Here is a 58464-nt window from a genome sequence, read left to right on the forward strand (position 1 = left end):
AGATAAGCAAAAAGCGCACGGATGCACTAAACAATTATTTGCTGCACACGCACACACACACTCACACACACACACACACACACACACACACACACAGCCCCTGCGCAATCGGAGGCTGGGCTTCCTACCCAGAGACTCCGACCTGAGAGCTCAGCAAGTTGGGGCGTGTTCCCCCAAGGCCACAGGGAACAGGTGCTCTCCAGACCTGCCCAGACCCAGCCTCTTTCCCACCCTCCTGTGGGAATGCGAGAAAGTCCTCCTTTCAGGGACTCAGGACTGGGCTCCTGGGCAGACAGTCCAGCCTTCCCAACTCCCTTATTTGCCTTGGATTTGGGGATGAAACAACCTCAGGGATGGAATGTCTCAAGCTTCCCTTCCCTCCCCTCTTTCCTTCTCTACACCCTGATATCCACCCCACCACTCTGTAGCTTAAGGGAGAAGAAGCCTGTGGTCACCCCCCCCCGCCCCCATCGCCCTGAACTGCTGGAATAGAAATTCCTCTGTGACAAAACCCAGGGAGAAACGGTCCCTGGGCTGAGATGAGCTTTCTGCCTAGGCGGTGGAATCCAGGCCACCAGGACGGGTCTGGGCCTGAGCTAGAAATGCCTCCGGTTTCCCAGGCTGGGCGGGAAGGGAAGACAAGCTGGCACTTGCCACAGCGCAGAATAGCAACTGGGAGGTGGCCATGCCTGCTCTGAAACAGCGAAACTCTTGGGGCCTCCAGACATTGAAGCACTTAGAGAGAGGTTCCCAGGCCCCTAAACCTCCAGATCCAGCCCCTGGGTTCAGTCAGTCAGGGTCAAGGACAGAGCATCTTGCCTTCTTCACGCCCCCAGGACAGACAGATGGTCATGCACATTCACATCCTGGGATATTACTTCAGGCCTGTGGACAAGATTAACATTCCAAAACTTGGGTTCCCCTCCATGACCTAATGCAAAGGACACGGAGGCAGGCAGATCGGGCCTGGCCAGCTTCTTACTCACCATTTACCAGCTGGTAATTTATCCATTTACCTTGGATAAGACTCTTTTAAAGATTAAATTTAAGAAAAATCCCCCAATGGACTTGAAAATAAATCCATTTAAGGAAAATGAATGTGTGCAAGATGAACTGACTGGCCAGCAATGCAGTGCATGGGGTTCTGGTACAGAAAGCAGAGCACTGGGCCGTGACTGTGCCTTCAAATACAAGATTCTGGAAAGAGTCCAGAAATTGGTAAATTACTCTCAGAATTGTATAGAGGAACAACAGCTTTCCCCTGCGAATTGTAATAGTTGGCAAAACATGCTAGTGTTTCCTTCTCTCCTTATCCTCTCTTAATAAATTGAAAGTATATGAATATATGAATAAAATGTGACACAGTTCATGGGCATCATTCAGATCATTACCTGCCAATTATGGGAGTCTGTTGAACATTGAACAACAAATGTTTCTTGACTGACTAAACGACTGTCTGATTTGATGAAGGGAGGAAGAGAGGAAGAAAGAGGGGAAGGAAGGAAGGATTGATTTTATGTCAACTGAGTAGATCTTAGCAGAAATCCTGACTCTGATTTTAGAAGCCTCAAACACTGATATTCTATTTCCCCAAATCCCCCTTCACTGGCTCTATTGTTTTCCCACCTCCCTTCATTTCTTTCTTTTTTTTAAATTAATTTTTATTGGAGTATAGTTGCTTCACAATGTTGTGTTAGTTTCTACTGTACAGCCCACCTCCTTTCATTTCTATGTATGCAGCAGCCATGAGCAGCTCTGCTAATAATGTTTGTAAAAGAGTGAACTAGATCAGAAAAAGCCTTGTAGCTACCTGGTGCCCCTAGGGATTTAGTCGTCCAGGATCCTGGCCAGCAAGATCTGGTGGGTCCTTGTTTGGATTTGAAAGACCCAGAAGAAACTGCTACTGCTAGCAACTCAACGTTTTACAGATGTCACTGTGCTGGGGAGGGACAGGTGGTGAGTGGGCTGCCTCATCTCTGATTCCTAGGTCTGAACAAGATAAGAGAGGGAAAACAGTCCCAGAGAACGGGATCAGAAGTTTCCCAGGGGGGTTAAAATCAAGTGGAGCCACACACAGGACATCTGAGCTGTCCCCACATCCTGGATAGGGGATAAGGGGGTGGTGTAAGGGTCTGACAAAGAGCTGTTTCTACTCTTCGACTCTTAGTCTATCTTAATCCATCTCTCTTGCAAGACATTTTGTCTATTTCCAAGTTCAGAGATTTGAACTTGAACCTGAGTGTGGCCACTTCCCATGTCATCTATTATCCTCCATGAGCCTCAGTTTCCTCAAGCGTACAATACAAATACTAATAACGAACACATACATATACATTTAGCAAACATGTTTGAACACCTACTGTGTGCCAGGCTCTGTGGCAAGCACTGAGAGCACAGTGGAAATAAGACAAAGTCCCTGTCCTCCTGGAGCTTACTTACACTCCAGGCAGAAGCCCCAGAGGGCAGATCCTATGGGGGGTTTTATATACAATTAAAATTTTATACATAATCAAGATTTTTAAAAAACTTGTTGCAAACATATAAAAAATTGGAAGATTTTATATAAAAATCTAGATTTCCCAGTGGCAAAACTGGGCCTGTCTTTCTGTACAGCAACCATCAGCCAGAACTCTGGCTGCTTCCTTTAAAAGGAACGCATGCTTTCCAAGTAGACACAGTCCCCGACATTCCCAGACACTCTTACCTTGTTCAAACTTAAACAATATTTTTGTTTATTTGTTTGTTTACCTAAAACCCTTCAATGTTCCCTCACTGTAAATAGGAGAAAGTCTAGCTCTTTGATATGACATTCCATTCAAGGCCTTCCAGATCTGTTTCCTGCCTAATGCATCCCTATAAATGCTACACACCAGTAAACTGCAGTTTCCTGACCATCCCATGTGGTACCTCTGAACCTGTGCAGTGCTGTTTTCTTTGCCTAAAATGTCTTTTGCTTCTGTTTTTCTATCCAGATAATTAATATTGACATTTAAGGGTCATCTTAAACATCTCCCTCTTTCTTTGTGCAGGCTTCCTGTGAGGAAATGCCCAGAGAGTCACATGGTCTGGAGACCCTCAAAGATGCATATGGTCCACTTGAGACCAAAGGGGAATCAATTGTTCTTTATCTTATGGTTGGGCCCAGGGACCTTCCAATTGGTGGCAACTTGTAAAAAGCCTCAGCTTTCCCAATAAGTGGGGACAAAATATAAACATTAAATGAAATAATGTCTGTAAGTGAAATTAGACAATACTTTTTAAAAAATTGAATGGAATTATTGATGCTGGATAAGTAGCAGCTATTATTCCAGTTGTTATTATTATTCGAAGTGGAGGCCACTTCATCAAGGATGATAGGTCAGCAGCTGCAAAGCGTGTTCAGAGAAGAAGAGTCTGTTAGTGCTGCAGGGTAGCGGAATAGTAAGAGATGTGATTGGACAAACAGAAGAGGGGCAGCAAGGGGCCTTCCAACTCATCTCCCTGCTTGGCCGTTTTCTCCTTTCTCTTTATTTTAAACACAGCAGCCGGAGTGATCCTGCAAAACAAGTCACCCCATGTCACTTTTCTGCTCAAAACCCCTAGTGGCCCCCTATCTCTATCAGAGTAAAAGCTGCAGCTATTAGATCTCAGATCTCACATCCCAACCGTCTCCCCTCTCTCCTCACTCTGCCAGACACTGGGCCTCATTCTGACCTCCCTGCTCATCCTTTAAAGTGTGCTCTTACCTCAGGGCCTTTGCACTTGCCAGCCTCTCTTTCTGGACCCATATTACCTCTGCTATCCCCAGGGTTCCCTCCTTCATTTTCTTAGATCTTTACTTAGATGTCTTCTTCTTGCTGGTTAGTCTATCTAAAATTTTACTTCTCCCTCGCCCCCTCCACTTCCTGACCTGTTGCCTTATTGTCCTTAGAACTTATCACCAACTAACATGCTTTACTTACCGTACTTGTTTATCTTGGTTATTGTCTATCTCCCCCACTAGAATATAAACACTATGAGAGCAGAAGTTTTTATCTGTTTCTCTTGCTCACTGCTGTATCCCCAGCACATAGAACAGAGCCTGACACATAGTAGATACACAATAAACATTTGTTGGATGAGTGAATCAAGTTTCTTGATTCAATAAACATGGGGAAATCATAGAATGTTTTTGACCAGAAGAGTAAACTAATCAGAGCTCACAAAGGGGCTTAGGATAGATTAGGGTAGGGGATAGGATGGGGCCACAATAGTAGAAGGATACACATGTGAAGGTTTAAACAGAGGGCTTCAGTAGGAATAAAAGAAAACAATAGGAGGCAGTAAGTTTCATGAGGGCAGGGATTTTGTCTGGCATATAAGAGGCACTGAATAAATATTTACTGAAGGATGAATGAAGGAATAATGCTTGTGTCTCATGTGGGATGGACCCAGGGCTCTGGTTTGGGTCTGTCTTAGAAAAGATATAAATCCTTTTTGATCTTGACTCGGATGTTCTCGTGGTCAGGGGTTACACGAGATCAACACTGAACTCTTATATCTGTATGTACATCTTCCCTTTCTTCCTGGATTGGGCAAACCCTCCGTGGCATTTAGTCACCTTGTAGGCCTCAGTTCAACTCAGACAAATTGGGATTCAGACTGTGGGAATTGAGGAGGGGGGTCGAGCTGTAGGTGTCTAGGAGCAGCATCCAGATCGAATGACCTTTTTGAATGCTATACAACCAAAGTTTTAAGTGATGTGGAGAAATTAGTGTGGAAGGCAGCCCATAGTGTGGAAAATCAGTGTGCCAGTCCAGAGCCACTCAAGAGAGAGGAAATCCCTGTGGACACCATCTTTACCTTTTCTGCAGAACGATAGGTAATGGAATAGGAGGCTAATCTAGGTTGAGGTGGTGTATGTGGACTCTGTTAAGAGAAAGTTCCCACAGTGGAGGGGGGGAGGGATGGAGGGGTGGAGGTGGGGCTGGTACTTGGTCAAAGAACCACTCATTCATGCCCTCCCTTGTCTGCCCTTTAGTTAGCTACATCTCCTCAAAGGAATTATTCACTAGGCTCTGATATCCACACTTGGACCTTGCCCCTAATACAATCAACAGAAATGAGGTGCTTCACATTCTCCCTGCCCCAAGAATAAATATACAGTAACTCATTTCTGAACTCTTCAGGTTTTAATTAAACCAATGCCTGGTGCCCAGAACTGTGCCAGATCCTTGCCTAAATATGGGAGGTGCAGCAGTGGAGAAAACATACATTTGCTGCTTTACTTATTTGTTGCTTTACTTATTTCATTTAATCCTTTTGTCAGTCCTGAGAAATAGGCAGTATCCTCATGCATGAGTTGAGTAAACTGAGGCCCAGCCAGATCACACAGCTAGGAATTGAAAGAGGGGAAATCTGAGACAAATTTTGACTAATTCCAAAGCACAGGTTGTTTTTCTGAGGACATCAGTGCTGCCTCTATAATTTACTTGTAGAACTAGGAATTGTTAGAACTAGAAGGTGATTGTGGGATTTGTTCAGCTCCTTCAGATAAAGGGGCTCAGGCTCAGACAGCGACGGTGACAAGCTCTGCTGTCACCAAGTACCAAAGAAAGATCTGACACCCAGGTCTCTCCTGATTCCCAGGTGCTCTTTCTTCTTCCTTTAAAAAAAAATACTGATAATAATATTTTTCTTAAATTTTATATATATCTGCTTTAAAAATTAAATAGTACTGAAAGCTTTAAAATCAAAATATCAGCCCTCCCCACTCCTTATTTTTGTTGATGTAATATTTCATCTCCTAATATTTTCTGTTGAAATCTTTCATCCATCTTATCTCCCCGCCTGTGCTTTTGTCCTCTCTTAACCTTGTGGGTTAATATCTTTTTTTTTTTATTCCTTCCTTGTCATTTTACTGGAATGGCCTGGGGAGGGAGACAAGATAAAACACATTCGGTCAATCAGTCTTATTAAACAGAAGTCCAGTTTTTCATCTCACTGACCCCCAATGATCCTGTATCCCCAGATAACTCATTTTTCTGAAGTCAACACATTCTCCGCTGTTCATGGAGATCACCCTGCCCCTAGCCCTGCGCCAGGAGCTCCTGACTTACAGGAGTTCCTGTCTGGCCTGTGCCTTGCTGCCCTCAAGGACTTGACTGAGGCCTGGAGAGAATGATTTACAGGAGGAAACAAAAAGCAGATAATAGCAGTGAGAAGCCCTCCCATCCACACAGCACTTGTCCAATTTCAGAGAGCTTTCATATCCACGATCTCATTTCATAGCCGTAGATAATCACAGGATAGGTAGTTTGGTGCTGACCAAAGTCAAAATCAGGACACTGCTCTGTCCCAACAGGGAAATATATTTGAAATCAGGACTATGAACCCTCACGTTCATGGTACTTGTAACTTCTTGTTTGGCTCTTTTATCTGCAGGTCCAGTGACAACTTTCTTTGCCAGGGGAGATGGAAGTGGACTGTTAGATTGGCGCTGAAGGGAAGAAGTTTGGAGGGAGGGCCCCAGGTGGGCAGCGTACTTCCAAGGGAGTTACTGAGCCTTCTTTTTCCTCCTCCTCCTCTTATACAGATCCAAGTTTGGAATAAAGAAAGCTGCATCTCTGAGAACACTTACCAATGCTCAGCTTGGTCCAAGGATAAGAAGAGAGTCAGAAAAAAATAATTCTGAACACTTTAGTGGAGAATTCTCCTAAAGTCCCAAGTCAAAGTCTGTTTCATTGTCTGGGTTGGAAAGTGAGATTCATTTATGGATTTCTGCTGCAGCTTCCGTTGCAGAAATCTCAGTGATTCTAGGATTTGGATTGCATTCTGGGATGCAGTCTATGGAGGGTAAGGGGACAGAGGAAGGGGCAACACCAATGTGCACTACAATTTAGGTTGTTCAGGCAATGTGTTAGGCCCATCTATAGCCCCAGTACCTTGAAACACTTGGTGGAGGCAGAGATAAACCAGGGCATAGAAAGGACTTGGGGTATACCTGATGGGTTCCAGAATTGCCTTCCAGAGGCTGGCTGGGGTCTGAGTTCCTCTGAGAGAGCACAGAATTGGATTGTTTAGCTTGAAGTCCCTACACCTTCTTCAGCAGCTCCACTGACATGCAGCCCAGTCTGAGATTATTCGCTGTCACTGATTCCAGGAACACTCTCCACTGTACCGAGCCATTGGGAAAGATTCCAATTGCCATGCCCTCTACTCTGCCAAGAAGAGGGTGGGATTTGGGTCACATTTGGGCTTTGGGCTTTGGGATTTGGGCTTTCTTGTCATATGTTTGATATTGCAGAGGCTAAAGCCACAGGGTGGTGAAAACGACCCCTCCTCACCAGGTAAGAGTTGCCTGGGAGCCAGAGAGGGAAATTCCCTGATTACCTGTAGTTGTGAATCACGGCCTCTGTGCTCAAACGTACATCCCACTGCCTGAAACTCAGACTCACGAGTGACTCAGTAATGCCTCACCTGAGCAGGGACGTAGGGCAAAATGATGGGAACACTGCAGGCTCAAGCCACACTGGGGATGTCTGAATCCCGTGAGAGCTCTTTTGAGAACATAGAAGAACTGATTCCTCTAGAGCCCTTGCAGGGACTCACAAGATGTTCTTATTCCTCAGACCAAGCAGATGAGGTATGTCTCAAGCAAAGGAGACTTCAGGGTGGCCTATTGCCAGCTCTCATCATCTGAAGAGCCAGGAATTTCCTCCTGATCTCTACCTTAATTCCTCCTGCTTTATTCCCTTTCATTGATTCTTCAGTAGAGTGACACAAGAGTTGTTCACCATAGTATCGACCGTGTCTAGATGCATGGGTAACTTTAAAAAAAAAAATTAACGACCAGTGCAGCACAGTCAGAATAGACTCTGGCTGGGGTGCTGAACAGGGTCCAAGCGGGAAGAGCTCTGGGCTTGGGTTCTAGTCTTGGCTTTGTGGCTAATTTGCTATGTGACCTTAAGCAAATCACTTGACCTCCCTGGGCCTCAGTTTTCTCACCTTTAAAGAAGAGATATTTGGACTAGAGGTTGCAAACTCATATGCCTACAGAATTGGGCAATTAAAGTAAATGAGTGAATCCAATATGATGGGGTTGTCCTGACTGCTAACTGTAGACTCCCTCTAAATGGGCAGCTGTTGCCTGTTGGAAATGCTGACCTAGGCTGTCCAGAGCATTTGACTCTTCAAGAGATGCTAAGGATCTGGATGTTTATGTGAAATCTCCCAACGTTTAAAAAACTGTGTGGGGGGCTTCCCTGGTGGCACAGTGGTTGAGAATCCTCCTGCCAATGCAGGGGACACGGGTTCGAGCCCTGGTCCAGGAAGATCCCACATGCCGTGGAGCAACTAAGCCCGTGCACCACAACAACTGAGCCCACGTGCTGCAACTACTGAGCCCGTGTGCTGCAACTACTGAAGCCCGTGCACCTAGAGCCTGTGCTCTGCAACAAGAGAAGCCACCGCAATGAGAAGCCCATACACCGCAACGAAGAGTAGCCCCCGCTTGCCGCAACTAGAGAAAGCCCATGCGCAGCAACGAAGACCCAATGTAGCCAAAAAATAAAAAAAATTTAAAAAACCAAAAAACGTGTGAGTCAAACAAACATCTCTAAGCCAGTTTCATCCCTAGACTAGAGGATTTGAAGGGCCCTCCCAGCTCAAACTTTCTGATTCTAAAATATGTGTCTTCCAGGGAATTCCCTGGCGGTCCAGTGGTTAGGACTTGGAGCTTTCACTGCTGTGGCCCCGGGGTTCAATCCCTGGTCAGGGAACTAAGATCCCACAAGCCACACAGAGCAGAAGAAAAAAAAAATGTGTCTTCCAAAGAAGATCACTAAGAAATCACCTTAGTTATGGTAATTTCAGCTACTGGAAAAGTGAATGTCCGTGTGTGCACTCATACTTGTATGCCATTGGGCTTTTGGCTCCCCTCAAATGACACTCTCCTGGTGGTCTTCCTCCATCACACACACCTGCAGTGGACTGTTTGCTTGGTCTCAGGAGCCCAGCCCTGGGCCAGATGGAAGATATGGCTTGTCCCGTGAGCTCATCAGCAGTAATAGGCTGGCTGTGCTGACGAGATAGCCCTTCCCTTCCCCTAAGTGAAGGGAAGAGTGGCCACAAGCAGTGACTGAGACAGAGGCTGCCTGAGTCAGGATCTGGGCCTTGCTGCCTTCCCAGGCCTTTGCTGGCTATGTCCCTAGGCTGAATTGGGACTAGGAATCAAGTCCACAGTATTACCAATCTGGAGCTCTCCAACCCATCTGTATTAGTTTGCTAGGGCTACTGCAAAAAAGCACAGACTGGGTGGCTTAAACAACAGAAATTTATTGTCTCACAGTACTGGAGGCTAGAAGTCCAAAATCAAGGTGTCTGTAAGGTTGGTTCCTTCTGAGGACTTTGAGTGAGGGAAGGATCTGTCCCAGGCTTCTCTCCTTGGCTTGTTCACATCATCTTCCCTCAAAGCCTATCTGTCTCTGTGTCCAAATTTCCTTTCTTTAGAATGACACCAGTCGTATTTGATTAGAGCCCACTCTAATGACTGCATTTCAACTTGCTTACCTCTGTGAAGACTTTATCTCCAAGCACGATCACATTCTGAGATACTGCAGGTTATAGGACCTCAACATCTGAATTTGGGGGGGGGCACAATTCAGTCATAACACTACTCCATCACGGTCTCTCATTCATTGCTTTAAACTCCAAAACCTAAGTACCCTGCTTATGGCCCTTCTTGCCTGTGACAGCCTAGTGCTTCACCATCTCATGTGCTAGTACACAGCTCACTTAAGCATGCACTTTACATGCACTGGAGTTCTGTGCAGTGGGAAAGGTGAGGGAACTTTTATCAAGCACCTGTTAAGGGACATACAGGCCGTGAACTTCAGGTAATATAGATGTCTGCTTATTCCATGAGGCAATGCCAATATGGTACTTTATATCCTCACACCAATAAAAATGGTATTTATACTGCACTTGGAAAGTGCCAAATACTGTTCCAAGCACTTTATATGAAGTAATTTTTTGAATGCCCACAACACCCCTTTGAGGTGGGTACTATTATTTATGTCCATCTACAGATAAGAAACTGAGGCCCTGACAGCTTAAAAAACTTGCCCAAGTCTGTAGTAACTGATGGAGTTGGATTTGAATCTCAGTAGTTGGCTCCAGAGGCCATGCTTTTAATCATTACCTGATAGTGTTTGGAAAAGGCAGGACTATTACTCTCATTAAATAGATGAGGAAACTGAAACTGAGCAGCTAAGCAACTCACTCAGGGTCATAGGGGTAAAAGGCAGAGTGAAGGCAGAATTCCTGCCCTGGAAGCCACAGGGCTTCCCTCAGAAGGGACCAAGTGTCCTGAGTCCCTTCCCCATACCCCACTCCACTTATACAGGCCCACAGGTATTAGGGCCAACCCAGAATCTCTAAATCCTTATTTGTAGTTAGCCGTCTCCATACCGCAGGGTGATTATGGGTCATGAAGGAAGGGAGGCACCTACTCGACTTAGATCTAAATCTTTTCGATTTATTTTTCCTCCCAGTTGCTTCCAGTTCAGAAGACCACCAGCCCCAAGGGGTCAGATCTAGACCCCAGTCCCGGAATTTTCTCAGCCCGGATTAGAAGCGGGGGAGGGCGGTGGGGAAAGGGCTGGGCGGGGCTGGACCGCCCAGGAACGCAGAGTATCATATTTCTCGAAACTCGCCAATCCTGAACACAGGGGGGCGTGGCCACACCTGGGAGGCGTGGCTGGACGGCAGATGGGTCCGCGGCGTCCCGAGGCGAGGCGCTGACGTGAGCTTGGCTCACCTGGGCGGGGAAGGTGAGGGCTGGTGTGGGACTGGGAGCGGAGCCTGCAGTCCCTACCTGCGCAGAGCCAGGTGTTGCTTGCCCAACCGGCCGAGGAGAGCAGTGGCGACGGGTGATCCTGACTGGGGACTTGGTTCGGAGGGACGTTCGCTTCTGGCAGCCGGATTGAAGAAAGGTGGGGACGCCAACGTCTGGAGCCTCGCTTGAGGGAGGGAGGACACGCCCGCCGGTGAAGAAGCGTCCCCTCCAGAGTTTGTGGGGGTGAGGAAAGCTTGCTTAAGGACATCTTTTTGTTTGGGGATACCCTCCAGGGCTGGGTGCCCATCGCTCTGCTTCTGGTAGCTTTCGGGCGGTCCTAGCCCGGGGGCGCTGGGCCCTTACCGACCCCCTACTTCTGTCGACTCCCTTTCCCTCCCGCCCAAGTGGAGTGTGCGGCTCTCGGGCCCCTACCCACCAACCGTCGGGGAGCGCTAAGGCTCCTGCACCACGCTGGTCCTCCCAGCTCACTGCTCCGCAGGCCCCTGGATCCCGAAGAGGGAATTTCCCAGGCCGGCCGGCCCTTGATCTTGGTGGGTGTTTTGGGAAATTGCGCGTCGGGGCGGCCAGTCACTTTCGCCAGTTTGTTTCCTCTCCTGGGATTTGTTTAGCACCGTCAGGCCCCTGCCCTGGGCCTGAGAGACACCCGTGAATTTCCAAGTAGCTAAGATACGTGCTGGCGAGGGTGGCGCCGGGCGTGGTTGCTCTGGGGGTGAGGCCCTCTTCGCCTGAAACGGCTGGAGGGCTGGTATAGAGAAGTGGGGAATGTCTTCCAGGCCTGACTGGAAAGCAGGCCCAGGGTGCCACTGTTTACAGGGAGCCTGCTGTGTGGTAAAGGGGTCATCCCTACCCCAACCTTGCTCTCTTGGTGGATGTCAAAAGTGGAAGCCAGGGAAGGGAGAGGAAGAAGGCGTTTGAGTAGGGGTTGGTGAAGGCTGGTGCTGACCCAGGAGAGTAGTTTTCGATGTTTGTATAATGCGTGACAGCAGCACCTGTACCCTGTAGCTCCCTCTCTCCAGCCCCCAACTTCAGTCAAGCAGGGAGGCAGGGCGTGGGAATTATGGCTAGAGGCCCAGAATTTACCCCTGAACAGGGCTAAACTAAATGGAGGAAAGACTGGGGAACTTGGAAGATGGCATTTCAGGTCTCTCCAGGAGGAAGGGAAAAAGCAGGACCACTACTGAGGCCTGTCTGCAAGAAATGAGGGTGTGTGTTTTACTCTGAGCAAAACCATTGACGACTGAATCTTGGCTTTGGGGTGGCCGTGTTCCTGGAAACTAGTCTGGGCAGGGGCTGCAGAGGTGGCAGTATGGGTGTTTGTAGGGGACCTGTTCCCTGGAATGGGGATGTGAGAGAGGATGGTTTATGCCTTGGGGAGGTTAATAGTGTCCCTGCTCAGTGCCCAGTATGAGGGGAGTGGATGGGTTAAATCTTTGTTCTTTGGCTAGTTGAATACCTGTTGGAGACACAGGCCTTGAATTTTGCTGTGGTGGCAGCTAGAGATACCAGAGCTGAGTTAAACTAGGCTAAGCTTGTTCTGTGGGCATTGGGATTTGGGTCTTGAGAGTGTTCTGAAAGAGAACTCTGGTTTAGGTGTGTCTAAGGGTGGGTGTCATGCAGTCTTCTCCCTAACCACTTCGTTGGCCCTCCGTGCTGCTTGGATCTTTGTTGATGTTTTTCATTTACTTTCTTGGTGTATAGAAGAAGGGAGGGACTTAGAAGGCTGGGTGCAGTGGCAGGATATGGTACAGCACACTCTGACTCAGAAGTGTTGGGTCCAGGCCCCAGATAAAACACTTTGCTGTGCCTCAGTTAACCCAGCTGTAAAATGGGGATGATAACAATGGGGATGATAATTTCATTATGAGGATGAAATCAGACACTGTAAATAAAAGCGCATGTAAAAACTGTGAAGCCTATGTAGATAGAGAGGATTGTTGTTACCATGGTTTCATTAGCTGAAGGCCATCATCTTTTATATCTCCCAGTGGCCAAGAAATGTCTTAGCTTCCTGTGGTTAAAAAAAATACTACTTGTAGTGTTTTGTTTTTAAATTGTGAATCGAAACATGTCATTGTAGGAAAATGTGAATCGTATATAAAAGTACTTAGGCACGTATAAAATTCACCCACAGTCCTATCACCAGGTAACCACTAAGAACGTCTTGTTGCATCGATGTGTTATTTCTTTCCCTTTTAAAAATTCTCTGTGCTTATGTACACAAGTGCATGTTATGTTACAAGATGGAGAGACTACCATGCAGTCAATATTGTATGATGCCTTTTCCCCCCTTAAGTACATATTTAAACATTTTCCCAAATCCAGTAAAAATTCTTCAGATGCCTCGATGTTAATGGCTACTTGATATTGCAGCCTATGAATGTCTAATTAGATATTTTTCTCTGTGATTTTGGTTGCTTCCAAATTTTCCCTCTCTGCCTGTTCTTATCGTCTAAGGTACTGGGTGGCAGGTGGAGGAGATCTTGGTCGACTTTCAGAAGGTGGAGAGGGTTAGCTGTGATGGAGGTGGGGCATGGAGGAGGAGGAGGAGGCTGGGGCAGCGTTGCTCCTGTGTACTGCCATCTTGGGGGAATGCTGAGAACACAGGGCTCTAGATCTTCGTCATCGACCTCTAAGGGTGGCTGCCCTCCCTCCCCATCACTCTGTGCAGTGCCTCGTGTTGGCCTGGTTGCCTTAATTTTTTTTGATGTGCTGTGGATCAACTAGGATAAGCCCTGTTCTTCAAAGCGCATGATCTGTCAAGAGACATGTGGATTTCACATGTCTGCCAGGCCTCGACACAAGACTGACCAATATTGCAACAGAAATTCTCAAAAGCCCCTCACTAGGTGGACCAGTTTGCTGCCCATTTCCCTGTTCTCTTTGTTCTTCCTTTACCCCATCCCCCTTCCCGAAGGCCAGGACTGAGGAAGAGAAGGCTAGAACTTGCCCTGGGGAGAATATGCATTCCCTCCTCCTTATAAGGTAAATGTTCTCCATGGTTTGATAGCTTGACTTTGCTGTCCTACAGAGCAACCTACACCAAGGCCAAGAACATGGGGGTGGGGGGCACTTGAATACCGAGTGCCACCTCACCTGCCCACTGTGAGCTGCTCCCAGCGGGGAAGGTTTCAGTTGCAGAACTCGGTAATTGGGTCAGAAGGCTCAGGTGAGAGCAGGTCCTGCCTTGCTCTTAAAGTGCCAGTGACCGAGCTGGGTTTGAGTTTTCCCGTTTGTTGGGAGCCTGGCTGGGGAGAGAAGTGGCCTTAGGACCCACCCCTTAAGCTAAGCTCCTCCAAGGGGGAGCCTTCGGCTGACTCAGCTGGTTTGGTTTCTGAACCGTGTTCCAGGTGGGAATCTTTCTGGGTGGGAAGGTGACTTATTTATCTTCCTTTTCTCAGGTCATTGGATGTTTGAGCAATTCCAATGTGGATTTCTTCAGGGAGTCTGATGAGAACATTGTGTTTAGTAACTAATGTCGCCCTTGTCACACAGCAGCTGACGGACAAATATTTGTTGAATGAACGTTCTTTTGCAGGCCTGTCTTTCTCACCTGAAGTAAAAACAAAGAGAAATGAGAACGCCAAAAAATCTAAACACAGCACACCAGGCAAACACTTCTCCGGTAACTGCTTTTTCCTTTAGGCACCCAATCTGGGCAGGCCTTTGTTTCCCGCTGTGAGTGCTGGCCGCTGCCACCGAATGTTATCTGCTACGCTATGCCCTTTATGAGAATCAATTGCAGACTTTACCCAGGCTGGCTCCTGCAACCAATCAGTTCAATTCGGCCTCTGTGGGGAGGTAAACAGACCCAGGTGAGGAGGCTATCCTAGCAGTACAGAGCTTGTCTTATGACTGGTTTTAGTACTCTAGGGTTAGGAACTGTGGTATTTGATCATTCTAGGGCATCTTAGCTTTACCAGACTCAGGGACAGGGCAGGGTTCTTACACTTTGTCTCCAGTGCTCCCAAGCCTTCTCCTAGACACTGGATTTTCAGTGGGGATAACCAGCTCAGACCCCCACCCCCTGCATTTTTTTTTTTTTGGTGCAGAACCTTTGGGTGGCCCAGAGAAAGGAAAACTGACTTGAGGCCCAGCTCTCAGATCCCTGTGGATACAACTGCCTGCTCATCTATGTAAGTGAGGACTTTGGAACCAGGGACCATCCCTCGCCTACTTCTCTCTCATCACAATGCTGTCATTTCTTACTAAAATATTCCCATTCACCTTAGTTGTCTAAAAAGAGAGTATGCTTCAAGTTCTTGCCTATATACCTGCTGTTTCCATAACTTTTTTCTTCCTTCTCCCGAGATGAGATTGAAAAGAACAGTTTCTCTCCTCTTCCCTTGGTACTTGTGGAAGGACTGTTTTCCAGCAGGGATGACATCATCTTTTTATTTTTCTGCCTCAGGATTTAAATAGAAGAAATGTGATCTACTTACCTGATAAGTCTGATTTGGCTAGAGTATGAAAAATAAATGGCTTTGGAATAAGAATCAAAAGAACCTTTTACCCTCTTTTCTTTTCTTCCCCACCTGGCACAGTTTATTCCCATATTTAGTTTCTTTGCTGTAATCTAATGAAACTGTAGCTCTATCATATGGGAACAGTGGCTGGGAACTTTTCCCAGGGGCTGGCCTAATTCTCCTCTCCCCATTTCTTCCCCCTCCCCCCAACCCAGATCATGGCTCTCCACCCCCGCAGAGTTCGGCTGAAGCCCTGGTTGGTGGCCCAAGTGGATAGTGGCCTGTATCCTGGGCTCATCTGGCTACATAGGGACTCCAAACGCTTCCAGATTCCCTGGAAACATGCCACCCGGCATAGCCCCCAACAGGAGGAGGAAAATACCATTTTCAAGGTAAAGGTCTTCTTTCACCATCTGACTTGAAGTGTTTTCCAGTTCTCTCAGACCTTTCTGGTTTCTTGTTCTTCTGTTTTCAATTTTGGCTTGAAGAAGGTACTAGATCCAAAATGCTGATGCAACAAAGAGAATGTTTATGATGGGGGGGTGGGGGCAAACTTAGCAGGCATAGTAATTTCTCTTGTTGGGGCATGTCTGTTATGGTTGAGGCCATTTATTCTTTCCCATTGGTCAAAGCTACTCAACTCACGTCCCAAGGGATCCCAGGTGTGACCAGCTAAACTCCTGTAAGTGCATGTATGCTGTGGTTGTTCTAGAGCTCCCAAGGGTCAGCCAGCAATCAACCCTTCATTCGCTCAGGGCTCTTGCTCTGGCCCGGGAATGGCTGTCCAGATCAGGGCAGAACTACTGAGCGTTAGCAGGCTCCTAACAGCCTGTAGCATGGGTGTCGAGGGCCCTTTGCAAGTTTTTCTTTTGATGTTAAAACATTTTGCCCCATCCATAACCTCCGCTTAAAAATGAAAGGCGATTTAATTACAGGTTTTTATTCTACAAATATGTTTTCCTAACTGAAGAGTAGCTCTGATGTGAGAGTTATTTTGCTTCACTGAAAATAAGATTGAATCACATGGCATTTCATAAAATGTAAGGGAAACCAAAGTCTAAGACAGAAGTAGGTGGGAAGGGGTATTATGTGGTTTGTAACTCCGGAGCCCATGCCTCTGCTCCAGACCAACTTCTCTGTGCTGGTCAGTCTTCCATCTCATGAGTAGCTTTAGTTCCTGCACTCCCAAGACACGGAGAAACGAGTTTCCCCATTTCTTCCCTGACTGTAAGCTGGAAGTCAGAAGTGAAATCCAGTCCCTACCCTGAGCCTCTCAAGATTGATGCTCCAGGTTCTTGCTGAGACTGGGCCAGGAAAGGTGGACTCATACCTCAAAGGAGAGCCAACTAGAGTTGTTTCCCCCCCAACTCAGTTATATTGGGTGTAGAGGTGAGAGGTGGAGAAAAAATTGGCCTGTGAATACTTAGAAAGTAAATGAATGCTTTTAATGTAAAAATTAAATAATGATATGAAAGTGGTAAGGAAAACATCTATAAATCAGCACCAGTTATTGGAGCTGGCATCAGAGGGGGATGGGCCTGCCCTGGCCCAGCTGGCCTCTGGCTGTGGCCTTGGTCTGAAACTGGACTTGCTGTTGAAGTGCCTAGTGGTGGCTGGCCATGGGGGAGGAGGCTGGTTCCTGAAAGCTCCACTCGTGAGAATGTTCTGTATGCTTAGGGCTTGAGGAAAAATTGGCTGTGGGAAGCTGCTTTGTCTTACTGATATCTGTGTATCTGTTTGCAGAATGCTAAGGGAGGGCCTGGGTGTCAGGAGAAGAGTGAGGGTGCTTTCACAGATCCCACGCTCTGACAGGCCTTTGGCAGGATATGGGGTGTGGGCGGTGATGACTAGCATTAAATGGGTGCCTGTTCCATACCCTAGGTCCGTTATCTCATTTGCTTCTCGACAACACTGTAAGGGGGGCGGCACCCTCATGTTATAGATGCAAAAGCTGAGTCTCAGAGGGGCTATGTAACTTGCCCAAGTCACATAGCCAATAAGTGGTGGGGTTAGGGTTTGAACCCAGGCCTATCAGCTCCCCCATTATCAGACGGCCCCTTCTGACCAGGAGCTGGAAGACCTGGCTTCAGATCCTACTACCATCACTTGCATGTGCGGTCTTGGACAAGTCACATAATCTCTTTGGGCTTTAGCTTCCCCTTCAGTAAAATGGGGATAAAACCAATCTTGCCTGCCTCACAGGATTGTTGTGAGAATTGAGTGAAATCAGTGTATGGGAAGGGACTCGTAAATTGCCATAAAAATGCAGAGACTGTGTCCATTTTAGGAAGAGAAATAGGGACCTGCCCAGTGACCAGAATCTCAGAAGCAAGACTCGGAATGGGTTTGAATAAGGGATGTTTATAAAGCACAACGATTGTCATGTGGTGGGTACCACCCTCTGCTGCATCAGCCAGGTTCTCTGCATCATCTGAGTGGGCCCTGGGGAATGGCTGTGTTGTGAGCAGGATGTCTGGGGCTGTGGTTCTGAGTTAGTCTGGCTGCTCTCTGTGGAGGGGCAGGGATTCAGGGAGCCACAGAAATTTTGCAGACCTGTGCCAAAGTCAGCACAGCCCAAGCCAGCTGGATGGGGCCAGAGGGGGAGTGGGCACGGAGGATCAAACAAAGAGAGGGGAAAACGTGAGGAGGCAGCAGCCAGCTACTGCCAGGTGCAACTGGAGATGTGCCTCTCCGACACTAGGGACTCACTAGGGTGAGGTTGAAATCCCCTACAGGGGGTTGGATGGAATGGAGCCTGCTGAGTGCCCAAGGGCAGCAGCTTTGTCAAACTGCTTCATTCCATACTGCACATCAAGTGGAGGAGCCCCCAGGTCTGAGAAGATGGTGAGAAGAAATGAGTGAATTGGAGGAGAAGGATTTAGATTGGCTATTGGGAGAAGCTTCCTCATGATTGTGAGGCTCTGCAGGGATTGACTGAGGGAGACCAGAGAGCTCAAAGGATGGGGCCGGAAAAATTCCACTTCGGCTTGAGGAAGCAGTCTACGTTCAGGAGCGGAGGCGGGGAGTTGGGACTGGACAAGCGATATGCCCTCTCCACTTGAACAAGCTGCCGTGTGCTTCCTGATCTTGAGTCCTCTGCAAAAGACATCCCCCTTTTCTGCACCGGCACATACGTCACACCCCTGAAGAAAGTGTAGACATCTGAGATACGTTAACCGTGGGGGAGGGCTGATAATCCCGTGAACAGACACAGAAATGCCTGTTAGACCTGGAAATTGAAAACCAGAGAGGCGGGGCCACACTGGTTTTGGCCCAGGCCACCAGCCATTGGCCCAGGCCACCAGCCACTGGTGTTCCCAGCAAAATGTTCCCAGTGTGGGAGTTTGAGGAAGTAGGGAAAGGCAGGCGGTTTGAGTTTATTAGGACTTGAGGCCCTCAGCCTCCCACTGAGGCAAGCTGAACCCCCAGAGCGTGCTTCCTGCCCTCCTTTGGGCTACTACTCCTAAAGGTACTTGGTTTCAACAGTTATTTGTACATCAGATTGAAGACTGAAGGGAGAGGGAACAGCAAGCCTAAATTCTTCATATCATACGCCATCTCCCTTTCTCTTCTTATTATATAAGCAATTCATGTCAAAAACAAATAAGTAAAACAAAACAAAATTACCTGAAATCCTGCTATCCAAAAGTTACCATTAGTATTTTGGTGTATATTTGTTCCAGATTTTTCTTTATTTTCAACCCCTCATTATGGCCATCGTAGTCTTGACAGGCGATGTTGGCACAAGCACTAGAGATGAGGCTCCTCTTTTTAAAAGATTGTATTTGCATTTGGCTTCATTTCCCTCAGACCCTGCCTTGCCTGGTCCCCAGGGTGGTGTTTCCTGCTGCAGTCTCTGTAAATTGGAGTTGGGGTGATGGGGCGGTCAGGCAGGGCTGTGTGTATCTGTGTCTGTATGAGGGAGGGCGGGCACACTTTCCAGTGTTTCTGGGCAACAAGCAGGCACTCACTGCAGTTTCCTATCCCTCAGGCCTGGGCTGTGGAGACAGGGAAGTACCAGGAAGGGGTGGACGACCCCGACCCAGCTAAATGGAAGGCCCAGCTCCGCTGTGCGCTCAACAAGAGCAGGGAATTCAACCTGATGTACGATGGCACCAAGGAGGTGCCCATGAACCCCGTGAAGATATATCAAGTGTGTGACATCCCCCAGCCCCAGGGCTCGATCATTAACCCAGGTGAGGCCCCAGCTGCTGGGGAGAAGGTGGACAGTATGCCAGGTTCCGGGCTGGACCCTTAAAGCGATAGACGACTTGAAAGTCGTCTCGCTTACAAAGTTGAAGACTGGTAAAGCAAGAAATCCTGTCCTTAGAAAGAACGCAGAGAACAAAAGATATAAACTCAGCAAAGTCTTCCTGCTCACCCAGTGGAACAGTAAAGCATTAGAAAGAAGAGGGGGTATTGAGTTCTGTAAAAAATAACTTCTCTTGGGACTCAACACTGAGAAGAGAGGCCAGATAGTTTAGAAGAAGGAGGGATTAAAACTTAGAAGGTCTGAGTTATAAACCTCGTTCTTTCCATTTCACTACTTGTGGGACATTGAATCAAGTCATTCGACCTTTTGAGCCTCAGCTTCTTCCACTATGAAATCTGGGTTCTCATCTTTCCTGTATATTTCAAAGGCTGTTCTAAGAATCAATTGACATGACATTATGAAGGCTATTAAGTTCTCTTTATAAATGATGGGTAAGTGATCATTTAATTTGTATGGTATTTTTCCTAGGAGAATACCACCAGATCCCTATATTTACTCAATGTTTAACAAGTTCCGACTAAGAGCCAGTTAATTTAGACTTGACCTCCAGTGAATCTAGTGAGGCTCTGCCCTGAGGGAAGGGTCTGTCTTCACATTAAGCTTACAAAGGAGAGAAGCTGTGGTCCTTGGGTCCTTAGAAGGGATGCTAATGTGTAGAAAGGGGTTTAGAGTAGGAATTAAAAGATTTCTAGGCGAAGGGAGTAGGGCCTGCAGCTCCTGGATAGGGGAGGGGATGAGAGCTTGCACTGGGGCTCCGTAGGAGGAGCTGGGAGTGGGGTGAAATACCCTTAGTTCCCACTCTTTGGCATTGAGGGTGCACACTGAACCCAAGGAGCCTCTGTGCTGGCAGTGCCTAGCTTGAACAGTGGGTCAGCTGCAGGGGTGACAGTGCAATGTGAGCGGCTCACTTGTGACCTTTGTGTGTGTGCGTGTGTCTGTTTCTCGGGTAGGATCCACTGGGTCTGCTCCTTGGGATGAGAAAGATAATGATGCGGATGAAGAAGATGAGGAAGATGAGCTGGACCAGTCACAGCACCACGTTCCCATCCAGGACACCTTCCCCTTCCTGAACATCAATGGTGAGTGGGGGTGCGGGGTGGGACAGAGGCATGGAGAGGATGTAAGGGGCTTTGATTTTGCAACCGTTGACACCATATCCACCATGGCACTGGGAGCAGCGACCAGGCCCTGTGGCCAGGCCGCCAGTCTGTTAGCAAGTAGGAGTCATAGGCAAAGGAACTCCATAGGCATAGTTATCCCAGTGGGGTGGCTTCTAGGCAGAGAGAGCATCTTCTGAATCTTATGTGATAATTCAGAGAAATTTAAAAATTAAATTCATTCTCAATCCCGCATACAAATACACAAGCTGTTATAAATTTTGCTGATTTCCTTCAGGCCAAGTGCAGAGATCATTTTCGTGAATTGTAGGCAAACTCTTCTGCTATTTCCCTCGGTATAAATTTTCTGTCACTGCCTTAACAGCCTCTGCTAAGGCTGTGTCATGGGAAACTTGCGGCGCTACAGCTCTTAATACTAGGCTCTGATAAAATTTATCTACTAGAGACTTTTATCTTTTTTTTAGATTGACTTTTTGAATTCAGCTTCCCAGGAAAGATGAGTTTAGAGGTTGGAGGGTCACTGTGAGACAGAGCAGGTACTGCATCTCCCATTGCACATTCTGGGGATGCTCAGACACAAGGTGAATTGCTCTTCTGCAGCATCCTCACTTGAACTTTTCACTGACGTGCTCCTAGTCGTATGACTTGCATTCAGTTGAGTAGCTTTTCACTACTTTTCTAAGTTCCATCTGACTGCTAGGGTCAAATGAGATACTTTTGCCACCTAGAAAATTTAGTATATCAAGATGATTCCTGTAGGGTTTTGGAGTGCCCTACTCTAGGTGATGCCCCATCTTTTGAGAATCAGGAAATGACTCTTATCTGTCTACTTGCCCTCCTGCACTTACCCTGTCATTTATAACTTTGCAACCAAGTGATGAGTAAAGACAATGATCATAGAGCTCTCTCAGGTTAATATTGCCACAGCTACATTCCCACTTGGTGCAATTTTAAGATTTGGACATTTGGAAATGTGAGATCCTTTCCCAAATCTTTGGCTGACTCATTCTGTTATTCTCACCCCTTAAAAGGATGCACCCCATTTCCAGGATCCTGATTTCCCATTTTTTTTTTTCATGTTTTTTTAAAGCTAATGTTGTGTGGCCTTATGTTATGGGCCACCTTGGATCCTTTATGGAAACATGTGAACATATATTAAAAATAAAAAAGTAAAATGGGTACATAGGTATAACCAGACTCGTACACAAAGGGTCAAAGAAACCTTAACCTCTGTGATTTCAGAGCTGTTGGGCAGAGGAAGAAGAATTGTTGAAGAATAGATGCTTAAAAGGTGAGGCTAGGAGGAAAAATCTGTAAACTTTGGAGTGAGCCAACTTTGACAATAGCAGGGATATAGGATGTGTTTTTCATTCTCTCTTTTAAAAGCTTTAACTGGATACTTTTGAATAAATAATACTCTTACATGGTTTAACATTCATAATGGTACAAAAAGGAAATCAGCTGAAAGGTTTTCCTTCTATCCTGTCTGAACAGTTCCTTCCCTGGAGGAGACAGATCTTTCCAGGTTCTTGAGTATCCTTCCAGATGTTTCAGGCATGTAAAAAAGTATCTGTTTGTTTTTAAAGGAATTTCTATACATTAACACTTACTCGAAGCTAATCAACCAATTTAGTTGAGTTCATTTTATGGAAGACAACCAGTTTCTATTTAATTGCTGGGTTCAAATTTTGTAACAGGGAATCTCTCATTCATGCCTGTTCTAATTTAACCCCAGAGAGTACCCACTTGTCTGTTAATCATCAGCAAATGCATGTTTTCAGAATTACGAGTTTATGAGAGAACTAATAAGATTAGGAAGCAGGAGCGGGGGAACCTTACTTCTTTTGGTGTTTGTTGGGGGAATTACTGATGGGCTGCCACACTGAGTTGTGGTCCAGTGTTGGACCTTTTAGGTTTTAGAGCTTCGGACCCAGGTGATATGCATGTGTGGTGCTCCTGCCTGCTCACCCACATCCTTCTGTTCTAGGTTCTCCCATAGCACCAGCCAGTGTGGGCAACTGCAGCGTGGGTAACTGCAGTGTGGGCAACTGCAGCCCCGAAGCAGTGTGGCCCAAAACGGAACCTCTGGAGATGGAAGTACCCCAGGCACCTATACAGCCTTTCTATAGCTCTCCAGAGCTGTGGATCAGCTCTCTCCCAAGTAAGTGAGCCTTGATTTCCTAGCTGGATCTTCAGCTCCTATTACAGTCCATTTCCTGCCCCACCTTCTGCCTCCATTTCTTTGCCATGTATAGAATAGTCCCCCAGGCAGCCTCTGTGTCTGGTTCCTGGCTGGCTGATGAGTCACCAGGAACTAAAGAAACATTAGCCCATACCTACTTGCCCATGGGGATGCTCTGATTGGTGCTGTGCAGCTCTAGGTTACTCACCTGTTAGGTGGGTGGAAGGCCTGGGTTTATCAGTTTGCCTAGGGGATTTGAGGACAAGGTCAGTTGTGGGATGGGGAGGTTAATGACTGTGGATTTGGTCAAGGAGGCTCTTGGGTTTTGAGGGACTTTAGGACCCAGAGAAAATCTCTTTCTGAATTGGGTACAAATTGATCTCAGTGAAGAATCATTGTCATTGCACCTCCCTTTCACACTACACATGGTAGGGGAGGTACCGGGGGAGTACTAGCATTTTGTCCAAGAGGCTGATAGCTTTGATAAGACCTATAGGATTCAATGGACACTTGCTGAGTGAAAATTTACTTTGTTGTGAACTGTGTCCTTCTATGATATATTATTAGAACATATCAACAGTGTGTGTGCATCTGTGTAATTTTCAGAAATATGCCTTGCTATTGCTTATTGTTCCTCTGGTTTCTTTAAACAGTGAGTCAAAAATGATACACAAACCAGATGCTGCCTTAGTTTTCAGCGCCTTCCAATGCCTATTGATGTAAAGACTCAGTCAGTACAAAATGGGGAGACCAGGACCCAGAACTTTGGTTGGAGAAATTCTAGCTGTTAGGGTGTGGTGACGGAACAGAGATAGTATAGATGGAATTTGAACTATTTGCTTCAAGGCAGCCTTTTGAGTGAATATTCCAGGGATATGTTGATGTCTCCCTTTGTTGCAGGAAGGATAACTATGGCAGTGGCCTTCCTGAATGCTGGTTGAAAGGTGGCTTGATCTTGATGGACTTGCATGAGTCTTAGGGATGGACGGGCAGAGCAGCAGAGCAGGACTCTCACTGTCCCCCCTCACCTTGCAGTGACTGACCTGGACATCAAATTTCAGTACCGTGGGAAGGAGTATGCGCAGACCATGACGGTGAGCAACCCCCAGGGCTGCCGGCTCTTCTATGGAGACCTGGGTCCCATGCCTGACCAGGAGGAGCTCTTTGGTCCCGTCAGCCTGGAGCAGGTCAAGTTCCCAGGTCCGGAGCACATCACCAATGAGAAGCAGAAGCTGTTCACCAGCAAGCTGCTAGACGTCATGGACAGAGGACTGATCCTGGAGGTCAGCGGTCATGCCATCTATGCCATCAGGCTGTGCCAGTGCAAGGTGTACTGGTCTGGGCCATGTGCCCCATCGCTTGTTGCCCCCAACCTGATCGAGAGACAAAAGAAGGTCAAACTGTTTTGTCTGGAAACGTTCCTTAGTGGTGAGTCTTTTTGCAGACGATTGATGGTGGGAACTGCTCCCTGCAAGTATGTCTTCCTCCTTCCTGCCCCCCTTTCCTGGCTCTGCAAAGATCTTAACCAAACAATTTCTTCTGGAGGAAGTCAAGGTAGAAGGGGACCTTGATTCTGAAAAATAAAAGTGACCTGGGCAACAAAGAAGGGTGTTCCACCCCAAAGCTGTGTATTTGAAGCCAGTTTTAGGTGGTTGTGGCTCCTTTATTGGCAGAAGGAGGAGACAGCCTTGTTATTGCTCCCCAAATTCTACCAGCTTATCCTTAACTTTGGAAGGTGACCCTGTTCATCATAATCAGCAAAACATATACTCTTCTCATTTGGGACATATTTGAGTGGCAAATTTAAGCAGACATATTTAGGGAGAGCACTGAGATGTGAATTTCCCAATGTGATTTGAACCCTAAGTCTGGTGTAAGTGATGTCCAGTAGAACCCTCTGGAATGATGAAAATGTTCTATATTTGTATTGTTCAATATGGTAGCCACTAGCCACCTGTGGCTATTGAGTATGTAGATGTAACTAATGTGACTAAGGAACTATTTAATTTTAATGAATTTAAATTCAATACCCACATGTTGTGGCCAGTGGCTACTATTCTGGACAGGATAAAAGAAAGTATTTACTGAGTAGGTGTGGAATGACCCAGCACACCAAACTCCATGCTCTTCCATGTTCTGCAGATCTCATTGCCCACCAGAAAGGACAGATAGAGAAACAGCCACCATTTGAGATCTACTTATGCTTTGGGGAAGAATGGCCAGATGGGAAACCTCAGGAAAGGAAACTCATCTTGGTTCAGGTGAGGAGATAATAATGTGTCAACAACTCTTTGCCTTTTTATCAATCCTTTAGCCCCTAGGTCTGGGCTTGAGCCCTGAGTGAGGATCCATCAGCCTCTGTGGGTTTTAATCCCATCAGATGTAGCAACTTGAGCTTTGTACATTGTACAGTAGGACCAGGCTGGAGAATACAGTGTCCTCAAAGCAAGTGACTGATTCAGGGGACACCTTGTTCTCTTACTGACATTAGAGTCTTGCTGAAACCTAACAGGATATGACTCTTTCTAGCTCTTTTAGAAAAACCTTTTGAGGTACTTTTAAGAACGTGTTCTTATTCTGGAAAGTGGCAGCAAGACCACTTGGGTTTGGCTGTGGATTTGTGCATCAAGACAGGCAATAGATGAAATTTGGGTAAAAGTCTTGCTAAATAAGCAGTTATTTATTTAGGCATGTGCTGTGATGCTACTTCTAGGTTCTTTACCTTCATTTGAACCAAATTCTAACGTGAACCTTGGCAGGATGGTCCAGAGAGATGAAGGCATAGTCTGTATCTAGACATTAAAGTGGTGGGCTTCCCCACAGCCTCACTGGTCCTTCCTTCAATCTTGGGCCCCTCCTGCTGTTTAAAAATACCCTTTCCTCAGTGGATAGCTGTGTGCTCTGTGTCCTGAACAGGTCATTCCGGTGGTGGCTCGGATGATCTATGAGATGTTTTCTGGTGATTTCACACGATCCTTTGACAGTGGCAGTGTCCGCCTGCAGATCTCAACTCCAGACATCAAGGATAACATTGTTGCTCAGCTGAAGCAGCTGTACCGCATCCTTCAAACCCAGGAAAGCTGGCAGCCCATGCAGCCCACCCCCAGCATGCAACTGTCCCCTGCCCTGCCAGCCCAGTAATCATGAATGCCATCTTCCTTCTCTTTTTTACAGTATTGTACATATGGATATTTTTTATTAGTCAGATTTAACCAGCTTTTAAACCTGTCTTCTTTCTAACAATATTAGTACTCTCTGACTCTCCAAATATGCCTAGCTTTTAAAGTTGATTTAATTTATGGAAAAATCACCCTTCATACTTTCCCTTTCTTTTTTAAACCTCCCCATGGTAGTGTAATGTAGTAGAAGGAGATTTGGCCTGGGAGTTTGGACACCAGGGTTCTAGCTGCAGCTTTGCTTCCAGTGGTGTGACCTTGAACCAAGTCATTTAGCCTCTGGGCTTCAGATTCATTACTGTAAAATGAAGGAGTTGGAATGATGCCTGAAATAATGCCAGCTTTAAAACTCTGACTCAGTGACTTCATTCTACTTGTACAAGGCCAAACTGCCTGGAACAGAACATTTCTGCCTTGTTCTTGCACCACATTTTTTTTTTTTTTTTTTGCTTTCATTAAAGTTCCCTCAAGCACTGATTTGTCCAGGATTGATCTCCGTTTGACCTGTTCTGCTAGTATAGTAAGCTGGCTCCCTGATGGGGGAAGAGGGAGGGAGGGGCGCCGGCTGGTTGCTTGGGAACCAAGCTAGATATCTAAATAGAAATAGGTGCCAAAGTCTGAAAGTCACCCAGCCTGCGGAGCAAAAACTCACAAATTGAGCTTCTGAAGGGAAGCTGTTGATGTAGAAGGCTTAGGGATTCTGTAGAAGAATTGGTCGTCAGGTTTTCAACTCATCACCACTGAAATACGGACATACTTCAGAGATATTGCAGGGCTAGTCCCAAACCACTGCAATAAAGTGAATATTGCAATAAAGCAAGTCACACAAATTTTTTGGTTTCCCAGTGCATATAAAAGTTATGTTTACATTATACTGTAGTCTGTTAAGTGTGCAATAGCATTATGTCTAAAAATACAAATGCGCATACCTTAATTAAAAATACTTGGGGACTTCCCTGGTGGTGCAGTGGTTAAGAATCTGCCTGCCAATGCAGGGGACATGGGTTCGAGCCCTGGTCTGGGAAGATCTCACATGCCACGGAGCAACTAAGCCCGTGTGCCACAACTACTGAGCCTGCGCTCTACAGCCCGAGAGCCACAACTACTGAGCCCGCGTGCTGCAACTACTCAAGCCTGCGCGCCTAGAGCCCGTGCTCCACAACAAGAGAAGCCACGTCAATGAGAAGCCCGTGCACTGCAATGAAGAGTAGCCCCCCCTCGCTGCAACTAGAGAAAGCCCGCGCACAGCAACAAAGACCAAACGTAGCCAAAAATAAACAATAAATAAATTAATTAAAAAAAAATAAAGATACTTGATTGCTAAAAAATGGTAATGATCATCTAAGCCTTCAGCAGGTCATAATCTTTTTGCAATAGTTACATCAAAGATCACTGATCACGGATCACCGTAACAAACATAACAATAAAAAAGTTTAAGTATTGTGAGAACTACCAAAACATCACACACAGACATGAAGTGAAAAAATGCTGTTGGAAAAATGGCGCCAATAGGCTTGCTTGACGCAGGGTTGCCACAAATCCTCAATTTGTAAAAAACAGTATCTGCAAAGTGCAATAAAGCAAAACACAATAAAATGAGGTATGTCTGTACCACTGTGTGTGTGTGGTAGATGACAGTATATAACTCAGTGATAGCCTTTGGAGAGGATAGAACTCTCTTGTTCTTTTCTCCCTTCTTTGAGGAAGACCTGAGAGTGAGCTGGGCATCCAGGACCAACTCCTGTGACCACAGAGGAGACAGGGACAGTTCCTCCTTGTATGGAGATGTTTACAGTCTTCCTGTCATTTGGATTTTTTGTGGATGGGAAAAATGGGGTGTTGGATGTGTTAAGGTCCAGGTGAAGAAGGGCTGGGCAGTGCTTTTCTGGAAATGGCTCACCTAGCACAAACCTGCTTGTCTCCCTTCCTGGTGGAGGTAGCTGGGTGTGAACAGTTAAGGTGAAGAGTGTAGATTAAGGTGTAGAACATTGCAGCTATGGCTGCCACAAACTGGTCTGATCTATCAACTTTTGCTCTGTCCCTGACCCTTTGACTCTGTTTTGTTTTTGTTTGTTTTGTTTTTTAGGATGAAATTATACATAATTTAAACTCCAGGACCTAAATGGAAAACAAGAGGCTTATCTCTGGTTGCAGGTTCCAACCCTCCTGAATACTGATACCTATGTGTGCCATGCCATATTAAGAAAGTCCATGTCTGGTCTGCTACCCTTAAAGCAAGCCACCTCCTACTTGCTACTGTAGTTGAGCTAGCTGTAAAGTTGGGCTAGCTTTATTTCAAAAAACCCTCAATCACAAGTGGCAATGGGACTTATTTATTTAGAAAGCTTAAGCTGTGGTTTTAGGGTCTCTAAGGAACCTAGTAGCATCTGCTATTACTAATGCGTGACCAAGAGAAATCTGGGTGTTCTATCTAAGGGACCTAGTAGAATCTGCTGTTAATAAAGCATGACCAAGAGAAATCTGGGTGCTCAGGTGCTCAGCTGTGAGCAGAAGTTGGGCTTCTAGAGACCAGGAAACATGCAAGGTATAGGAACTTTATATTTTGGGGGCATTTTGTTGAGTGGGTGAAGTGAGGGATTTGGTCTTGATGTCTGGCTGCCTCTGTCTGTATCTGCATAGCTCAAAGTTAGAAAGAATCCACAGAAAATACATTGGGAGGGCAACTGCTGGGTCTGGGCTGGTCCCTTCCCCTTATTCTGTGAGACGCTAACAGCCAGGCTGTACATCTGGATGGGGGCCCAGAAAATGTGAGCTGGCAAAGGGTGTAGAGAACGGTGTTCTTAAGTGCCAAGAAGGATTGAACTTTTAGTATGTGATTGTAATGAAAAGCTGATGAATATGTTAGAGGAATGGATGAGTGGTTTTATGTGGTCTTAACCCAGTAGTGTAGTTTCTTCCTTGTTCTTTATCCTTTTCAGAACACTGGGAGAGTGCATGCAGGGCTCTCCACTGATCTCCCTCAGTGCTCCTACTCTGGTCCGGATGCCAGGTGTCCTTTCTTGGAGACTCGGCCTGCTATCTCCTTTGGTGGCTACACCACTCATTCCCTTGGTGTTTTCTGCTTCCTTGCCTTCACCTTGCTTAAGACTGGGAAGGGAGTTAGGTGGTGTCACCAGCTTTTTGTTTTCTTCACTGTCCACCCCACTAAACTAGATTAGCTGTAGTTGTCAATTGGGAGGGCAAATGTTGGATCTGGACTGGTCCCTTGCCCACATAATTAGGTCCCTGGCTATATGTTCCCATAGCACCCTATTATTCCTCTTTCAGAATAATCAATTCCCTTGTAATTGCTCAGTTTGTGTCCTGCATGACTACAGACTTGCTGGAGGTAGGGACTGTTTGTCTTGGACTTTGCTGCCAGCCCTTAGCACAATGTCTGGTACATAGTATGTTCTCAAATATTTATTGTTAGAATAAATGCATTAACTCAATACATCCTTCATTTCAGAAACTGATTGCTAACTACCATGGGACAATAAAGTAAATATGGGGATGGAAAAAATTCTAAAATTAGTTTCTGCTCTGCTTCTGACTCCCTCTGAGCTAAGAACGTTAGCGTGGGAGCCCCTACAAGCTGGACCTCCTTCCAGGCTGGCCCCACCTTTACTCTACAGTGGTCTCTTTTCACAGTCTGAAGATGCCACCAAGGTACAGCCAGGAGTGAAACTTCCAGTGTAGATGACTGCAGTTCCCTTAGCCTCTGCCCTGCCCATGTATCAATAAATTTGGGCTATTTCTTCAGATACGAATTTTCTCAAGAAATCTTTCCCTTCGTGGTATGAGTCATATCACTGGTAGTTAACCTTTCAGTGAAATAACTTTTTCTTCCTAATGACCTGATTGAAAAGCTTCTGCACTTCTGCCTCTCACTTCTCATGTGAAGTCAGCAAACTGAATTCTTCAACTTGAGCTCCAAGAAGGTGGGGTTTTTGTCTGTTTTCTACGCTGTAATACTTCCAGCGCCCAGACGCATACCTAGCACACATTTGTTCAGAGTAAATACTCATGCACTTCACACCCTGCTTAGAGATGACAAACTTTGGCCAGGACGCCTGTCCACCCACTTCTCGGAATTCAGCCTCTCAGGATTTAGGTAGGTCAAAGTAAAAAACAAAAAACTTCCCAGCACCCACAGGTGAGGATATTATGCAAAACACGTCGCTTGTCTTGAGATAAGTTTCATTTGGAGGGGAAAGTACATTTCTCCAGAGACAAATCAAAGCGTGTTTTTGCATCGAGTGCCCTGCTTCTGCCCTCCGGGTCAAACGGGACACCGGACTTAACAACACAGAAGGAGGGCAAGCAGCGGAGTCGAGGGAGGGCGGCGGCGGCGGCGGCGGGCTACTAGCTTCACCCGACTCTTTTCTTCCACTCCCGCCTCTTTCCATTCCTACGCAGACGGGTGGGGCCCACATCTGCGTAGGAGTGGAAAGGGGCCGGAAGGGGCCGGGCCGCAGGCGCCCAGACTTCCGGCACGCAGCCGGGCTGCCCTGCCGGTAGTTCTAACGCGAGGCGCGCGAGCGGACTGGGTGACGTCAAGGAAGGCGGTGGGACGGGGGACGTGTTGGGCATGCGCAATAGATCGACTTCGCCGACCCTGGTCCCGCCGGCAGTAAAGGACCTGCCCACGCGGGTGGGCTTTCCAGTTTTGTGGCGGAGGGCGGGCGCCTAGCGGCTTTCTTGGCAGCGGGCAGGAAACTGGCAGGAGTTCCTGAGCCTGAACGTGCAGCGGAAGTAGAAGAACGTATGTATGTGTGAGAGAGACCTCTACCTCATTTAACAAATTACGATACTATGCTCAGGAAACGGTGTAGGGCTTGAGGTGAGCCCATAGTCCGAGGGTCCGTGGATGTCCACTAGTAGGGGAAGGCGGGACCAGCAGAAGTTAAAATACATCCCTCTTGCAATTCTACCCGATTTCATTTATTTACTTTTCTGTCTCAGGGTGAGATGGTTGGTAGTCCACATTCTAGTGTATATTAGTTTAATCAGATTGCTATTCTTACAACTATTGGCGGGAAGAGAAGGGGGAGTTGGCAGTGAAAAGAGTGCATTTGGAACCTAGAACTCTATCTCAGAGGGCAGTTTTAGGTGAAATGCTCAGAATTTTGCCAAAAACTCCTCTGCTTCCTTTCTGCCCCAAACTCCTTCAGGTTTGAATCAGAGAAAATAAATTACAACAGGTAAAATTCAGCCAGAGAGAATATAAATCTAGCCGTAGGCTAGAAAGACACATGAATTTGGGACTAATGGAGGCCAAGTCAACTAAAAAGTCAGATAGCATTGGTGACCCCATCTTGTCTGGGCTGGGTTAGCATTCCAAAGCAGAGGGAGGGGAAAATGGCCCCTGGAAGATGCTGTAAGACTTAAGGGAAAGTTGTTGGCAAGTTTCCTGGTATGTCACTAGCTGGTGTTAATAATCCCCTGCTACTGCTTTGTTTTTAGGCCCTTCTTCAAGCGTCTGGAGCTCAGAGATGCAGCCCAGGGGAGGGAAATGTGACTAGTTGAGGAGGCCATGCTTACTGTTGCTGCCAGATCCCATGTCAGCACCAAGTCCTCAGCTGCTGGTGGCAGCTGCTCAGCAGACCCTGGGCATGGGAAAGAGACGAGGCCCACCCCGAGCTGTGTGCCTTCATCTAGCCGGAGAGGTGCTGGCTGTGGCCAGGGGACTGAAGCCAGCTCTGCTCTATGATTGCAACTGTGCAGGGGCAGCAGAGCTCCAGAGCTATCTGGAGGAGCTGCAGGGCCTGGGCTTCCCGACCCAGGGACTTCACATCCTTGAGATTGGAGAAAACAGCCTGATTGTCCTTCCTGAGCATGTGTGTCGGCACTTGGAGCAGGTGCTGCTTGGTACCATAGTCTTTGTGGATGTTTCAAGCTCTCAACTTCACCCTTCCATCTGCTCCCTGGACCAGCTTCAGGACTTGAAGGCCCTTGTGACTGAGATCATCACACATTTGCAGGGGCCACAGAGGGACCGATCCCTGGCAGTCTCTTGCAGCAGGCTCCGTTCCTCAGACTGGAATCTCTGTACTGTGTTTGGGATCCTCCTGGGCTATCCTGTCCCCTATACTTTTCACATGAACCAGAGAGATGACAACTGCTTAGCGCAGACTCCACTACGGGTGTTCACTGCCCGGATCTCATGGCTACGTGGTCAACCACCACTCTTGCTCTATTCCTTTAGTGTCCCAGAGAGCTTGTTCCCATCCTTGAGGGACATTCTAAACACTTGGGAGAAGGACCTTAGAACTCGATGTAGGACTCAAAATGACTTCGCTGGCCTCAGCATCTCTTCTGAGATAGTCACACTGCCGGCTGTGGCCCTCTGACTTTTAACTCTTTTCCTGTGTAGAAGGAGCTCGGTAAATGATCAGCTCTCGGTCAGAGACGGCAAATAAGAATCATCTCAAGTGCCAATTCCAAGCATCTCGAGGACACTAGGGAAGAATGCTGTAATAAATTTGCCATTTTTATGCTGAACTGGACTAGGGAGAGTAGACCAGGATGCATCAGGAATAAACAGAGTTCTCTGGAACAGAGGCCATCAGGTGAAGTTTATTTGTTTATTTTTACAGCAGGTTAAAAAAATAACGAGAGTCAGAAATCTCAGTTGAGTTGGAAAAACCCACACATTAAAGTACCCAGACCTGAGTTTTTTACTGATTTTCTTGCTTCTGATTTTCACCCAAGGCAGCTGTCACCAGTTATTCAGAGCTTCAGGCTGTCCTTATTGGCCAGGAACACTGCCACTGCTATAGCAATCAGTGCCATCAGCATCAGGAGCCATCGGCCACATTGCCTCTGTGAGGAGGGAGGGGGAGAGAAGAGAAAGAGGCCATGGGTTAGTCAGAGAAGATGGAGGCAAAAATAATCTTCCTTCTTGCCATTCTAGCCCAGTGGAAAACCTTGGGTTGGTGGAGGAGAAAAAGCTTTTTATATCTCTGTCTCTCTCACTTTGCCACCTCGCTCGGGATAAAACCACTTTCCAGTGGTCACTGGCCCAGCGAACCACAGCCAGCAGGGGCCAGGTACTTAAATACTGATATAAATAATCAAAAGTAGAAAATAACTCAGCAAAATTGTATTCTGTTTATATTCCTTTTCTCGTCACTGTCCTTGCCACTATGCTCATAATAGACTAAAAGAACACCATTTCATACTTCAGCTAGTAGTAAATTTTTCCCTTCAGGCTCAGGCGTTCCATGAAAATTAGGCTTGGAGGCATGAGCCAGTGTTTCTTTACATGGTTGCTATACTCTACAGTATAAACCAAGCTGAACGGCGCAGGCTGGTCAGATGTTGGCATGGGCTGAACAATTTCATGGGCAAGATTTGGCTAAAGGAGGAATCGTCCCACCATCACCTAGGGCTGTATGGGAGGATAGACCGTCTTACTCTGGGAGGCAGCTGCTGGCTCTGGTTCATCTCTTCTCGACAATGCTGCAGCTTACGCAGGCAGGAGAGATACTCATCGCTGAGGTTGTCTAATTCTGAATGCAGTTCTCTGCACTGTGCGGGGAGGGGAGAGAACACCACCAAGGTCATCAAGACAGTTCTGTCAGGGACAGAGCCCAGGTAGGGGAGAGGGCCCTGTGTAAGTTACCCTGTCATTCATTTGGAATTTTTACCTCCATCCTCCCTTCCCAGCTTTTCTCAGAGCTTTCAGTTTGCCTTCTGACTGTCTCACCTAGTTTATTTGTAATGTGTTCATTTAAATGATTGATTATAATGCATATTATTATATATTATACATGTGTGACAGTTGTATGTGCCAGTTCTTTGTAAATGGAGACACACAAAATTGAAGTTCCTATAGCACACACAACCTGGAAGTGATCTTAGTGCAAGTCTCTTTGCTGGGAACTAGTTGCATGTGAACACTTCTGGAGCTACGTATTTCTGTGAGTATGCAGATAGGAAGAGTTTTGTTATTTAAAAGACACTGTATGAAGTTTTAAGATTACTCAATGTAGGACAAAGTTTGAGGAGTTAATGTGTTTGTTAAATGTGTTTGAGTTTAGGTTGACTTTCTGAAAAGTAACTCTTTAGTAAAACCTTGAATAAGGGTTGGTATAAATAAGAGAAAAGATTGACAAGTTAACCCAAAAGCAAAGACGTTTTATTCAGGCCTAAATGAATACCTGCAGGCATCCAATCACAACTTAAGCTCTGAAATGCCTGTTGTCTGGCTGCCTCCCAGCAGTTTCCCTATCACTGTAGGATGAGCCCCTTACTATCTGAGGTCACCATCTCACCTCCTTTTCCTTGGCCAGGAGCTGCAAAGTTTTCTTTTGGAGCTGGTCTCTGAAATCCCAGTCTTTCTCCTTCCCTGGACCCTCAGGCTCCACTTCGTTATGGGAGGGCCTTGGACTCCACCCAGGCAAAGCCTGATCTAAAAAATCAGCCAGATTCGCAGTGATAGTTAGGCCCATACCTCTGAGGAATGGCCCCTACACACTGAGAGAACCCCTAGGCGGGAGGGAATAAGGAAGGGCCTGTCCCTGGCCAGACTGTGTGGATTGCAATTCTCTGACTTTTAAAGAACATCCATTGGGACCCTGCCCAGACTGGACAGAGAGTGGGAATTTGAGCCCCTTGAGGGCAAGGTTGGCATTTTACTTCTCTCTGTATCTCTAGTCCTGTCTAAAGCCAGATACTTTTAGAAAATACTTATTAATTTAGTGTCTTTGGTTGCCTGTCACATCTTTTAGTCTGGGAGGTTTGCTGGATGCTTCAGTATAACTTCATTTTCCTTCTGTCCTTGTTTCAAAATGATGAGATGAGAATGGCAGTCATATAACTCATCTTCATGTAGTTAAAGATGGTTTTTCAGCCACCTGGCAGTCTGCATCTTGGTGAAGAGAGCCCTGGACTGGGAGTCAGAAATTCTGGATTGTTGTCAAAGCTGTGTCCTTAATTTGTGTGACCACAGATCTTCATTCACCTTCATTTTCTTATCCATCCTATGTGGGCATAATAATTCCTTCCTTATATTTTACCCAGTGACTGTGATGACAAAACAGGGCCATGTGCAGTGGATAAATGAAGAGCTTTTGCCCCTCCAGATGTATGATGAATTCTTCTCAGGACGCTAAGGCAGCAGACTTGAGGGCTGGGAGTGAGATGACTGTGGCATGTGATGTGGTTTCTACTTGGGGAGCTGGATGTGGTTTGGAAAGTTAAGGGTAAAAATTAACATAAAATCCTGAGTTCAAAATCAATTTATTGAAATATTCAATACAGACATATGTTTTCAGAGGGAGTAGAAATCCTTTTCACAGTTTATATACCTCTCAGGATAGGAGGCTAACTGAAGTATTCTCAGAGCCAGTGATGAGTCCTTAAAATGCTCCTCTAGCTCCCTGACCTAATAGACTCCCAGAACTGGGTGGGACTCCAAGAGGTCATGTAGTCCATCCCTCTGTCTCTAGGCGGACAAGGAAAGAGCAATATCTTAGAATTTGTGGAAATAAATTTGCTGACCTTTCTTTGTTAAGAGTTTCTCCTGTTCTTGAAGCTGTAAGGATTGATTCTGAAGCAGACCTGTTGGAAAACACAAGGAACTTTTCTGTGCTAGCATATTTACTGCGAAGAGTATCTTTTCAGAACTTTGCTTAGAACCTTAATGATTGTGTTCCCATCTGTAGTTGGTCTCCCCCGCCCCCGCCGCCCCCCCCCCCCGAAATTCATATGTCAAAGCCCTAACTCCCAGTACTTCAGAATGTGACCCTATTTGGAGATAGGTTCTTTGCAGAGGTAGTCAAGTTAAAATAGGACATCAGAATGGGCCCTAACCTAATATGACTGACGTCCTTATAAGAAGGGGGAATTTGGACACAGACGTGGATGGATGGAAGACGTGTGAAGAGATAGACAAGACAGCTATCTCCAAAACAAGGAAAGCGATCTAGAACAGATCCTTCCCCCAGAGCCCTCAGAAGGAACCAACCCTGCCTGACACCTTGATTTTGGACTTCCAGCCTCTAGCACTATGAGAATGTAAGTGTCTGTTCTTTAAGTCACCCAGTTTGTGGTGCTGTTTTATGAACACACCATCCTTATGTCTTTTCCTACCATGTACAGTTAAGTCTCTGCTTAAATGTTACCCTAGAAGAAAGACTTTCCCAGATGACCCTGTGTAAAATAGCAACTATTTTCTCTTTAACCTGCTTTATTTTTTTCTCTGTAGCCGTTGTTAATACCTGACACATATTTGTTCATAGAGACTCCGTTGTCCACTGTAGTGTTTCCTTAGAATGTAAGCTTTGTTAGGGAAGAAACCGTGCCAGCTCTGTTCATTACTGTATCCTCAGTGTGTATCTAGGGTGCCTGGCACTTGGTAGGGGCTCAATAAATATGTATTGAGTAAATAAAGGCATGATTTTGAAGTGACTTGCCCTTTCAGCTCCCGCTGTGTAGGAGCCCGGCTTCTGCTGGTGTTCCTTTTCCGTTACCCCTGTGGCTGCCTTGCTGTTTTCATATTCATTGCTGTTTGCATGAAACTTCTCTGTCAGGGTGTCAGAGGTTAAGGTGTTGGGCAACCGGCAGAGCTATTAATTGAATCAGGTTCTCCAGATTTTCAGAAATTGCCTGCTTTTCTTCTGAGACGTCCCTTTTCCTCTTTGGCCTCAACATGTAATTTTGAAGTGGACTGAGGCATATGTAGTGTGAGCTTACTTTCTGAACCATTCCTAGTGACAGAGGTCTATGTGACATATGTACATAATAAATTAGAATATATAAAATAAGAACCTTAGAAAACTCAACACGTTTTGAAATCTGCAGTTCTGGGGGAAATGCAGGTGGTTGTCAGAGAACATGGTGGAGAAAAGTAGAAACAAAAAAACCCAGAGGCTAATGTGGAACTTGTAAAGAGCTGTAAATGACCTCTGCACAAGAAGAGGGTCTGAAAATGCAGAGGTAGAGGAGATGCCAAGGACCGGGCTCCCCATCCCTCCTTTGGGTGCCTTTCGTGGGGCAGGAGCCCCAAGAACTCCAAAAAGCCACCTGTGCTACTTTCAGAATCTGGAAAGGGGACTTACTCTGCAACTGCTGTACTTTGGTCACCAGGGCGAGTTTCTCCTCCTCTGACCTCTTTAGTTGATCTGAAAATGAAATAATGCAAACCAAAATAGAAGAACGTAAGACTTAATGAGCTCACCCCTGAGGCTGGAAATTAGTAACAGATGCTGTCTTGCCCATGGCCTCTGACAAGTGTCAAGTGCAAGTTGCTCTTTCTTCTGCTTGTCCCAGTTTGGAAGAGGTGAACCAGAAGCCGACTACCTGGGATTTCATCTGCGTCAACAGTGGGCTGAATTAAGGGTTATATGTGCACATAATTTGGTCCTCTCTCAGCTGACAGAGGCTGTGACTGGGAAACCTTCACCATGCCTTGTGTTTTAACTGACCTTTCGCTTTAAATTAGGAATGCGGCCTTGACACGTGACTGCTGTGTTCTGGCTTAGAGGGATGGGCTGGATCCTTTCAGTCTTGGATGATTAAAACAGCCTTGACTTTTTCTCAAAGTCAAATGAAATCGCCAAGTCAACCAAACAAACAAGTGAAAGACTGAAGCCTTTCCACCCAGCTTCCTTTCTCTGGGCTCCTTCAGCCAGAGGCCTCCAAGGAGAAGGGTACCTTGTAGGTGCTGGGTATCCGAGCTGCACAGGTCCCTGTCCCCCTGCAGGCGTTCAATCTTGGCCTGCAGCTCCTGGTGCTCGTCCTCCAGAAGTCGTAGGGCCTGGTTCATCTGTAAGTCTCTACTGTCTGCTCCCTGGAAGGAGGAGGAGGGGTGGACACAAGCAGGTCAGTGCTAGGGTGGAGGTGGGGGGCAGATTCCCAAGGAAGAGGAAAACTGTAGAAAATTGTGGAATTTTAGAGCTAGAAGGAGTCTTAGGGAAATGGAAAAATAGGAAACGTTTTAAAATTCTTCGCCTTGCTCTATTCCTCATGCTTAAAACAAACAGTGCATTCGATTTTTGATGTTCACAAGGGATACATTTGGGTAACTGCCCAAATTAAGGAATACTGAATCATCACTTTTCTAGATGTCTTCACTTTGTCTTTACTTCTCATTCTCACGCTATCCGGGGTGGGGCGTGGTGCGGGTAGGATCATTTTTCACAACGAATTAAGGTTAAAAAGAAAAGGGCCTTCAGGAGAGTTGCCTTGTAGGTGATTCGAGGAAGAGGACAGTGGGTGGGGTGTGGCTGCGGTGGTGGGGCGCCCAGCGAGGTTCCCTCCTGTGATAAGACGACTCACTTGCTGTTTCTAAACAAATGGGCTTTTTTTTTTTTAAAACAAAGAATTTCAATATCCTTTGAGAAATTCTTTGCCTTTTAAAATAAAAAATTAAAGAACAGTATAAGAATAATTTGTACATAAGACTATAAAAAGTGAGAAGCAAAAAAAAATGAGAAGCAAATAAATTCTAAGGTTTTTGTTTTTTAATAGATTTGAAAGGAAATCTATAGATAAATCTGAAATGTTTTTAACCCCCATTCCTCTGTCTGATCTGTTCTACCTTTTTCTACATTTGGAACATTAATTCTTTATAAAAAAATATGATGTCAATGAGTACAAACTGCTCGAGGTAATAAGGGACTTACAAATGTCTTTTTAATGACTTTGAACTAGAGTTGCACTCTTCTTCATTCCTAATAATAGGATATTGTATATAAAACTCAAACACATTGATATCTGGACCACCATCCCCCCAACAAATTCTTTACAATCACTCAAAATGTTCCCCTTTCTCCCTGCTCACCTTAGAGCCACACATTAAGGTTTAGGTTGTTAAAAAACATAACAAATCAAACAAATGAAAACAACTTTCACACTTAATTGATCTTATTTCTAGAACTGGCACACACTAGGATTCTCAGATCCCAGCTTCAGTAAAAGTATAAAGAGACACTTTTGAGGTGGGTCCTTGAAATTCCAAACCAAGTAAGTAAAATCTGCGAAAAACAATAGCTAATATTTATTGAGAGCTTATATGTGAGAGGCATTGTGCTAAGTGCTTTGCATGGATTTCCTCACCTAATCCTCACAAAAATCTTATGATAGAGGTACCATTATTATCCTCATTTTACCAATGTGGAAACTGAGGCTTAGGAGGTTAGTTAACTTCTCCAAGGTAAACACGGATTGGAAATGATGGAACCCTTGAGAATGCCAAGGGTCTACTGTAATGGCTTAAAAAACACATTGGCAAGATGTGTTAAATGATACTCAAACTGTAAGTAAACTGGTGACATTTGTTCTCCGCCAGTAGTGGGCATTTCTGAACTGGATGCCCTGCTGGGATGGGGTGCAGAGAGTGGGTTGGGGTATGACAGTAGGCTGATGACTCTTCCAGCCCAGCCCTTTGCATTTGGATGATGTCATTTCAATGAACACTTAGGTCATTTGCATGAGCAGTGCAGACATCCTTGCTAAACTCAAAATTAGCTTTGGGGCCCCCTGCCCAGCGGCAGCTTCTCTTATCACTGCTGCCAACACCTCCCTCCCCTCCCCACCTCCCTACCTCCAGGGCCTGGTACCTGCAGTTTGGACTGAAGCACGTGGAGCTGGCTCTCCAGGTCCCTGTGCTGGGTCCCCAGGGCCCTCCAGTCCTCCTTCAGAGCCTCGTACTGGCTCTTGCACTCTTCACACTTCTTCTCGGCCAGAGCCAGGGACCGCTGAGGGAGATCAGAGGAGAGGGTGGTGCCTTGGGGGTTGCAGGGAGTCGTGCAGCTGGCTCCCTTGCCACCCAGACCGCCCCAGGGTTCCCAGCCCCAAGGATGATGGAGCGTCCCCACACCTGTGTGCTCTGCAGTTGCTGTTCTGCACTCATTTTCTCCTCCAGCACTTTCTGCAGTGACTCCTTGGCCTTCTGCTCATAGCTGTTTCTCTGGTCTTCCATCTCTAATAGCACCTTATTCATTCCCCAAGGAGTGTATTTCTGTAAATTGGAGGCAATTCAACAAATACACATTGAGCTACTGTGTGCTAAAGCCTGAGCAGGGATACAGAAACGAAAAGAAACGGGTCCTTGCCCACAGGGCAGAGATGTCAGTAATCTGGTGGACCTTCCTCCGGGCTGGAGGCAGACAGGGAGAGTCCTTCAGGTGATGTGACAGGTGAGTGGGGACAATAAACTGCCCTGGGCATGCTGCGCATTCTCCCCTAGGCCTTCCACAGGCACTTGAAATCCAACATTTCCAAAGGGACATCATCTTTCTAAACCTGCTCCTATCTCAGTGACCAGCATCACCACCCTCCCAGTCTCCCAAACCCTAAACCAGGGAATCATCCTTGATTTCTCTCTCACCTTCTCCAAGGAATCAGTTCATCATCAAGCCTTGTCAAGTCAACGTCTTTAACAGCTCGTATCTGTATCCTCTATCCCTACTGCCACCTCCTTAGTTCAGACCCTAGTAATACTATTATATGGATTATATAGAGACTATATATTATCTTCATGCCTTGCCTCCCTTCAAACCCTTTTCAGTCCTGCAGCTAGAGGGTTCTTTCTAAAATTTAAATTTGATCACGTCACAACCTGCTTAAATCTCTCAGTGGTTCTCAGTGTTCTAAGGATCAGGTCCAAACTCCTTGGCATGGTTCCTACTTACAAGCCCAGGCTTTCATCTCATGCTGCCTCCACGCAAGCTGAACTGCTTGTAGGTCCCCTAAGCACTGTGCTTTTCAGCCTCTGCCTTTGCCCATAAAGCTTCTTCTACTTAGAGTATCGTGACCCACACTTTTCACCTGGTTAACTTCTACCCATGTTCAAGATTCAGCCCTAGAATCATAAATTCTGATAAACTTGTCCAATCATACCTACCCCCCTTCTCTTTATGGATTAGGTAGTTTTACTGGTGTTCACGTAGTATCTATATTTCTAATCTATTGACTCATCTGTCTCCTTTAAGGGATTGTAAACTCCTTTGAGGCAGGGAGCATTTTTTAAAAAATAAAATTATTTTTATAGGCTTGGGGATCCGAACAATATTCAGTAAAGTCAAGTTTTAAAAATTAGTACATTTGTATTTTTAGAATTTCTCCTGGCTTCAAGATCAAAAAGAAAAAGACACAAGAGCAGCTTTGCAAATTCACTGGGGGTCTTGCCCTTCCAGTGCTTTTCATTTTTATGCCCTGTGATTTTTGGGAAAGCAGGAGCCTTTTACTATCGATTCTGGGTTACCCAACTGGGTAAGAGATAGTCTAGATAATGCAAATTTAGAGTTCAATATGAAATCATTTCCATTTAGCTTTGGAATCATCTGAAAATTTGGATTTAAATGTTGAGTGGGTCTTATGTTCTTGGAATTGTCATTAGAAACCAGATACAGGAGTTACTGGTTGAGATCATACATGGTTATGTCCAGGTTATTGGACTTAACCATGCTGGTCACTGGCCAGCTTTATCCCCCACTGAAAACGAGTAGACTGGTATTCTGGATTATATGTCAGTCTCTTATGAGCTTGGTTGGCATTACTGAAAGAATAAAAGTTGTGGATCCGCAAACCCATAGACTATATAGACTATGTTCGCCTGCAAAATTCTAACTACATGGCCACCTTATATTCCTAACATCAAGTGGGAGCAGTCTGACCAGTCCATCTCATTCTCTTATCTCCCCGCCTGTCAGAAATCTATCATTTCTCGAGTGTGAAAACTGACTTTTTTCTATCTCATATAATCCAAGATCAGGCCAATCAAGAGGTTACCAGAGCTGGATAACAATGCCACAGAAAGCCAGGAGTCACAGTCTTTTACTTTCTCCCAGGGATTGCTGCTAGATAAAAGTTGCCCATGGGATGAAAATCATTTTGCGAGACTTCATTGTAATATCCAACTCATCTGTTCAAATATTAGGGCCTATGAATTTCTATCCAGGTGAGCTGAATCTTTACCAAGGGCCTCTCCCTACGTTTCCAGGTATTCTAAGGTTCCCCTGGAGCTGGCAAAGTGCTTAGTGCTGGGCTTCCTTTCCTAGGGTGCAAAGTGAAGGACACCAGGAGAAAGGGAGAGGGGGATGGAGATAGTGTTTTGGTGAATTGGAGACCAAAGTGAAAATGTTAAAGGCCAGAACTGGGTGAGTACGGATGGGTGCATTAATCTCTAGCAGGTGATGTTTGTTTCTAGAGAGTACGCTTGAGGTTCTAGCATTCTCTCCCTTAATTCTAGATTCCTGGACTAGAAGTGTCCTCTAGAATGCTTACCTGGGTACAGGTGTACAGCTGGTTTTCCAAAGATCTCAGTTTGCTCTTCAATTTGTCTTCATTAAGCTGGCCCTGGAGCAAATGGGATGAGTTAGCCAGAATACAGCTTGGGCCAGAATATAGCATGCAAAGAGTTTTGTTCTGTATTCCCAGCCTACTGCCTAGAATAAACAGTGTTTGTGGAATTGAGCTCTTTCAGGAGGTAGAGAGGGGGAGAGATGACGAAGGATGTTTGGAAAGAAGAGGATCTTTTCCTCTTTCTCTGTAATAGGAGAAGGAAGAATCAGACTGGCCCCCAAAGTCTTCTGTGTACCTTGAGGTTTTGTATCAAATGGCTCAGGGTATCACAGCAGGGGCCCATTTGAAGGAAAGCTTCTAAGCTCTCCTTTTCTTCTTTCATTACCTCTCTCCCCTGTCTGTCCAGGCACTTCTGTACTCCTCACCTCCTCTCAGTCTAGTACATGGCCCTTTACCTCTAAAGGCCAATAGGACTAAAGGGGTCTCCCCTCCCAGGGGGAACATACATCCCTCCCTTACCCCCTGTTATGGGCTGAATTATGTCCCCCTAACCTCCCCCCAACGTTCATACGTTGACCTCCTAATCCCCAGTACCTCAGAAGGTGACTGTATTTGGAGATAAGTTCTTTAAAGAGATAATTGAGGTCCTTAGGGTGGGCCCTAATCCAATATGACTGGTGTCCTCATAAGAAGAGGAGATTTGAACATCAGGATATGCAGAGGGAAGACCATATGAGGACACAGGGGGAAAGCCATCTGCAAGCCAAGGAGAGAGGCCTCAGAAGAAACCAACCCTGTCGACACCTTGTTCTCACACTTCTAGCCTCCAGAACTGTGAGAAAATACATTTCTGTTGGTGAAGCCACCCAGTCTGTGGTACTTTGTTATAGCAGCCCTAGCAAATGAATACAGTCCCTTCCCTGCCCTGCACGTGCACACACACACACACACACGCACACGCGCGCGCACACACACACACACACACACACACGACTCAAGATGAGAAATTCTTTAAGAAAGCAGGAAAAGGAGGAGGGATATTAAGGCAGGGTGTGTATGTGTGTGTGGTAGTGACGGTGGTGGTAAGAGGACCTCCCAGAAAGCCACATGCTATTTATTCACGAGCTGGGTCTGTCTAGTGGCATTTTGGACATTCCAAGAGGGATGTAAATCTCAAGGGCGGGGGTGGCAAAAGGCAGGCAGGAAGGCCCGTTATCTGTTTCTCAGTTTTTCAGTATTTCTGCTGAGCAGCTGACAGCTTCCTTGCTCCCTTATTCTTTCCTCCACCTGTAGACATCTTCCTTTTTCCCAGGTAGGGGTTTTGTTCCTCCAGTCCTGAGTCTGATTTAAGGTTGTGTGTGTTAGGAGGTGAGGGCGGGGAGGTGCCATGGATGAGAGCCAGTTTCCCAGAGAAAAGGCCATGGGTCTCTTTAGCAGTAACGGGTTCTCATATCCTTTCGCTGGCTTTTCCAACCAGGCCCCGTGGGATGCTTGTGAGGTCTAGAAATTACATTTCTCCTCAGGCCTGAGACGCCACAGTCCCTCTCCGTCGGGCGGCTTGGACGTTTCCAACCCTTACAACGTTTCTGGTCTGTAACGGCCAGAGGGCAGAGGAGCCTCTGTTTTGAGGTCTGTCCCCCTCACTGAGTTTCAGGGCACCTGGGAGAGGCAGGAAGTGGTATCTCACAGCTCCTGTTTTGATCTTGTTTGACTGATTCTTCTAACCCTGGGAGCCAGGGGGCGCCTCCACCCGTTTTCCTTCCTGTATTCCTCAGCGGGGCCTTGCAAAAGCGAAAGGCTTTGCCAAAAATAATTTTTCAAAGTGCCTCCTGCTATTAATGTTTTTCATAATGTCTGGCATGAGAGCCGAGAGTCAGGATTTGGCATCTACAATAACCACAGGGCTTTGGGACAGATAGAACAGAGGGACAAAGACTTCCACTGTTCTGGGCTCTGGAGTAACTGGGAAAAGTTACTCCCCTGCATGGCCTGTTCACTATTAATCCACAGGTCCTGAAATCAACCCCTTCCACCTGTACCGCAGCTCCGGGTTCAGATCGTCTGACTCTGTATTTTCCTTTGTAGGATGCAATCAAACCCACTAAGTTTGACAGTTTATCTTGCTGTAGTTTCAGAAGAAAACAAACAAGCCCAAGGCAATATTCTTACAGTTTCCCCCATCTCCTACCCTCTCTGGGTAGCTCCCTTCTCCTTCCTTAGTATGGTTTTTATCTGGTATTTTTGCCTCTTCCAACTGTTTTTGTGTTTTAGCCACACCCCAAATTACTTTTCCATTCACGTTGTAACAGAAGACAATTCAGGCTAGCCCCTTCAGAGGAGACAAAGGGCCACCCAAGTCTGGGGCTTGAAAACATCTCTGACCCACAGCTCCGCCTGCCCAGACTCCCCAAGGCAGGCAGGAAAGTTGCAGCCAAGTTGTTGCAAATGGGGCATGTGGTTTCCTGGTCTGAGCCCCAGCTCTCCCCACATGAAGCCCAGTGGTACAGTATGGGGGAAGAAGCACTTTTTACAGGCCAGTTGTGGACCTTTTTCGGCAGTTGCATCCCAGGAACCCAGGGTTCAGAGAGCATAGTACCCCCGGTTGTAAAAGGGAGCAAGGTGGAGGCCATACACACCTGGTGCCGGTCTGAGGGCTTCAGCTCCTGCTTCTGCTTGGCTTTCCCCTGCCTCTGATCTGCTCTCCAGAAACACCACCACCTCACCGCAGAAGCACCAGCCCACTTCTCATCTCTCTGCTCTACTAGAGGTTGCTTAGGGCCTGCAGCCAATCCCCCACTGCGCTGTCATCTTAAGATCTCATTTCCACTTTGCAGAACTTAAAACCCACGTGTGCCCTGCTCTGGGTTTGTATTGCCCCATACTGAGGGCTCACTTTCTCTACTGCCCGAACTGTTTCTGCTCTGAAGCTTGGGCCCAGCTCAGGAGTCTCTGCCGTGCCCCAGGGCCTGTCACATCCAAAAGGCCCAAAGTCAACTTGAAGGTGGAGGCAACAGAGGGAGCTGATCTCTGGTGTTCTAATGGAGTTTGTGGTGAGCTTCTCTGCATGTGAAGTTGGAGATTCAAATTATGGAGGCCAAATGGAAAAAAAATAAAGACCTGAACTTGGCTGAATATCGGAGTCCCTGTTCCGGCCACATTCTTCCACTTACTTTTCCCAAGTACTGCAGTCTGGGACTGTCCTTTCATTGAAGTTGAGCTTTCCAAGGGAGGGGGAGGGGGTTGAATTGTCTTGTTTTGGGAGAAGCAAGAGCTGTTAACTGAAAAATCTGAGACTATTTTTCTTAAAAACAGGAAGCTGAGGGGTTGGTGGGGAGGAAGAAGACAAAAAGGGCGAATATTAGGAGGGGGTGGGGAGAAGGGAGGGAGAAAACCACAGCTAGAGGAAATCCTGCCCTCCGCAGGAGCATGGAGTGAAACTGCCCTCAGAGTCTACCTTGGAAATGTCTTTTAATAAGTCCTCCCCATTCCCACCATGCTGGCTGTAATTCAAGTTCTGATTGTGTCTTACCTGTGGTATTGCAAGAGCTTTCACCACCCCTACACCCACTCGGAGCCGGGGTCCTCATTGTTGTCAGAGAACCTTTTATAAGGTTTATAAAACACAGATCTGATCAATCGCTTTCAACTCAGTTCCACAGCTATCTTTTTCATTTCACTTCATTTATTTATTTATTTCTTGGCCACGCCGCACGGCACGTGGGATCTTACTTCCCTGACCAGGGATCGAACCCGCACCCCCTGCATTAGAAGAGTGGAGTCTTAACCACTGGACAGCCAAGGAAGTCCCACCACAGCTATCTTAGTATACATGCTGCCAAGCGAGTACAACTCCACGGCTACTGGACAAGCTCCTTCTCAGGATGGGCCGGACACTGCTAAGTGTAGGGCTTTAAACCTGAGGAAAGCGTGGTCCCACTGCTCCCCTGCTTATTGCCTGCGGCAGTGTTTCTCAAACTGGGGTGGCATGCATTCTCATGATATATATATATATATATATATATATATATATATATATATATATATATATATATATACTTTTCCTTTAAAAGGGAATCTATAACTATTTAAGTCTGAGATACCCTATTCAACAGAAAAAGTTTAAGCGCCGTATTTCTAGAGACCTATCTGAGGCCCTTTCGGTCTTATCTTTGGAGCTGCTCTGACACAGTCCCTTCATTTCCATCACACTCTGCTATACCCTATGCTTTGTTACACCTAGGCCTGTAATCATTCTGATTCCTTTACTGTAAGCACCCTTTTCCTTCTTCCTTCTTCTTTCCCTTCATCATTCCTGCTTCTGTACTGGTAAACTCCTATTCAACCCTTCCAGACCCCGCTAAAGTGGTCCCTTTCCTTTGGAGTCTACCCTATAACACCTCAGGCAGAAGAATTGCTCCCTTCTCTTTTCTCTGTGTCACTTTGTAGAAAGTGCTGTTACAGCTTTAGCACACTGCAGTAGAGTTATTTATGACCTGTCTCTCTCTTCCTGGCTGCTATAGGAACTCCTAAAGACAAAGGACCCTACTTCTGTCCCTGTAGCACCCAAGCCAGCACATAGTTGGAACTTATCAGATGTCTGTTGAATAAACGAGTGAGACAATCTCAGTTTAGTTCAGCACCGGAAACCACCTGGCATGCACAGCTGCCTGTCTCAGGCTCCTACTCAGCTATGAAAACAACTTCCTTAACCAGCAGGAGCCCTGAACATGAACACCTAAATCCAGATACAGTGACCGACATGAAGAGGGAGGGCTGAGCCTAGGAGTCTCTTTGACATCACTGCAAACTTCTTAGCTTTGTCCCACGTCCTCCCATCCCATCTCTCTGCCTAAGCACAGCCATCTACGTGGTAAGGTCAGATGTTCACGGAGGCTGGGAGGTTGTGTGTTCTCTCTGTGCACCCGGGGCTTTCTGCTCCAGTGGCATCAAACTGCTTATGGTCCCTGAACATTAAAGTCTAGGGGTTTCGATGTGGGGTCCAAGGACCCCTGGGAATCCAGGATCTGAAAGGTCTTCCCTTTTCCAACTACATATCTGTGTGAGGCTGGATTTTCCTCATATGCTTCAACCAAAACAATGTATTAACAACAGACTGAATGCAGACGCAAATATGAGAATCTAACTGCCTTCCGTTCAGACATTAAAAAGATTTGCCATCTCGGTGCTTTGCGACCACCTAGAAGGGTGGCATAAGGAGAGAGGGAGGAAGATGCAAGAGGGAGGGGATATGGGGATATACGTATGCATATAGCTGATTCACTTTGTTATACAGCAGAAAATAACACAACACTGTAAAGTAATTATACTCCAATAAAGATGTTAAAAAAAAACAAAAAACAAAACCAAACAAAAATTTGCAAAAGCATAAAACAATGCCACTCCTCTCACTATTTTAAAAAAATATATACTTATTTTTCACAAAAATATATAATTTAGGTTCACATGTAATCTATTTACCATTGTTATTTTAAAATAAATACATATTTTAAGATTCCTGTTTTCATTTCAAGGTGGTAAATATAAAAAGTTCTTTGGATTTTAATAATTGTTTTTAAAGAGTATAAAGGGGTCCTGAGATTAAAAAGCTGGAGACCCATTGCATTAGCCTATATCATGCCTCTGGTTCTTTGCCTATGCTGTATCCCCTGCCCAGAATATCGTTCCTGTTTCCACATTTGCCTGGAAAATACTAATATAACTATAAATATTTCCCTGGTTCTCCCCTTCTGTGGAGTCATTCATTCCTCCTTGTATTCTACTATATCCTGAAAACATTTATTTCTCACATCTCTGCATTGTTTAGGCATCTGTCTCCCTGACAAAACCACAAGCTCTCTAAAAGCAGGAACCCTGTCTAATTAATCTCATTTCCAGTGCTCAGTGTAGAGAACATGACTTATGAATATTTGTTGAATGAATGGACTAAAATCAAGACGCCTGAATTTTAGTTCCAGTTCTGCCTCTAACTAGCAGTGTGACTGTGGACTAGTCACCTGACCTCCCTGAGGTCAGGAGCAATTCTTCTGCCTGACACTCAGTTTCCTCATTGGCAAAATGAGAAAATTAGCTAAGCTCCAAGGTCCCTTCCCGCTTTGACATTCACGTCTGGGCTGACTAGTAGGTGTAGGATGGCTTGGAATTAATATTGGTGTGAATCCCGTATGAAAATAGTTGCATTTATCACAGTCAATAATATTAACTGAATTGGGACCGTCCTTTCTTTCTTCCAACAGATTAAAAAATGGAAACTCTTGCCTCTTTTGGTTCTGGGTCTTCCCTGGGTGTGTCCTCAGCTGACCACCCTGGATTGAGCCAAGCTCTCCCATATATTTACTGTGACATGTTTGACCTCTAGGTCTTAGCATCATTCCCCACCTTCGGCCTCTTCAGTAGCGAAAAAGCCCCTTCTCTTGCTGTGATGGTATGGAAAGAAGAATGAGATAGGCACACATAGAAGTCCATGAGCTTTGTTCAAGCAAAGATTTCCCTTACCTTCCAAGAGCTGTCAGAGGCCCGAATCAGGGCAGACAGTAGGTCTTGGAGAATCACCATTTTCCGTTTTAGAACCAGCTCCCTCTGTAGGGCCTCCTGGTGGGCAAAAGGCAAGAGGGTAAGATTAAGTTGGAGGAGAAGGGAGCAGATGGATGGAGGAGCTGAGGGGAGAATTCACATGTTACTTACTTTGAGGTACTCAGAAAGCTGGATGATTTCCTAGAGAGAAAGAAAAAGGGTATTTAAGGAGATTGTAGGTTCCCTGAAATCCTAGAACATGGAAACTGAGCCAGGATTGGCTTTTGCTGAGCAAACTTTCTTCCTTGACTCAGGGTCCCTCCAGGCCCCCATGTCTCTGATCATGCAGGAAAAGGGTAGCCCTCCATCCCAGCTGAGTTTACCATGGAATTCCAGAATGTCAGAGCTTGGAGGAGCTTAGATGCCATCTGATTCAACATCTTCACCGTGAGGATTTTCTTACCTTATCTAGAACTGCAACTCCATAACTGGAAGAGAAGAAAAAAATGAAAAACAAAAAACAAAAATGACGATGGATCAAAGAAATAAGAGTGTCAGGAGGCAGTGTATTGATTCCTTCTCTGATCTCTTCTGAAGAGCCAATGGGGACGGGGGAGTGGGGGAAGGCCTTCCTTTTTCTTAATTAAGGTGGACATGGAAGTTCCTTGTGCTCCTCTCCACATTCTGGGGGAGGGTTCGGGTAAAAGCTTAGAAGATAGGAATGGATAGGCTGTGAAGGAGTTGGGGTCAGGAACATGAAAGGTACTCACTTGGTTTGCTGACTGGCATCGTTCTTAATTGTCGGCTGTGTTTCTTCTGCCTTAGTCTGAGTGCCTGAGGGATAGGGATAAGGTGATTCAAAACCCATGGGAGAGGCAGTGAGGGAGGTGGGGAGGGAGGGACTCTCCACTGCCAGCGAGTGGAAATGCCTCGGCCCAGTGAGTGAGGAAGGCCCTGCTCTTACCACGGTGGTGTTTGGGTGGCTTCTGGATGGAAGAGTCCTGTGGTGGAAGGCCCCCAGCCCGGGAGGGGAGGTGGTCAGCCGGATCCCTCCAGGCACCTGAGGGAGGTTGGTGTTGGGTTGCAAAGACCTCGGAGCTGATCCCTGACACCTGGAAAACAAGTGGGGGAGGCTGAGAGCCTAGATAGCGCCTCTTAGAACAGGATTCTCCAGCTGACTGCAGAAAGATGAGCCAGTGATCAAGTTTCGGGTCCAGAAAACCAAAGGAAGCCATTCAAGTCTTCAAAGCTACAAGGTTATCCCTGCTCCTGCCCTTTTTGTCCTGGCTGGTGGGATCGCTCCTCAGTTCAGGCAAATGGGGAGCTGGGCTTGTCTCCATTTACTCTCTCTAGAGTCCCTGATCCCAGCCACTTACACAGCTGGCATGGTGCTGTGGAAAGAGAACTGGTTTGAGGTGGGAGTGAGGGGATCTGGGATCAGGTCCTGCCTTTTCTTGGTCTCAGTCTCCTGGCTGTATAATGAGGAGCTTGGAGTAGATGGTGTCCAAGGTGCCTTCCTATTCTAGAGGTGGTTTCCTTCCTCTTAGTAACAGCTGGACTATTGTTGAGGTTTTGTGTGAAGAGAAGGTAAATTAGGCAGCTGTAGGGAGGAATGTAGCAGTAGTTGTCACAATTTTGCCTGCTGTTTTTATATTTTCTTCTTACAAACTAAAAAATTTTATGTTTGTAACATAACACTGAAAGGCTAAGAAATGCCTGTGGCAGCTAATCATGCAGACTAACTCAATCTCAAGAAACCTTAAATAACTGGTAGGCTCAGGAAGAGTTCTTTAGGTAACTGTGTTTTCTGTTCTTTTTCTCCTTAAATTTATTTTTTCAACGAAAGCACACAGAAACCTTCTTGCCTTAGAAAGTACACAGCTGGTTTTATTTTACAGCTGGGCTCGAGGATCATTTTTCTGAACAGCACTTCCTGTTGTGGATAACATAGACACTGGTTAAGAAGGCCCGACAGAGCACCTACTCTGGGGACAGTACAATACCAGTTACTTCCAGGGAATTCGGAGGACCCATCCCTGCTGCCCACATGCGCGCAACGTGGATAGGAAGACACAGATGGTTTGCTGGCTGAGCTCATTTCAACATACCCTGGCTTTTGCCCGCACTGCTCCTTCCCAGGGCAGACTAATGAGCCCTCTAAGAGTTACGCAATCTTAGAGGATTTATAACCTCACAAAAACCACAGAGAGCAGAGGTGGCCTGGAGAAGCTAGGGAAGCTAGGGCTTCCTGGACCAGATGCGGCCTTAGGTGAATGATATTGGAATTGGGATGGCCCAAGAGAAAGAGAGAAGGTGGGTGATGCAACAGCCTTACAGAAGAATAGAGATGAGAAATGTGTGTGTGTGTGTGTGTGTGTGTGTGTGTGTGTGTGATTCGAGGGAGAAATTAAGAAGATTGGTCTGTGTCCCTGGCCTACAGTAAGCATTCATTGAATGTTTGTTGAATGACGGATGAATGAATGTTGTAGAAGATATGTCTAGATAGACTGAATTTGAACTAATATTAGGAATTAGCTATGGAATTGTTTTTAAATTATTTTTTTCTCTCCTAAAAGGCAAGTGCAAAACAAATAAACAGCTAAACAAACAAACAAAAAAAACCCAAAACACAACAACAAAAATATCTGTTGAGTAAGAGGCTAAGGGAGACTTTATGATGACTGAGGAAGGAGGGACTTCATTTAAATCACTTCTTAGTGACCTTGAGCCCACCCACCTGCCTTGGTCCTGCACCCCATCCCCTCCAGAGCAGTGTGTCCCTCGACATGGCCCACCTGCTGTCTGGGGGAAGAAATCCTGTTGGCCCAAGACAAGGGCTCCTTGACGTCAGCCGCCTGGCCTGGCCTCCTGGAGGGACCTGGCTCCCTGGCCTGCGGGCTCTGTGCCTTGCCTTTCTCCTCCACTTTCAGGTTCCTCCGTCTGAAAAACTGCTGTTGTCGTGCCCTCTGGAGCTGTTCCCTCTGCTGGGTCCTTGGCGCCTTCCCCGCCTGGCGGCAAGTGGTCACATTGGGGCGGCAGCGGCGGCTCTCACGGGTCTCCTGCCGGCGCTCGCACTTGGCCTCGTAGCTCTCAGCCCACCGGGCCAAGCCAGAGGCAGGCCTAGGGTCTGGGCTGATCATGATGACCTCCCGAGCACCTGTTGTGCTTGGCTTCCAGTTCCTGGAATAGCTGCCCGGATCTGCCAAGTGCCAAGAGGGAGACGAAGAGGAGGGGTCAGGAGATGGGCAGAAAAATGGCCATCTCCCTGGACGAGGGGGCAGAAATAGCACAGCGTCCCATATGTGTGGGTTGACAACTGAAGAGGGGATGATGTCATACGAGGACTCAGGACTTCTGGATTCAGCCTCTAGACTAATTTCTGCTCTTCTCTGGCCTGCGTCTCCCCTTCTGCAAAGTGGCGAGATTCCTCTGGCTACCACTTCTTCCTTGACCAAACATCTCACCCTGCCTCTAAGTTAGGGGAACGTGAGAAATAATTGATAAAAATCACTAAAAGCTTCTAGCCTTCTGGAGGGCAGATGGGGCTGTGTTCCTTTTCCAGGGACTTCTAAAGAACCAGTTAAATTGGCTCCCTGATTCCCAATCTAAAAGGAAAGCCAGAATCTTTCCTGCTCTCTTGGCCCAGTTGTTACTAACATAGGTGAGTAACTTTTCTCAAAGCCTGGAGGGATAGCCAAACCCCTCGAGGTGCTACCAATCCTATGACCAGCACTCACTGTCCTCTGCTTAGCCTCTAGCAGCTATCTTGCCAGCCTGGTCCGGGGCATGGTTCGGGAGGGACACCCCACGCTATTGCCTACAGTCATGGAGTCCTGACCTTGGTCGCTTGGCACTCCACTCCTGACCCAGGGCTGGGCTCTGACTGTGAGGTACAGGACAACCCCGATCTGTACTGGCTGAGTACTTGCCACTTGCCCATCACTGGCCAAAACTCATTTCAGAGCTTTCAGGTCAGTATCTCTTCAAGTGGCAGGTTCCATTTTTTAAGAATCACCTCCCTGTTAGGGCTAAGTATGGTGCCAAGTCTGCTTTCCTTAGCCCAGACACAGATTGTGCCATTGAAACCAGCAACCATGTGGATTATACCTAAATAAGGCTATTGCCAAGAAAAAGGAAACCAAAGCAAACAAACAAAAACAGTAACCAAAAGTCCCCAGGGAACCAGGCTTGGAGTAGAGGCCACACTTGCTGCCCCTCTACATGACCTTACCTGCTACTCTCATGACCCCAACCCTCACCCCTTCTGCCTTCTCTGTGCCCTTCTCTCTCTTTCCTACTCTCCCTCACCTACCTTCTGCAAATTTGTTCATTCTCCTAGAACCCTCTGGTAGCTTGGCTGAGTTGGGGCTGGACATGGCTAAGCTGGATTCTGAGCACTGGAAATTCTGGTCCCTGCGGTCAGCCCGGGGACTGATGAAGGGAGGGGGACTTCCCCTTACAGCTGCCGCCTCTCTCTGTCCCACAGCCTCACCACCCACTGCCCTGGGAATCTAGCTCCCGGGGAGGTCAGTGAAGGGATTTCTCAGCTTCACCAACCAGGAGGCATTTGCTGGCTCTGGCCCCTCGGGTTTATTTATAGTGAAACAGACTCAACAGGTAGCAGCAGCCTCTCCGTCCTTTCATTGGAGTTCCCTGCTCCTCCTGCATCAGTCTGGAATTCTCTGCAGGATTCTTGCTCTCTCTTTCTCTCTCTCTGGTCATACGACTCCTTCCGGGGGTAGGGGGGGTCATGGGTGGGGCCGTATCACACCCTGAGCGGGGGTCTTACATAGTCAGACCCTGTTCGCTCTCCAATGCCTGCCTCTCCAGGCTTGGAGGGGCATCTTCTGGTCTTGGGCAGTGCTGACCCCAAGCAGAACTGTTAGGCTGTCCATGCTTGTCCGCTCGTCTCATCCCTGGGAGCCTCTCCCCTTTCTTTAGGCTTTTCTCCTCACTCTTACTCTGTAGGGTCCCCTCACTTCTCACCTGCCACTTTCTTCGTTTAAAAACTTAGGAAAGGATCTGAGAGGCCCATTCATATTAAATTACGAAGGACTGGGTGTGCAGGTAAACTCCACGTTCAGACTCTATACTTCTGGTGTCCTAAGCCATAGGCCCTAGTTATTTTGCCGTAAATGGGGGAGGCGGGGTGCCCCGACCCTGGACTCAGACTGTGTGGACTCCTGTCCTGGCCCTGTCATCTCCTACCTGCGTGCTTTTGAACGAGCTATTAACTGTCTCTATGTCTCTGTCTCCTCATTTATAAAGTGGGAACCTACCTCCTAAGGTTATGAGGATTAAAGAGAAAATGCACGTCAAGCATCTGGGACATCGCACACAATAAATGTTAACGTTTTATAATAATATGATTATTATCACTCCTGTCCTACTGATCTTGGATATTGAAGACTCAGTGCTATAAGACAAACGTCCCGAGCTAACCTAGCACTCCAGGACCGAGAATGCCTCATCCTCCAATTCCCCCACCCCCTTTCTCTTTGAAGGGGCACTGTCTACCCCACGGAGGCGATGCTGGCCCCTGGTTGAAATCATATTTACTGTTGCTCTGTTCATCTGACTTCTGGGTGTGGGCTACAGGGAGAAAGGACTACTCTGTGGTCTGGATACAACTGCCATCTCAGTTAGGCCTGGCAGAAAGGCAAAGAAGAGAGGCCTGCCTGCTTCCCACCTTTAAAATGTGGGGCGTTAGGTCCCCTCCCTTGTTGGTTCCAGGTAATCCCTCAGGCTTCGTAGATGAGGCAGATCCCTTGATTGTGGAGAATCCTCCTGCCTCCTGCTGTGAAGAAGAGAGGGCTGTTGGGGAGAGATAAGTGTGTGGGCTCTGTCTACGCTAGTTCACTGAAACACATGGCTGCCCTGCTCTGTTTCCTGAGGGGGCAGACGTTAGCCCTTGCTACCCAAGCTGGGAGTTGCAGTGGAAAAGTCTCCTCAGACACGTGAGTGTTCTCAGGCCCCCAGGCTTTCACACTGGGTAGGATTTGGTTTGGCACACCTGGGTAGAATCATACCCAACTTTCTGGGAGGTCTTGGCTATTCTGATTTGCTTAAACACAAGAAGCCATGTGGACGGCTGACTGACAGAGATGGGCTGTAGAAGAAAAAGGAACGGGTCCCCGTGTGCTTCAAAGAAAGGTCACTGGGCCAGTGCCCAGGCAGCCCTTGGTGGCATGACGGGGCCCATGGAGCTCTGGGAAGGGGTGGTATTGGCTGGGGGAGACGGTCCTCACTGCCACAGGGGAAGATCAGGGCGCTGCCCTCACTTGACAGTGCTTTGTTGCTGCCTTTCCCAGTCTTTGGTCTTAATTCCCTGCTGTGTGTGTGATACATGACCTCCTGCATGAACGAACGGTCTGGCCTTCCTAGCCGAGAGCTCTCAGAGTGAGCTAGGAGAGAAGGGCCTGCACCCAAGCTGCGGGGAAGGCAGCTTGGTGCTATGGGGTCCCTGCTGTGAAGGGAGCTGTAAAATGTACCTCCCATCAGTGGGGAGCCTGAACCCTTAGTCATCTGACTCACTGCTAATCTAATCTTATGGATGGAGCAGAGAGTGATGGAAGTTGTGCCTCTGGAGACCAACGCGGGACACTTTCCTGTTTACCCAACCCCCAACACTCAAACTACAACATCCGCTCCAGTGTCTCCCCCTTCAGACCAGGGAAGCTGGCAGACAGAGCGTCTTCTGCCCCCACCCCAGAGTCGGAGGTCCCCAACCTGGACACAAAAGCCTCCTCCTCAGTTACCTTGGGTCCCAGGCTCCAACCCAAGCAGCTCAGGAAAGCATCCCAGCTCCTGGGCAGATCTCGGCTCTGGTCTCTGATGGGGCAAGCTCTCAATCCATGGCTCTGGGCCCCCTTAGCATTTCCCTTCTTGGTACTGTCTTTCTTTGTGCACAGCAGCCTTGCTGAAACAGGAAACAGACAAAGCCACAATACTCGCTCACCCCAGTTCCTCTCTCTTGCTCTCTGGTGCGATCTGAGGGGTGCCTGAACACTTGAGGCCTTCAGGGCTGGGCTCAGGAGCTCCTCCCACCAGTGGGCATCCCAGCCACCCTCTCTCTTGCTCTTCGATTGGTCTGAGCTCTCGGTCAGTTTCAAGTCAGAAATCCCTTTCTAGCTTAGACAAGGATAGGTCTCTGGGTCAGATTCAAACCTTGCAGTTTCTATGAAGGGGGAAAAAAGGCCTTTTTGACCTAGAAGAGAGGTTCCAGTGTAGGTTTTCATGTGTATCAGGTAGTTCTCTGTGTAAGGATTTTCTCTTTTCTTACTTTACCTCTTCCCAATCCTGGTGTTGTAAAGACTTTCTGCTCTTCTAAAGTACTGGTATTTTTTTTTTCAGAATTCTGGCATGAGGTCAGCTCTGAATTTCCTCCTTTCTGAAGCAATGGGCTGGGGGACAGGGGGTAGGGGAAGGTGAAAAGATGGAGGTTGGGTGGCTGGGAAATCAGGGAGCAATAACAGGCAGAATCTTGTGAAAATATTTCCTAGTCCACTGAACTAGGAAATTTGGGGGAAAATCTAAAAGTAACTTATCTGTGTGCATTAAAGAGAAACTATTACAAATGTGATAGTCAGGAAATTCCCAAGAAGTTCAGTATAAGATGGTGGAGAGGGAACCGGATTGGGACAAGTTGACTGAGTAGCTTTGTAACCTTTGTGCAATTTATCTTGTCTGAATGGTCCATTCAGTGTCTGAATGGATGATTTATGTGGCTCCCATGAAGTCTAAGACTTCACGTGTGAGGCACGTAATGAGACTTTTAAATAGCTGTGATAAGATAACAATTATTAAGAGGTTGGGAGTATGTCACAATCTTCTTGGTTGCCTACTACTGCCTCCATTCTCTGGGGAGAAAGAGAACAGGAGTAGGCAGGGGAAAATGCAGAGGATGAATTCTCAAGCACTGGGACTGAAGGGAAACGACATTCCCTCAGGATGAGAGACAATAGCCCAAGGTCCTGTGCCTGAAGCTTGGCACATGGAGATGGGAATGAGGACAGAGGGGCTGGGGAGCCCAAGATGGCAGAGTAAGAGAATGTTATGGGCATAGAAGTATGAGAGGGTTCTGGGAGTTTAGGGCGCTAGAGCATAAGAGAGGACAGGTGATGGTAATAAGAGTTCCTGTGGGCCAACTATTTGGGTTCCACTGAAAGTCAGAAAGAAATGTGTATGAAGATTGAAATCCCTTTTAGGGTTATACATTCAATGGGATACCACCTCTACTTTAACTGGGGTTTGGAGAGGTTACAAGTGTGAGTTCAAGGTCACGTAGGTTTGCCTGACATCAGAGCCTGAGTTCTTAACACTATGTTCTGAGAATAATACAATTAATAAGGTTGTCATACCTATCTATCTATATGGACAGAAAGAAAGAGAAACACACACACACACACACACACACACACACACACACACAGAACTCTGAAAACAGAGAATGTACCTTATTTTCAAATGCCCATGAAGCGTCAAAAAATTCACTGTATTGATCATAAAGCAAACTTCATTAAAAAAAAGCAAACATTAGTCTAGTGTAACACATTGAAAATAGACAGGATTTGACTTTTAGTCTGCTGCTGCCCTCAATCAGTTGTGTGAGCTTGGCTTATTATTTTATTTCTATCCCAATTTCTTCATTTGTAAATGGGGAGGGCCCCTTCTGGAGCTAATATTTTCTGATTCTTTGCTTTCTGTTTAAAAGTTTATTACCCTCAAAAGAATGATGTTGGACCCTTATCACATAAATAAAAATGAACTCAAAATGGATCAAAGACCTAACTGTAACAGATAAAACTATAAAACTCTTAGGAGAAAACTTCGGGCAAAATCTTCAGGACATTGGATTTGGCAATGATTTCTTGAACGTGACACCAAAAGCACAGTTTGGGATGATGAAAAAGTTCCGGAAATGGATAATGGTGGATGGTTGCATAACAATGTGAATTACTTAAGTAGTGTCACTAAACTGTACAGTTAAAAATGGTTAAAATTCTAAACTTTATGTCGTATACTTTACCACAATAAAAATTATTATATTTCATGCATACAAAAGAATATAGAAAAAAAGCAAACATTAAAACAAGTTTATCTCTTACAGCAGGATTTTCTAACTATAGTACAGTAAAATTAGAAATAAATAGCAAAAGTTGAAAAAAAATCCAGGAAAAAAAATCCTCCTGTTTTACTCTTGAAATACAGAGGAAACCAAATCTGTAACTAAGAATGACTTGAAAACAATGCTAATGAGAATATTAAGAACAAAATCTACGAGATATGGCCAAGGCATAGTCTTAAATATTTTTATATTCGCAGTCTTAAATATTTTCATTACTTAAATAAGGGGGATTAAAAACAAATTAGCCATTTATTTATTTTCAAATAAATTTCTAAAAAAAGAAAGGAGGTAAGAATAAAAGGGAGATAAAAGGGGAAAGCAATAGAATAAATTGGAATTTAGAGTAGAATTCATTCATTTATTCATAAATAAATTCAGGAACTTGTCCTCGTGTGTGTTTGTGGTGAGAGGTATAAAGACCAATAGAAGACAAAAGCAATAAAATAAACTACTAGCAAGCCAAATCAATTTAAAAAAGCAAAAGCACATCTGTAAAAATGTATAAACGATACATGGAAAGTAAA

General features: G+C 46.3%; 3 protein-coding genes across 9 annotated transcripts; 2 read left to right on the top strand and 1 right to left on the bottom strand.

Annotated features, from left to right (window-relative positions):
• Window positions 1-10738: 10738 nt before the first annotated feature.
• IRF6 (interferon regulatory factor 6) lies at window positions 10739-27639 on the top strand. 5 transcript variants are annotated; one of them, XM_059938880.1, is made up of 10 exons: window positions 10739-11038; window positions 14352-14438; window positions 14866-14949; window positions 15495-15671; window positions 19271-19475; window positions 20503-20631; window positions 22658-22831; window positions 23888-24280; window positions 24995-25113; window positions 25769-27639. In XM_059938880.1, the coding sequence occupies exons 4-10, from the start codon at window positions 15498-15500 to the stop codon at window positions 25991-25993; spliced, it is 1419 nt and encodes a 472-aa protein (XP_059794863.1). In that variant the 5' UTR covers window positions 10739-11038; window positions 14352-14438; window positions 14866-14949; window positions 15495-15497; the 3' UTR covers window positions 25994-27639. The 5 variants fall into 5 exon arrangements, with proteins under 5 accessions (XP_059794863.1, XP_059794854.1, XP_059794882.1 ...); XM_059938871.1 differs by lacking the exon at window positions 14352-14438 and adding an exon at window positions 14459-14628; XM_059938899.1 differs by lacking the exon at window positions 14352-14438 and adding an exon at window positions 14459-14628 and having other exon boundaries at window positions 10739-10952.
• A 2824-nt stretch (window positions 27640-30463) lies between these two features.
• On the top strand, window positions 30464-33813 carry C1H1orf74 (chromosome 1 C1orf74 homolog). Of its 2 annotated transcripts, none has more exons than XM_059938921.1 (2): window positions 30464-30797; window positions 31495-33813. In XM_059938921.1, the coding sequence occupies exon 2, from the start codon at window positions 31590-31592 to the stop codon at window positions 32379-32381; it is 792 nt and encodes a 263-aa protein (XP_059794904.1). In that variant the 5' UTR covers window positions 30464-30797; window positions 31495-31589; the 3' UTR covers window positions 32382-33813. The 2 variants fall into 2 exon arrangements, with proteins under 2 accessions (XP_059794904.1, XP_059794897.1); XM_059938914.1 differs by having other exon boundaries at window positions 30464-30793.
• On the bottom strand, window positions 32596-53231 carry TRAF3IP3 (TRAF3 interacting protein 3). Of its 2 annotated transcripts, XM_059938840.1 has the most exons (16): window positions 53126-53231; window positions 51609-52012; window positions 49778-49925; window positions 49584-49647; window positions 49277-49301; window positions 48985-49014; window positions 48796-48891; window positions 42265-42336; window positions 39857-39997; window positions 39597-39734; window positions 37690-37825; window positions 37095-37157; window positions 35536-35595; window positions 34308-34444; window positions 33448-33561; window positions 32596-32853 (listed from the first exon to the last, which is right to left on the bottom strand). In XM_059938840.1, the coding sequence occupies exons 1-16, from the start codon at window positions 53187-53189 to the stop codon at window positions 32761-32763; spliced, it is 1785 nt and encodes a 594-aa protein (XP_059794823.1). In that variant the 5' UTR covers window positions 53190-53231; the 3' UTR covers window positions 32596-32760. The 2 variants fall into 2 exon arrangements, with proteins under 2 accessions (XP_059794823.1, XP_059794832.1); XM_059938849.1 differs by lacking the exons at window positions 32596-32853; window positions 33448-33561; window positions 34308-34444 and adding an exon at window positions 34760-34924.
• Window positions 53232-58464: the final 5233 nt, after the last annotated feature.

Source organism: Balaenoptera ricei, chromosome 1 (assembly GCF_028023285.1).
Source record: "Balaenoptera ricei isolate mBalRic1 chromosome 1, mBalRic1.hap2, whole genome shotgun sequence".
Taxonomy (NCBI): domain Eukaryota; kingdom Metazoa; phylum Chordata; class Mammalia; order Artiodactyla; family Balaenopteridae; genus Balaenoptera; species Balaenoptera ricei.

What these genes read in the sequence shown, in the direction of transcription:
- IRF6 (XM_059938880.1), top strand. Translation starts at nt 15,498, where the DNA reads ATGGCTCTCCACCCCCGCAGAGTTCGGCTGAAGCCCTGGTTGGTGGCC. An exon ending in CCCCTTCCTGAACATCAATG is followed by an intron (nt 20,632 to 22,657) that starts GTGAGTGGGGGT and finishes CTTCTGTTCTAG; the next exon opens with GTTCTCCCATAGCACCAGCC. An exon ending in GGAAACTCATCTTGGTTCAG is followed by an intron (nt 25,114 to 25,768) that starts GTGAGGAGATAA and finishes TGTCCTGAACAG; the next exon opens with GTCATTCCGGTGGTGGCTCG.
- C1H1orf74 (XM_059938921.1), top strand. Translation starts at nt 31,590, where the DNA reads ATGTCAGCACCAAGTCCTCAGCTGCTGGTGGCAGCTGCTCAGCAGACC.
- TRAF3IP3 (XM_059938840.1), bottom strand. Translation starts at nt 53,189, where the DNA reads ATGTCCAGCCCCAACTCAGCCAAGCTACCAGAGGGTTCTAGGAGAATG. An exon ending in GCCACCCAAACACCACCGTG is followed by an intron (nt 49,648 to 49,777) that starts GTAAGAGCAGGG and finishes CCTATCCCTCAG; the next exon opens with GCACTCAGACTAAGGCAGAA. An exon ending in GAGTTGCAGTTCTAGATAAG is followed by an intron (nt 49,015 to 49,276) that starts GTAAGAAAATCC and finishes CTTTCTCTCTAG; the next exon opens with GAAATCATCCAGCTTTCTGA.